General features: G+C 42.5%; 1 protein-coding gene and 2 long non-coding RNA genes across 5 annotated transcripts; 2 read left to right on the forward strand and 1 right to left on the reverse strand.

Annotated features, from left to right (window-relative positions):
• Nucleotides 1–6077: 6077 nt before the first annotated feature.
• On the forward strand, nucleotides 6078–30513 carry pxylp1 (2-phosphoxylose phosphatase 1). Of its 3 annotated transcripts, XM_056373118.1 has the most exons (7): nucleotides 6091–6174; nucleotides 8549–8598; nucleotides 8796–8942; nucleotides 18665–18853; nucleotides 20749–20875; nucleotides 28323–28462; nucleotides 28657–30513. In XM_056373118.1, exons 3-7 carry the CDS (start codon nucleotides 8861–8863, stop codon nucleotides 29682–29684), a joined length of 1566 nt encoding a protein of 521 aa, XP_056229093.1. In that variant the 5' UTR covers nucleotides 6091–6174; nucleotides 8549–8598; nucleotides 8796–8860; the 3' UTR covers nucleotides 29685–30513. The 3 variants fall into 3 exon arrangements, with proteins under 3 accessions (XP_056229094.1, XP_056229093.1, XP_056229096.1); XM_056373119.1 differs by lacking the exon at nucleotides 8549–8598 and having other exon boundaries at nucleotides 6078–6174; XM_056373121.1 differs by lacking the exons at nucleotides 6091–6174; nucleotides 8549–8598; nucleotides 8796–8942 and adding an exon at nucleotides 15800–15893.
• Nucleotides 30514–40302: 9789 nt separating this feature from the next.
• On the reverse strand, nucleotides 40303–40853 carry LOC130168128 (uncharacterized). The gene is made up of 2 exons (XR_008827386.1): nucleotides 40680–40853; nucleotides 40303–40373 (listed from the first exon to the last, which is right to left on the reverse strand). It is a non-coding gene; the product is annotated as an uncharacterized LOC130168128 (long non-coding RNA).
• Nucleotides 40854–41396: 543 nt separating this feature from the next.
• LOC130168016 (uncharacterized) lies at nucleotides 41397–52494 on the forward strand. Its single transcript, XR_008827370.1, has 3 exons — nucleotides 41397–41712; nucleotides 44638–44744; nucleotides 50490–52494. It is a non-coding gene; the product is annotated as an uncharacterized LOC130168016 (long non-coding RNA).
• The last annotated feature ends 19595 nt before the right edge of the window (nucleotides 52495–72089 follow it).

Genomic DNA, 72089 nt, shown 5'->3' on the forward strand with positions numbered 1-72089 from the left:
ACTGATGTACCGATTTTTGATTTAAAATCGTTCATTGTTGTTGTTTATTCAAAATAATATGATAGAATTTCACCTGTATGTGTACATTTTCATAATGTCTTAAGTGCTGCTCTCTCTCCCTGGACTTCTTTGGTGCATTTGGCTCTCTGCCCATAATATCATGACAAGCTCTCTGGTCCCTTTCTGCTACCTCAGGTATTTAATGACATCACTAATGAAGTCAGTCCCAGGTCCTTTATTCAGGTAATCAGTCATCAGTAAGTCTAAGTGCAGATTTAATACACTTAGACTTTTTTTTACACTTTACAATCAATCAGCCGCAAAATGTCTTTCCCTCTAATTCTGTACAAGGTCATACCAGTGGATAACGTAATAGCAGAAGAATATACATAACATATTATCTTTGATACTAAATAACAGGAAGGATTCAGGGAGCTGAAAATTGAATGAGGTACTGCTTCACCTTCAAATCAGTGTAATTAAAAATCCCCAAATCCACTCATAAACGTTCCACGTATAGCTCTGCACATATAACATGAAGAGACTTTGCTGTTGCAATAATAGAAAAACAAGTTATTGACTTGTTCCTTTAAGTGTCAGTTTTATTGCTTTAAGTCAGCTTGAAGCCTAATGAGTGATAAATAAGCATAATTGTAAACGGATGGATAAAGAGGAACAAATGGGAATATTATGAAAGAATTGTTTTGTTTTGATTTGATATTACCCTCAGAATTTTGTCAAAAGCTGTAAGAAAAAAATAATTAAATTTTGATGTAAATTGTCAGTGTTGTGGTATTTAGTTTTTGTTTATTTGTCAGATAAAACCACATCCACAAAAATAATTTCTCTGCTGTAAAGTCTATTTTGTTCTCATTTACAATCAAAAGCATTTGAATACACCACATGTAAAGTTACAGAGAGGCCATGAAGGCAACATGTGCACTGCTATCAAAAGTCCAGCAGATGGGGCAGTGAGGTTGGGATTTTGGCTGATCTGACTGTCCACAAACCAGCCTGGTAGACCTGCTTCTCCTCAACTGTCAAGTTAGAAAGACAAAGCTAAAGTAAAACAATCCCGGAAAAAAAATATCATTTTGGATTCAAGATAAAAGCATATAATAGGATCTATTGTGCCTGTGTTCTTAAAACAAAACCTGACATATCCGTGTATTGTTCATACAATGTATATGCAGTTCTGGTTGCTATAATTAAGAATCACTTTCAACTGCCCTATCCAATAAGCCTTGGTGATCGATGTGGTTTAACCCGATTTTCAAGATATTTTTAAATTTTACTCTTTCAGACATGTATCAGCTTTAACCATAGGCGGAGCGAGGGGGAGGCTTATGGGCCTCCAGCCCAGGATGTTTTCCCAAAAGCCCCGAATCTTATATGAAGTTTATTATAACATTATTTATATTTATAACTTCAACTTGGTGTAATTTCCTCTGAGTCTCTCTAACTGGACCCGCAAATCAATGGAGCTCTATTAGTACTGTACTGGGGAAATAGCCATTTATATTATCACTTATTTTTGGTGACCTGAGCGAATGAGTAAGAGAGCGCAGGGACAGAAGAGAAGGAGAGAGGAGGAAAAATGTGATGAAGAACCAGGAGGAGAGGGGTGGAGAACGGGTTAGAAGAAGAAGAGGAAGTCTGGATTTGAAGTGTGAATAAGAGAGTAGAAAGGGAGGAGTGAGAGAGAAAGGGAGGAAAAGAATGAAAGAGAGAAGGGGAAATGTGATGTGAAAACTTGTGCAGGTGAAGAGAAAGAGGGATGGGTATGGAGGTAGCTTTTGTCTCAATATTATTTATGTGAACTGATTGACAATCAGTGAGTAAATGTATGATCTGTAGATATAAAACACTTTCCACAAATACAAAAAATACATTTGTAAACTCAAAAAATATCTTGCAAATATTAAACGGATCTACAAACAAATTTCATGAATAAAAACATATCTGTGAATGCATTCAATTCTTTCAAAAAAACGTTTCTGAATCAATTTTCTTTTCCCTACTGCTTGTGGATTTGCGTTTTACACAGAGTTTTGAGACAAATCTTCTGCCGGTCTGAACGAAAATTGACTTGTAGCTGAAAGAAGTGATCGTGTGCTGGCGCCGCCATTTCCGCTTTTCAAAGTAAGAGCACGCAGTCTTCCTGGAGCTGTTTTATTACCTCAAATAATTGGTGACAATTCTAAGTTAACGGTTGTAAGATACGAAGTGACAGAGGTCTTTGATAGTATGGCTTTTGGTGTTGATATTTGTTTTGTTAAGAAATTACATATTACAATTTTATTCTTCATTGTTAATATGCAGGCTAAGCTACCGTTAACTACTGAACCGGAACCCGTTGCCAGGGTGACAGTAAACAGTCATGTTGCAGACTGAGGGAATGAAAGCAGGGTTCTGACATTCCATACTGATGAAGATTCATTGTAAATAGACCACATTTCATACCCATCCAACCTGTAAAGAGATAACTGGTGTCCTTTCTTTACCATTGAGTTTATTGTAATCATTCAGTCCATTTGCTTGTTACAGTATAATTGGTATTTTCTACATGTAGTCATCTTAATTTTAATAAACATTCTGGCAGGACAGAGAAGCAGCTACGGGTGCAGAAAACGTCTCATCTCACTGCGCTGCAGAACAGAGAGGTTCAGGAGATCCTTTGTTTCCACTATCAACAATGAGCTAATGGACACATGAATTTCCCCTAGGGGATAAATAAAGTGTCTATCTTTCTAATTTGTCCTGCCAGAATGTTTATTAAAATAAAACATATTAAGGAATATGTCATAATGCACAATATATACTAAATAAGTGACAGAAAGGTTACAAGGTTCATTTATCATTTGACAAGGGGTTGTATGACAAGATGAGACTCCACCATTAAAAATATTTTTACAACATCAAATAAAGTTTGTATCTATCTATGTATCTATCTCTATCTAACTTATTAGCAAATAATACTAAAAGATGTCTGTTTGACAGATCACTCAGTAAGACATACAATTCATTTAGAAAGTATTCAGACACTTTTTTTTTTTTACATTTTCCTATTACTTATTCTTGTTGTTGATGTTGAAATTGTTTAATTCAGTTATCAATGTACAATGCCAGCAAGCAGCTTGTTAAAGATAATTCTGATTCTAATACTAATGCGCGGGGGAGGCTGCTTGCTTACGCCCACAGCGGGCCATGTGACCAGCACGCAAGCTAGCAGCCAGGGGAGGTTCTCTGCCACAGCAGCTTCAGGCCGCCTTCCTCTTTCTGTAGGCTCTGGTCCTGGGTACATGTAGTCCAGGCAGAAGACGTGGCTGAACAGAGGCCGGGAGTGACGCTGGAGCGAGGGGAAGACCAACAGCACTGGATGAGGGGCCATGCTGTTCATTGTCTGGAGGAAGTGGAGGAGGAGGCAGACCCCTGCTGGAGGGCCCAGGCTGCTCCTCCAGGACATTGAAGTTAAGTTGAAGTCCTTGTCCCACCTGTACCAATGATAGACCCTTTGCTGAAGGGAGAGTCTGGCCAGCACCTGGACACACAGACCAACACTGACTGTTTTAGGATTTTCAGCTTTCATTAAAAGATAAATCACAGTACAGATTACAACACACCAACACAGCTTTATAACAAACTCTTACCACTGAGTCCTCAATTCAATTCAAAGAGCTGGATGTTGGTGTGAGCCATCAACCTCGGGCAGGCCAACACTGTCTCTCTAATGGCCACATAATCCTTGAGAATGAATGACAGCTGAGATGGCACCTCTGTGTACTCCATATGTCCTGGATGCAGAGAGAATCCAGCAAAGAGATGTCCAGGGCGACGTGGAGATCCTGGATGAAGAGGGCCGTCTCCTCTGCCTCATGTGTCCTCCTCCAACAGTGGAGCCTCCACTCCTCCCAGGAGATCCTCTGGATCACCTTGGCAACAGTCAGGTCGAGCATCCTGTGCTTCCCCTCCAGCTGTGACCACTATGCCTCAATGTGACAACAGGTACCTCCGGGGATCCATTTCGAAGATGTGGCATCATCAATCCGGCTGCCATCCTGGAAAAGCCAACATACCAACATTAGTAACCCAGGCAGCCGTTTCAGAAGCCGCACCAGTGAGCTTCTTTGTCACCTGGAGGGAAAGAGAGAGACAAAGAGAAAGGCTTCAAATGTTAATGTTAATATGTGTGTGTGAATTTAGTCCGCACACAACAGTGGTGTGAAAGCAAATGTGGCACCCTGGGCATTTCATGAGTTCAAATTGTTTCCAGAATTGTGTTTAGATTAGTTTATGTTAGTAACCTGGCCCCCACCATTATTTTTGTGATTATAATTATTATTTTTAATACTTGTGTAAATAGGAGAAAACTCATCTGATTTCTGTTGAAGTTGACTTATTAGTTATAATACTTCTCACCAATAGGTGGCGGTAGCGGCCTGGTAATATGAATGACTGACGCTGTAAAACCGTTGGTTACGGAAGTCCGCTCAGTCATATCAGAGACAGTTACAGGAGCGTATGTGAGAACTCACACTGTCTTTTGTTTTCTGTTTGGTTGCAGGTGAGATAAGTATTGATGTTAAAGGTATTGACGTTTGTTTGTTACAGTTATGTTCTACATGTGTATTAAGCGGTACAAGGAAGGGCAGCTAAGACTAGCTTCAACCGCGAAGTTAGCATGGCGGCACGCTAGCCGACATGTACGGTAATATAAATGATTGACGCTGTAAAACCGTTGGTTACGGAAGTCCGCTCAGTCATATCAGAGACAGTTACAGGAGCGTATGTGAGAACTCACACTGTCTTTTGTTTTCTGTTTGGTTGCAGCATTTCTGATAATAAAAATAAAATCCTCTTACACCTGGATCACCAGCGTGGGCATTCAGTGTGTAACACAAAGCGTTAAATTCATTCATCAATGAACAATGCAATCAAGCTAGCTGCTAATGCTAGCGCTATTGAAAATGGGGGTAACTCTATATACTGTATATTGCCGCCATTATTGTCATTATCATTTATTGCAATTATTGTATATCATTTGTTAACATTATAATTGTTATCAATATCATCGTTTTTTTTTTTTTACAAATATTATTTTTTACTATTATTGTCATTCTTATTGTTAAAAAAAAGCTAATCCTGATGATCAGTGCTAATGCAAATGCTAGCTAGCTTCTGTTTGTCCCTTTTTTTTCACCAATAAAGAAATAAAATGCTAATGCTAACGGCGGCTAGCTCGCGCCCCAAGTGTGGCCTTGCGCCCACCCAGCGCAGCGCAAGCGGAAGACCTGAAGCCTGAGCGCAGGAAATCTTTGCAAGCAACTATATTTCTGAGTGCAAGCACACAGCAGCAGGAACAGAGCAAATTTATGCGCAAACAGAGTCTATTTGAGTGTGAGGGCAGGGTTTTGAGAGACAATATTACAAAATCTGAACATGAAATCAATAAATCATGCCCTCAAATTTGATATACCACGCTCTTGAATAAAGATGGGGGGAAAAAACTGCATAATTTGAGCCCATACAGGTATGGGGTGTAGTCATGCCAATGACTTACCATTTCTTGCTGGTTGTGGGAGACCTCAATGTGGTTCTGGCCTGAGGTGGATTCTGGTATCCCTGTGAAAACACAATTATACTAAATAAAAACAAACTTTCCATTACAGGGAAAACCAGGTCATTTTAGGCTGCTGTTCACATTATAACATTTTTAACTAAAATTCATTACACTTACACATTATTAACTCAGTCAGGTGCAAGTTATGCAGGAAGCTCCTATCAGTTTCAAAGTAGGTAGCTGCAGAGGTCCAACTGCAGGTAGTGTAAACAGGAATCCTGGAAAGATTTTAAAAAGTTGGACCGTCATTGTCGAATCAGATTCACGTGTAAAATGATGGATTGATTTGATCTAAGTTTGATTTTAAGCAATTCACAGAGCCATATCTAAAATGACTGTATTCCATATATAATACGCAAAACATGGTAACGCATTCGCGTAGAAACAGTTTTATTTTGAAAGTTACCACAGGAAGTGTTGTTGCACCGTGTGTAACTTGACGCCGGTCTCTGCCACTCAGTCTGCAGACGGTCGTACCATAGACACCGAAGCGCTGGATTCAAGTGTTTAACCTGGGTCTCTCCGTGGCTCTGAGAGAGTCATTTCCTTGCAGGGTAAGAAAATACAAGAAATATCTACTGTGCAGGATTGTAGGTGTTCAGCCATGAGCATGTATTGTTTGTTTGGTCGTGTTTCCGAAGCGAGCACTATTGTTGATGTGGCATTTTAATTCCTTGGCTCGGTTGCTTTGCTCTGTGAATAGCAACACAAAGCTACACATGAGCCATGAACACAATAACTTGTTTCCGAGTCCTGAACATGGGAGCAACAAGTACCGACAAATAAAGTCAGGAGAAGTCTGACCTTTCAATTACAATAACACACAACGACACTGACAGTAGATCAGTGTGTAGTGTTCCTTAAAAAGCCAGTCAGTGGGAATGTTTAGCCGACATGCAAGATTAATGACAGTACGAAGCTAGCTAACGGTTAGCTAACTAGTTAACTAGCAGAGACGTAACCAGGCACTTTCCCTCCAGTAACGTTAAGCTACATGCAGCTCTCGCTTCAAGAAACGGTTAAAATTCTGGCAATTTAGTTTTGCTTTGCTTCCTGACAAACGCATGTACCAGTTAAAGTGTAACTCCAGAGTGTTAGAGAATTGTAATAATTCACTCTTTAATTTGGCATTCAAACAATATATAAAGTAGCTTCTCATTAAATCATAAATGGACTTCCTTTGTTGACCTGACCGGTGCTTCTCCATCATAACAAAAAGTTGGTATTTCGTTTTAATAAGTATCTTTTGTTGAGTTATACATATATATGCCGAACCAACAAGTGGCTCCCTTATACATGAAATATGTAAGATATGTTTGATTTGTTTAAACCTTTACAGATAAGTTACACAGCCTTGAACTCCCAGTATTTTGACTGGAGTTTGGTGTGACCCATCCTGAAGGTTCAGGTTAAGGATGTGGGTCAGGAATCGCATATTTGTTGGTCCAGTTCTCCCTGAAGCATCATTTTACTGTACCTTGGTTAGACATAGGCTTAAACAGGCCGGACAGGGAGCGTTTTTAGACTGCTTAATAGTAGGGTTCATTTTCAGGGCTGCATTTACTGCAATTTTAGTTTGTTCCTCCCCATGTTTTAGTTTTCAACCCTCTGGGCTATTTAGGGTAAATGGTGCAGACTGTCATGGTCCTGTATATGTGAGTGACACTGGAGAGCAAAGAAAGAGCATGTGAGGCAATTTAATTGCATAATTTCTTTTTGGTTAGTTTACATAATAGAGCATTTGCATCTGATCAGTTCATGCTTGAAAGTTTAACTTAAGTTGGTGTAAATTACAATTAATTGCACTGTTATTTAAATTGTTACTCATTAAAGCACTTGGCTTCATGATATCAGAGTAGATACATCTTTACCTTTGCAGGTGGAGCACGCCTACAATAGTTATAGACATAGTAAAAAAATAGTGGCTGTTTATTGGATATACATGAGTTTACTGATGTGATTTTCTTATAACCCATGGACAGTGTGAACAGATGATAGTTGTTAGGGTTGCATCATGTGTTTTTTTGTTATTTTGGCATTTTGCTCGACCCTTCAACAATTAATTTGTCATGGATGAGGCAGGCTTGTTATACTCTCCAGAGATTGTGCACTTTAGCTACACAGCCAGAAAAGTTGAGGTATTCAGTAAGGTCACTGAGTTCTTGAGAGGTATCATGGGAGAAGAAGGATCTGATATTAGCTTGTGCGGTGCATTGGGAAAGGTACACCACAAGTAATTTAATGGCTCTTTAAATGCATTGAATAATAAATTATGATAATAGCTAGCAGTGTTACACCGTCAGAGGGTAAATTGAAGGAAAATATAGATTCTTCCAGAATCCAAGCAGATTATTACATTGGACATGTTACTGTATTCAAAAACTCCAGTTGCTAAAAGTATGTCGTTAATAAGATGTAACTTCAGTCCTCGTTTCCCGAGTCCTATACTCCAGCTTCTTCATCATTCTTTGTTAAAAACGATGAAATATGTTGTCAATGTCACTGTTATACTTTCCAGTTTTGCAGTAAAGGCATAATACTTCCCTCACATTAAAATGGATTTATAAGAAGCACATACAGGAAGCTTTGGTTTTAGGCTTGTAATGTTACTGCTGCATTTAATACGTATTAGCTGTCTCTGGCTGATACCGCATCTACTTTATAACATCGCTATTGGTGCCAATACCTATCAGACTGATTGGATTGGTGCATCCTTATAAATTTCCATTGCTGAACTTAATTGGAAATTGTATAAGTCGGGCTTTCAGACAGATTGGTCAATGCAGTGTGTATTTCTCAAAATCTAATTTGCGTATATGAACACCTCAGATTTTAACACTGATCACATTTCCCAGGTCTGCTACCATCTTTTTTTTTCTTTTAAAGCGTTGATAGATTTGACTGCCCTTACCTTTTTTCTGTTTGTAGAGCAGCCAACAAACACGAGGCTAAAATACTGCATGAGGTGAAAGGGACAGGTGCGTACAGGATGTTAGTTGTTGTAGTAGTCAGCAGGCAATGGAGGCAATTCTGCAATTCACTTTAAAAATTGCACTCCATCTTCTCTCTCATAACTCAATGAAAACCCCAAATTCTTTGCTTATTCTGTCAAACAAAACAACTAAGATAATAATTTTGTAATAAATTTTAAGGTCACTTCACTCTTTGTTTCCAGACAGCTGGGATGGGCAGAGGTCTGGATGGCTGACGGACAGGGTCGCGGACCAATCACGTGACAAGATGCTGGCTCGCAACCGCTTCCTCCTCCTGGTGGTGGTGGGCGGGGCAGCGTTGGCCATCATCAGTCTGAGCCTTCAGTTCTGTAAGTGCGCCGTTTGTGTTTGTACTCAACTCTCTCTCACATATCCCTTCTCTTTCTCTCGAAGTGAAAAAAAATGTGTTCACTTTTTCTTTTTGCATGTGTGTTCGTGTACATACAGTGATTTCCTCCCATTGATTTCCCATTCAAGAGACTCCATTCATACCAGAACAAAGAAAAATCCCCTATAGGCTTCCTATAAATATCCAGCACCAACAGAGGGCCTCTGGATGCTGTGAAATCCCCTGAGCGTCAGTTGCAACTCTCTCACACCTGCTGTGGAACTCCTAGGTGTATAAAATTGTGTCTTTTCCCCATCAAGTCATTGTTTAGCACCTCCTGTAGGTATTGTCTAGACAGTGTATCCCTGGCAGCCACAGTGAATGCAAGGAAACCGCCGTTCAGTAAAAAGGAGACTGTCTCTCTGGCACTGAATGTGATTTGCAAGCCTTGCAGGCGTGATTGGAAGACCACTGGCTGATGAGGCAGGCGGAGCGTGCAGTACAAATGGAAATTAGTATTTGAATGTAAAATGTGTAAGATTAAACTACTTTGTGCTGGATTCCTGAAAACCCCAATGCAGTGGAAATGTTTTTGGTGATTGCAAGCTTGTGTCTGGACAAGCATATAGGATTAGACTCGCATAAATCATGCTCATGCACACACACAGGATTACAGTGGAATTCAGTGAGATAGAGCTGGTATTTTGGACTGCATCTTTGCCAGAATTCCCTGAGCTGTCCTTCATCAGCATTAAAAAAAAAAAGAAAAGAAAAGAAACTGTTCCCTCATATGTGTAAGCTTGGTATACTGAAAGCTTTCACTTCTTCTTCCTCTGTCTTCTTCTGTTGCTTTAAATGCAACGCAAGACCAGAATGCAACAAGTGAAAAAGAAGACAAGAGCAAGTGGGCTGTTGCGTTAACTTATCTAGTGTTTGCACTTTGCGACCCCGAGTACGCACTCGCCTCTCCAGCTATCACTCACTCCCTCCCTCCCTCCTCTTCACCTGGATAATAACCGTGTGCATAACCGCGTAAGAGGAGGTTGCTGTGTAAGTTATTATTAATGCCTCACTATCAAACCCACTCTTATCTCCTGCCCTGCAATCTTCTCCTTTTGTAAAACGTTCAGAGGCAACGAAAGACGCTGTGATGAGTGAAACCACCCCCTCTATAACTCTAGAAGTGTGTAGGTATTTGCATACATGCCTATCTGAGAGTCAATACCCTCTTATCTGCATCGGAAATGTACTCGATTAGGTGGTTTCTTAATTAAAGAGACTGTTTCTTGTGGGAACGCTCTCTTTTCAAAACTGCCCTCTTTTTATTTTTTGATCAGTTGTACTGTTGGAGTAAAGCTGCTGTCATCATTTATTCATCACACAAAGAGAAGGATTTGAGCCATTATCCAGGAGAAGCATGGGATAAAAGCGTATGGGATTTCTCCTCATGTTTAATAGATGGTCAGCTTCTGTTTTTGTTCCACTTTTCTGCTATTGCTCACTCTCAAATCATTTTATGTTCTTATGCTGCGCTCTATTCTGGTCTTCTGTCTCACACCCCCTTGCTTTTTAGAAAAGCCCGTGCACGTGTTTATTATTGTTTCATTGAACATTACCATGAGAGACTGGGTGATGGATGATGATCAGTGGTGGAGTAAATGCCTCCCTCTGGCTCCAGGCAGCATCAAATTAAAACAGGGACGGCTGCGAAATGTGCGATCGCAGTGCTGATTGACTCACGCGGGACTCTCAGAGGAAAGAAACGACACAGCTCCAGAGAGGACAGCTGCAGTAGTGGGAATTAAAGTGGCTGAAACACAGAGAAAGTGAACTATTTTTGTTACATTAACAGTAGTGAAGGGAAAGGTGAGGCAGAGCATGATGGGAGTTAAGTGCTGCAGGAGAGTTGGTAGATTCGTGAGAGGGGAATATCATGGGAGGATATGAGAGGAGAAAAAGAAAGGTAGGTTGCCTGCGAGGAATGAGAGGTTTAAGCACAGTGATAAAAAGAAATGAAATGAAATGCATGAGATTTGGCATGTTTGAAGGAGAAGACAGACAAAAGTTAACACGTAAGTCCCGTATATACTTTAAATGAAAAGCTATTTAAAGCTGTTTGACGGTTTGATAGAAGTGAAATGTTGTCACCTAATTTTGGTGTCAATTACACAGACCTCCAGGCACTTTGCAAATTCTTTTCTCCGCATTCCTCCCATTCCTGTTTCCTGTAATGTCTGCGCTCACTGTTGAACCAAGCTGATAAGGCGTCAGGGTTACTTTCCTCACTTTTGGTTAAATGCTTAGTTACCATGAAACAACACAGTGAGTTTCCAATAGTAATACTACATCAAAATTTTCTGATATGAAATATGGCACCGCTCAGGGCTCTGTTCTTGGTCTCTTGGTTTCTTGGCTAGAAAAAATGATCATCCCACTTTTAAAAGTTAGCCGCTTTAAGCTAATATGTTGTGTTTTTTGTTTACTTCTACCTAAAAAAAAATCCTACATCCTAATGTCCTAAAGTCCTAACTTGTATTGTCTCATAGTATCTCATCTCCTCACTCTAGTGTGTGTTGCTACAGCACTATGATCCTGTTTCTCTACATAAGAACTTCTCGTCCTGGATTTAAATCTGTGTTGACTGTGTGACTGTTTGGATTTGGGGCTGTTTAGTCGCTTGCAGTACAATGAAAGGATGTATTTTGATGAGACCTGATTTCACTGTTAGCCTGCCAGATCACTGCAAATGCATGACAAGTAGCATTTAGACTAGTGCTGAGAATGTGACTTTACAAATGAAACTGTGAAGGGAGGCTGTTCAGTCTGTTCAGCCCCTTCCTGCCAATATTTCTACAGTAATTCTCTTCATTGTGGATATTGCACAAAACACTATAGGCCACTATAAAAAACATTATAGGCAAACTGGGATGCAGGTTTTATTTTCTTAATGCAGCGTTAAGCAGCTGTCAGACTTATTGTTCTGATGGACACCACACTTTTTGCTTCGTGCTTATCCTATGCCAGAATGTCTGGGCTGAAGCCAATCCCAGCATACAATTGGCAAAAGTCAGGGTACTAGGCAGGTTTCCAGTCTATCATAGGAAAAACACATTGACAGACTATCACAGTATGGGTGCTTCCACACTTAACCCATTTAATATGGATCAAACAAACTGTGGTCTGTTTGGCCTGGTGTCAAAACATGTCACATGAACTGTGGTGCATCCAAAACAACTGGACCGACATCACCTCATGTGGTTTATTTGTTACGTGAAGGCGAAGCAGATCAACAACAGAATTTTGTGGTAGTAGATGAGTGATTTTAATATGACTTCAAAAGCTAAACTAATTTTAAATATATCTGCTGGTTATGGGAACTGTGAAGGGAGCCTATATATATGATTGTATAATAATCAATATAATTATTTAAGATGTTTTGCATGATTAATGCAGAGATTCTCTTACTGATTCTTTTGCCCTCATTGGTCCTTGCAGAGCTGATGATGCAGTAGGACAGTCACTAAGTGAGTTAGCTGTCAGTTTAGTTTGGTTGTCAGTATGAAGACGAAACAACATGAAAAGTAGACTCTAATGTCAGATTGAATTCTGTGAGCAGACACTACATATTACAGGATTCAGATCAACATTGGGAGCAATCAGGAGCTTATCGGTACATCCCTAGCTTTTCTGTATTACTGAGCATTAGCGCTTAATTAAATGTGCTGAGGAGGATCTTAATCTGTGCTCGGATAAGATTTGTCTCAATGCGGATTGTTTATAAGGCCACGTAGCTTTTTCCAATTCCAGCTACAAATAGTTTTGTTTTTGATTAGTTCCCTGTGAGCAAGAGACAATTATTGTGTTTCCATTTGATTACATCTGACAAAAAGCCACTGTGTAAGAGGGTCCATTGTGATGGGCAGCTGCAAGCAGCCATGTCCTGTGTCAATATTTGTTACACTTCTTTGGTTGCCACAGTGCTGCCAGTACACAGCACTTGGAGTCAGGTACTGTAAGTGAGGGCACTCCCTGTTAATTTCAGGTCAAACCACATTCTGTGAGCAGCTGTACACCCCCTAATCACTGCGGTGCGATAGCCGACACAAATTTGTTTGTGTGCATTTTTGAGGCAGAACACCCTCTTTGCCTTAAGGTAAAAGAAAAACTGAATTTGTGTGTGTCTGTGCGTGTGTGCGCGCATAATGATGGGTTCACAGCAACACAGGGGTGTAAGATTTAGCAGGATGTTCTATGTTTAGGTCTGTAATTGTGAGGAAGGGAGCATATATGTTTGTGTGTATATACGTGGAGTGTTAAAGCATTGAAAGTGGAAGAGATTTGTGACGTTTATTAGTGTCAAACTGAGTTGTCCACTTCGTTGAAAGTGCTCTCAGACAGCCTCCTCCTGCCTTTGCATGATCTCATGTAGGTGGATGGAAAGTTGGAAACGCATTCAAAGTCCAAAATTCTTATTTCTCCAGCCACATTTAGTGTGTGTGTGTGTGTGTGTGTGTGTGTGCGCGTGTGTGCGTGCATGCACTGCAGTATGCTCTGTGTGCCATTGCTGTGTATGCACTTGGTAATGTTGGGCGGCCAGTTACAAAAGCCCCATTGTGTAGATGACTGTGACTGAGCAAGCCTCCAAAAGTTTGGTTAGTTCAAGCAGACGTGTGTGTATGTGTGTGTGGGGGGGGTGACGGCAGTGTATTGGGCACAGAGCATAGGGGGGTGGGGGGGCAGGTTGTGGTAATGAATGTGCTCCAGTGTGTGTGACTGGACCTCAAGCTACCGAGCCGTTGTCAAAATGGTCTCTGCTGTCGTCGCGCACCTTCTCCTCTTCCTCATCAGTGGTGAGTTTTTGCAGAAATCTTCATATAGAAAATCAAAACTCTTTGAATGAAGACCTTAAAGCTTGTTTAGAGATTTGACAACGTATTCAACTCGAAGTTACTTGCTTAACTGCTGAACTCAATTTGTTTGGTCTTTAGGTTGAAGGACTTTTCATTATGTCTGTAATCCTGATGAGTTTTTCAATAAATGACTGTTAAATATGAAGTTTTCCATCCTCAGTCACTGATGACTGTTCTTAATTGTCTTATGACTAGTCCTGATTGAGATCATTTTGTACAGTATCTATCTACCACTCTTACAAGATAATTAGCATTGAAAAGCTGTTTAGTACCATTGCCTAAGAGCGTCGACAGCTTGTGCTTCAAGTTTGTGAGCTGTTGAGATGAAGTGATATGATAATGTCTTGCAGCTGAAGAGAGAGAAGTGAGAAGTGACTGCAGAAGATGTAGGCAGCTTAGCTCGGTGAGACGGCTGCTTTATAGTTTACCCAGAACATTTTTTCTCTCAGCAAAAATCCCTTCAAGCTTCTTTTCTGAAAAACTGGTCATGTAGCAACACAGTACATATTGTAGATTTCCTTTTTGTGGTAGTTTTATATAGATATTCATGTTAACCCGAACCCATGTTGATTGATTGTATAAGTAATGGAATCACTGTTTTTGAACTTCAACAATGACTATTTCCATAATCAGTTAATCTGTTAATTTTTTAATCAATTAAATGAAGTAGTTTGGGGCTATAAAATGCCCATCACAGTTCCCTAAAGCACAAGGTGACATCATGGTTACTAAAATGTAAGAGAAGGACAAGAAACAAATCCTCACTCTGTCTCCAATGTGAACTGGAACCATCAAAAGTTTAGCAGCTGTGCTTGTAAAATGACAACTAATCCATTGATAAGTTAAATGTTGCAGTTCCAAATAAATAAAATAATTTTTATGATTAATAGTTTTGTTTATAAAATGTGAAAAAAAATAGTGAGTAGTAATTCAAGTTTCCATACAAAATGTAAAGCAAATGAAATGAAATTTCCTAGTCGGCTACACTGAGATAAACATTTTGTGGCGCTAATTCTGCAACGCTCCACAGGGATCTGAAATGTTTGACCGCCGCAGTTTCTCGTCTCCTCAGCAAAACAGAAGCTTCATGCACATCATGATTTATTTGCTGCTTCGTCTGCCTGAAGGGAAAACAGAGAAAAGCAGCGAAGCCTCACATTTGAGAAGCAGAAACTATTAAAATTTGGGGCATTTTTTGCTTGATAAATATCTCACACTGTAAAATTTTTATTACTAAATGTTGTCAATTAACAAATTGTTGGAGCACTGCACTGTTTTAGTAAGGTCAGAATACTTACTAAACCTTCCCTGTTATTTCATACAGTTGAGTCAGCATCATTCCCACAGGGCTTTGTGTTCTGAGAGAAACATCATCCTAGGAACAAATTTGTGGGGCAGACATAACTGGATGTTTACACAAAATGTCTGTGGACTTTCTGAGCCCAGCTCCAGTGACGAGGAAGTGGGAAACTGTATGTGTGACTGTGTGAATGCAAGGGGAAAGATGATGTGTAACACCATACACACAATACTCTCACAGTCAGAGGAGGTGATATAAGTCTGAGGGTTGTTAAAGCAATGAAACCATTAGCTCTTTGTGTTTTATGATCAGACAGGCAGCCTGGATGTCTGCTGTGTGTGTGTGTGTGTGTGTGTGTGTGTGTGTGTGTGTGTGTGTGTGTGTGTGTGTGTGTGTGTGTGTGTGTGTGTGCGCGTGTGTGCGTGCATGCACTGCAGTATGCTCTGTGTGCCATTGCTGTGTATGCACTTGGTAATGTTGGGCGGCCAGTTACAAAAGCCCCATTGTGTAGATGACTGTGACTGAGCAGGCCTCCAAAAGTTTGGTTAGTTCAAGCAGACGTGTGTGTATGTGTGTGTGGGGGGGGTGACGGCAGTGTATTGGGCACAGAGCATAGGGGGGTGGGGGGGCAGGTTGTGGTAATGAATGTGCTCCAGTGTGTGTGACTGGACCTCAAGCTACCGAGCCGTTGTCAAAATGGTCTCTGCTGTCGTCGCGCACCTTCTCCTCTTCCTCATCAGTGGTGAGTTTTTGCAGAAATCTTCATATAGAAAATCAAAACTCTTTGAATGAAGACCTTAAAGCTTGTTTAGAAATAGAGATTTGACAACGTATTCAACTCGAAGTTACTTGCTTAACTGCTGAACTCAATTTGTTTGGTCTTTAGGTTGAAGGACTTTTCATTATGTCTGTAATCCTGATGAGTTTTTCAATAAATGACTGTTAAATATGAAGTTTTCCATCCTCAGTCACTGATGACTGTTCTTAATTGTCTTATGACTAGTCCTGATTGAGATCATTTTGTACAGTATCTATCTACCACTCTTACAAGATAATTAGCATTGAAAAGCTGTTTAGTACCATTGCCTAAGAGCGTCGACAGCTTGTGCTTCAAGTTTGTGAGCTGTTGAGATGAAGTGATATGATAATGTCTTGCAGCTGAAGAGAGAGAAGTGAGAAGTGACTGCAGAAGATGTAGGCAGCTTAGCTCGGTGAGACGGCTGCTTTATAGTTTACCCAGAACATTTTTTCTCTCAGCAAAAATCCCTTCAAGCTTCTTTTCTGAAAAACTGGTCATGTAGCAACACAGTACATATTGTAGATTTCCTTTTTGTGGTAGTTTTATATAGATATTCATGTTAACCCGAACCCATGTTGATTGATTGTATAAGTAATGGAATCACTGTTTTTGAACTTCAACAATGACTATTTCCATAATCAGTTAATCTGTTAATTTTTTAATCAATTAAATGAAGTAGTTTGGGGCTATAAAATGCCAGAAACTGTGAAAAATGCCCATCACAGTTCCCTAAAGCACAAGGTGACATCATGGTTACTAAAATGTAAGAGAAGGACAAGAAACAAATCCTCACTCTGTCTCCAATGTGAACTGGAACCATCAAAAGTTTAGCAGCTGTGCTTGTAAAATGACAACTAATCCATTGATAAGCTAAATGTTGCAGTTCCAAATAAATAAAATTATTTTTATGATTAATAGTTTTGTTTATAAAATGTGAAAAAAAATAGTGAGTAGTAATTCAAGTTTCCATACAAAAGGTAAAGCAAATGAAATGAAATTTCCTAGTCGGCTACACTGAGATAAACATTTTGTGGCGCTAATTCTGCAACGCTCCACAGGGATCTGAAATGTTTGACCGCCGCAGTTTCTCGTCTCCTCAGCAAAACAGAAGCTTCATGCACATCATGATTTATTTGCTGCTTCGTCTGCCTGAAGGGAAAACAGAGAAAAGCAGCGAAGCCTCACATTTGAGAAGCAGAAACTATTAAAATTTGGGGCATTTTTTGCTTGATAAATATCTCACACTGTAAAATTTTTATTACTAAATGTTGTCAATTAACAAATTGTTGGAGCACTGCACTGTTTTAGTAAGGTCAGAATACTTACTAAACCTTCCCTGTTATTTCATACAGTTGAGTCAGCATCATTCCCACAGGGCTTTGTGTTCTGAGAGAAACATCATCCTAGGAACAAATTTGTGGGGCAGACATAACTGGATGTTTACACAAAATGTCTGTGGACTTTCTGAGCCCAGCTCCAGTGACGAGGAAGTGGGAAACTGTATGTGTGACTGTGTGAATGCAAGGGGAAAGATGATGTGTAACACCATACACACAATACTCTCACAGTCAGAGGAGGTGATATAAGTCTGAGGGTTGTTAAAGCAATGAAACCATTAGCTCTTTGTGTTTTATGATCAGACAGGCAGCCTGGATGTCTGCTGTGTGTGTGTGTGTGTGTGTGTGTGTGTGTGTGTGTGTGTGTGTGTGTGTGTGTGTGTGTGTGTATGTATGTGCGTGCGTGTTTTTGTGTGTGTGTGTTTGTGAGAGAGAAAGAGAGAAAGAAACATAAGTAGAATTTGGATATCCGTCTTGCCAAAGGGGCATATGGGTTCAGCTTCTTTTTCTTCAGAGTGGGATATTTGTGAATGGTCCTTCCAGTTCCCACAACACCTCTGCTGCTATTGGACCATTTCTCCCCCGGGTCGCAGGTCACTGGTGTCCAGGCAACATACTGGTAACAGTGAGGGGTTTAAGGGTATAGAGCTGTTGACATGGAGATGAACTACAGTTTACAGCTTGGTTGACTTCATTTCAGGCACTTTGTCCCTGCCCCGTCAGTTGCCTTTTTATACTTTTCTTGCTCACATTTGTGAATTATTGCCTGTAAATCTTCCTCAAATCTTTACACTGAGTGTGGTTTTAGATCATTTACATCATCTTACATATTTTACTATACTTTTCAGTCTTTGTAGCCTTGCTCACAGTTTGGCTCTATAAGGACGGCAATGTTGGTCTGTCGGCCGTTCACCACTTTAAATTGAAATATTACAACAGCGATTGTATTGATTGACATTCATTGTCTCCACATGATGAATCCTACTAATTTTGATAAAACTATTGTATGGATTGCCATTTCATTTGGTACAGATATTCATTGTCTCCAGAAGATAAAGCCAAATGACAATGGAAACGTGCACGCCGTTGTTAATGTAGGTGATGCACACTGTACACGACAATGATTGTGTACATTCAGGCACAAGATGCCCTCCTGTCTGTGCAGGAGTTGCCGTTCCTCTCGGACACTGTAGTAGGCACTGGGCAAATCTACTTGCCTCCTCCTTCTTCTTATCTTTTTAATTGTTGTCTGATTGTGGGTGTATTTTGAGAGGAGGCGGAAGAGAAAGTTATTGGTTCGGCACTACCACAGCCCAACAGCTGTTTACTTTTTCACTTTTCATCTTCTTCATACCTTTCTCTCTTCTTTTTCTACAGTGAACCTGATCCCCACCACTCCCATAGTGGAGGAGCGACCCTTCCAGGCTATAGATGGAGGCCTTGGGGTGGCTGTGGGGAAGAGCAGAAAGAGAGTGTTCCCGGTGCCTCACACCCAGGAGCCCAATCCTATATCTGAGGCCTATGGCTATTGCAACACACCCAACCGCACCGAACAGGCCTGGGAGGGTGAGACCTGCACACTGACACTTAAAATCTGTCTAATCTAACTAAAGACTGCCTTTAGATAGATGTCTGGGTTTCATCTCTGATTTGTACTTCTGAAAGACTTAAATCTGAACTGATCTGAGACCAGCCAATGAACTTACTTAGTTAATTATTTCCACATTGGCAGCAGCAAGTGTCACAGCATCACTGTTTCAGAGCATTAAAAACAAATTAGACCAGTTCTCCCTCTGCTGGAAACAGCTGGTTTGATGGACAGTGTATAAATACTTAATATAGTAATAATGTCAGATTTAGTGTGTCAGGACTCAGGGGATGTGTTAATTGTGCGAAAGTCATTTCCACTAGATTACATCATCCATAATGCTGCAGTGCGCTCTCTCTACAGCAAAGCAGCATGGAGCCTTGTGTGTGTTTTTTATCTCCTTCACTGAAAAGTCAGCACAGCCCAAAGCAACCGTACAAATATCCTTCACCGCCCAAGACAAGTTGTATAAGCCACTGCTAATAGAACTTAATTTTGTTTATCTCTGGATGGCAGCTCTGTCTCCAAGGAAGAACAATCAATCACTTCTTTCAGATTTAAATTAGAAGTTATTGGAAATCAATCAGGAACTAGTTTTTTTTCTTTAGCTGGATTTATTTTCCATGTGAAATTATATTAGTATTTGCTTTTATAAAATGTGATTACCCACACTCGCCTTCTTTTAGTTGATCTCCTGAGTTGAGCACTTTCCAATTTTAATTATGTTTAAATATAGTGAAGGCAGCGGAAAGAAATTGTAAACACAGCCCTGATATTATCACATTTTTATAGCCAACTTGTTGGCAAACATTTGTTTATTTGCACATTAAGCAGATACAGAGACACATTAGTATTCTCTTGGAGTCATGTTTCTGTCCACCTGATGAACATTAACCTGCCTTCATCTGCCTCTTTGGCTCTACACCAACCAAAATATGTGGCTCTTTATTGGCTAGATCCTCCAGTGTGTTCACCAGCTAGTTGGTAACTTTGTCTGAGTGCCAACTATTTGTCTGAGCAGGTAGTGTACACAGGGCGTGTCAGAGCTTTATTATTGAAAATATTTGCCTGCTGTGTCTCAAAATGACACTGATCAGAGCGATGAGAACAAAAACAGTGAAGTTGTTGTTTCTAAAACCAAAAACAGTCAGCTGAAAGATATTAAACAACTCCGCAGAGATCAGGGGAACTGCAGGGTTGGGTGATAATTTGGTGTCACTGCAAGCTACAACTTTCACATAGTCATTTCAGCCATTGCTGATATAATAATGTAGATGCAGTTTTAATTTCCATAACTTAATATGCATGGAACAGTGATTTTTGGCTTTTTGTTTATAAGGTATTTACATTTCTAAAGGTTTTCATTTCATCCTTTGTCATCTTTCTCATAAAAGTCTACATTTGTTCCATTTTAACCCACATATAGTTGTTAAATAATCTAACCGCAGTCTTGATATTTGGGGTTAGTATACTAATATTAAAAAAATCTGAAAAATGTAATGTTGTGATATCATGTAACTGGGTCATGCATAAAAAGATGCTTCAGATAAGCTGAGAACTGAAATTAGATCTGTTTGGTTTGACTTTAATAGTCGATGGACGACCACAAAGGATTTATGGCTTTATGAAAGAAGGAAAAAGGTCTTTTCTTCAATGTAGAGTCCTCATGTCTAAGAGGATTCTGCCGTGTGCTACATATGAAATGTTATTAATCAACATTTGTTAGTCTTATCCCTCAGATTGTAATTTCTTCAGACCATACAGAACTCTCATACAGTCTACATTTTGTATCAGACAGCTCTTACATGTTCTTTTAATTGACATCTGTAATATGGGCATTCATATGGAAGCTAATGAAAGTCTCCTCTGACAGGTCACAGTCCTGCCGACTACAAGCTGCTCTCTGTCCAGGTGATGATTCGCCATGGAGACCGTTACCCTCTCTACTCCATCCCCAAAACCAAACGACCTGCCATCGACTGCAGTCTGTCCATCAGCAGGTACACACACATTTCCACCGAAAAGATGATAAAACGTGCTAAATGTAGCATTTTAAGCATCAGTATCTCACAGATAAATTAGCTGTAGTTCCCTGGTATAAGAGGTGTTTTTACCTGTAGCCTTCGTCCATTTGTGCTCTTTTCTGAAGAGGGTGAACATGTTGAAAGGATCTTTTGAGCCTTAATCAGGATGTTTTGAGAATGATGTGGACCTTATTGAAGAGGCAGAGGTATAACAGAATGAAAGTGAAAAAGAAATTGCCATGTCAAGTAAATTAAATTTAAATGGTACGATAGCAAAGACTCCTCAGCAATTTGATAACACTTAATGCGGCATCAAGAAACACACTGCACATATAGAAAACACAAGGAAATACAGAAACACTTAATGAATATCATGAATACCTCACTATAATGTAGTCCAGCACAATCACCTGTAATAAAAAAACTACCATTGTGAAGTTTATAGTGTTACATTTTTATGTGGTGATATGTCAGAAACTAGTTTGTACAATAAAATTTCATTTCATTTAATAGTTTATTTCAGTGTCAAATGATCAAAGGCCACTGTTAGCTTTGAAGCTAATTTTAACCTGAAGTTTATGTAGCCCTAAAAATCAAATTGAAATTACATTTGTTACAAAATACATACCAAAAAATAGAAACGGGATATATAAGGAATACATGCATACACATTAACAGAAAGGCGAACAATAAGCAAGACAATAGAGCAACTGACAAGAAACAATATCTCAGTTCGCAAGAACATAATGACCACAGATGAACCATTGACCATTGACTTAAAGGATTTGCTGCTAATGTCTTGGCGGCAGATAACACGGACGGTCCTCAGAGGTCATGTAGAGTGCATGCCCTGGTGGGTCACTATATGAAAATGACAAGTGCAAAGATTAGATGCGACAAGTGCAATCAATAATTAAATTGCCTAACAGTGGAGGTAGGACTGCAAAGTAACAATGTAAAGTCTAGCTTGATAACAGTACAGTTGAGCTATTCAGCGGAGCCACTGCCTGAGGACAGAAACTGTTCCTGTGTCTGCTGCCGGAGGTTTTTATGGCTCTCAGATCTATAAAGTTTGATGACTTTCTCGGGTGAACGAATGATGCGCTGCAGCCTCTTAACGTCATGTTTGCTGCACTGTACCGCACCGTGATGGATGATATGAGGACAGACTCGACGATGGCGGCATAGAACTGCGTCGACACAGCCTGTGGCAGTGCAGTTGCATTATATTGCAGGTTGTTGATGGTGTTCTGCTTCACTTAACTAAAACTACAAAGACGGCAATCAAAGAGAAAAGATCGATGGCTTAACAAAAAGCATTCTTACACTTTTTCATTTTCTACAGCCACAAGATAAAAGCTTTATTCCTACAGTTTTAATTCCACCAGGTCAGAGTAAAAGGCTCAAAATGCCTCTGGGATTTAAGCAGACTCCCAGCCACCTCTGTCTAATGCCTAACAAGGAGACATGCTGGAAAGTCAAAGAGAGTTGGATACCAATTACTGTGGTATTTCTGTGCTACTCGTGAGGCTTACGAAAACTGTAATTATTATTTTTTTTTTTACATCTGAAAAATCTCAGGATCTGTATAGACTTTCAAATCTCAAATACCCCAGCAGATACTGTTTTTTTTAATACTCTATTTGTTAAATTGAAATTCCTTAACTTACCTCTCAACTCACTTAGAATGTTAAGTAAGTACATTTACAATATATATAATACATAAGAAAACAAGTAAAGAAATAAAATAGGTTTGGTTTAGATTTTCTTTTTTTTTTTTCCCCTCTTCTTCTCATCCTTTCTCTCTCCCCCTTCCCTTTTCCCTTCTTCCTTCCCTTCCTTTTTTCCTTTTCTTTCCCTCTTCTCCGTTTTCCTCGCCTTTTCTCATCAGATACACTTTCACAGTCCCTTGGTTTCACTGTGTTATTGCATGTGTCAGCGATAGCGGGTGCATTTGTTTTGCTACATCTGTTCTGCAGTGCTTTGGTGCAAATGGATACACACACACACACACACACAAACAAATTTACATTTACATGTGCATGTGGTCTGTTGAAGCAAAGGTGATGATTTGAGCTCCATCCTCACTGAGCAGCTCTGGCAAAGCAGCACCGCTCCTGCTGCAGAACGACGCGACAGAAATGTGGGTGGAAAAAAACACATGCTCAAATTACTATAGTTGTCTTCTTTTACTCATTCTCTCTATCTGTGCCTCTTCTCTCAGTCTTTCCTGTTAGCACTCTGTCTCTTCTCACATTGGCTCTGCTGCTCTTTCAGAGTGCTAGATGAGAGTTCCTGATAGGAAGTTATTAAAAACCAGATTGCCTCTCTGCTTCAGCTTCAGAGGTGTGAAATCAGCACATTAACACTGTTTCTGTGTGTTTGTATTAACTTAAATTAATATGCATGTGGTGGATACATGTGCTGTGATAACATCTGACAACATTTAAATCCAGAAAATGTAGTGTGGTCAGATGGTTTTGATGTGTGCACCCACATCCTCTTGGATGAATTACTGAGACCATGTGGTCAGTAAATCCCCCCCTTCTGTGTACCTGAGTTCAGATTTAGACAATAGCTTATTTTTGCGTGAGGCTTTCACTGCAGCCACATCAGCTTTGCACATCTGGAGCGAACAGGCATACTGTAATGTAATCTTAAGAGCTGGCACAGTGTTGTATTTCAGATTGATATGGTGCAGTTGATCTGCAATGTACATTTGATTATTACATATTTTCTATACCCTTGATCTTTGAACTCGCACTGAAAGTAGGTCATCCTGCACACAAGCCTCTTATGATGGGAGGTTGAGATGTTTGAATTTCAGGTTTTTGCATTTGTGTGTGTGTGTGTGTGTGTACTGAGACACTCAAAGTACAAAAAAAAAAGCACAGATGAGCACTTGAGCAAGCATTACCTCTTTATCCTCAGGAGGGAATTCTGTGGTCAACCGTTGTAGCTTCTGGTTGTGATGCTCGGCTCTATAAAGAATATTGTGTGTGTGAGGCAGCGTCATGCTGCAAACACTATTTCTCTGTCTCATTAGTAAAAGAGAAACTAGATTAGATCCAGAACAAGTTGGTTGTTAATGTGGTGCCTGTTATACTTCCAATATACTCACCTCACAGTTTTGAATTGCCATCACAGTATGAAACCAATTGCATCAAAAGCCAGATGTAACACACAACAACGTTCATAATGGTCATTGTGTCATTATAAGAGTGCCAGACCTTAATCCTGTCACTACAGCAGTGACAGACAGAGCAGTCAGCATCCTGATTTATGGTGTGGAAACAGAAAGCAGAGAGGACGTGAGTACATGTACATCTAGACAATATCAGGACTAATAGTCTACATCCATGCTTGCAGCATTGTGAGGCTGTACCGAGGCACACACGTGCTTTGAGTTAAATGCTAACATGCTGATGTTTACCATGTTCACCGTCGTAAGCGTTTTTCCACGGATTGGGGTGAATTCGCTTTATCTGTATCCCGCCAAACCAAGCTATGATGACATGTGTTTCCACTACAGACCCACAGGGGATAGCTGCTCCACACTGATGTGGTTCTGCTCAGTAGCAGGGCCCACTCATGCCGGTCTCCTCTCTGTCTGTACAGCTATGCATGTACAGCGATGCCGGTGATGAGAGAGGGTTTCGTTTTTAAAAGTCTGTCTGTGTTCAGTGCTCAGTACTTTTAGTAATTTCTCTCTGAATTAATGTAATTTGAAATTTTCTGTTAGCACAATAGAAAAACCCAGTTTAGCGTGTTAGCATGCTAACATTTGCTTCCCAGTTTTTCTCAGTTATTAGACAAATTGAAATTTTGGCCATATTATTGAACTAGATGATGTACTGGTAACTGGAGTTTTTACAGTTCATCCTGTGGGGAACATGAATGTGTCACAGACCATTCAGTAGTTTTTGAACCATTTCACTCAAAACCACAAATGTGAACGTCACGGTGACGATAGAGGAGAGAAGTCATCCACTGGGCACCATGAATGTCTTCATTATAATGTACGTAAGAGTTTGTGTCAATCCATTATTGCATATTGTATTTTTAAAAAATAACCTATTTTAAATATTTACATTATTTGGCAACATATTTAGTAACATTTTGTACATATAACAATGTTGACATGTCTATCTGGTGCATCATTTTTCTGCATGGTTACAATACACAACAGCCAGTGATCACATTTTACAGGACCAGGAGCACTTCATTATGAATGCACTGCTGCTCCTTCATATTTGTTAAGATGTTAGCCATCCCACACACGCTGCCAAAGAACACGAAGAAGTCCAACATTTGCAATGTAGCCACTGATAAGCCGTGAATACACAGGTTTACTGCACATGCCGACCTGACTGACAACCACCACCTCTTCAGCTGGAAAAGGGGGGAGCGAGCAGTGAAGTCTGGTGGAACCTGGTGTGACCTGAGACTCGAATGAAAACACCACAGTGTGGTTGCCGTTTTATGGGATATAAGAATTCAACATGTTTTATTCATGAAACGAAAGGAAGTTCTTGTTTTGGAAGGATAAAAAAACAAAAATCCATTATTCTACTGTGCACAGTTCAGCATTAAAAGGAAAGCTTAGGCTCTTCATGTTCAAACATTGTTAAATGTTTGCAATATTTTGTCCAGTGCAGTCCAGCTCTAAACATTTCCCATGTCTTCATCTATGTCCAGATCCTTTGCCCTCTGTAATGCCCATCTTTTATGATGTCATGTCCATCATCCTTCCTCCCCACATTTCTCTTCCTGTTCGGGCTGAGCCGTCTTGTGTTTGATGTTTTTTTTGTTTTTTTTCTTTAAGACAGAGTTTCAATGAGGTCAAACACAAGAAAACAGATCAACACTTTGTTGGTGAGAGTCTGAAAGCTTTGAAGTGTTGATGTTGCTGAGACACCATAGAGAAGCAGCTGGGTTCAGCACACTGCGAAGTGTGTGTGGATTATTTGCAGTTTGAATGTGCTTGTCTTGCAGGCAGATGGAACATTAAAAGCCTATTTCGTATTTCTGTGTCCTAGTAATAACGTAGGTACTTCTGTTTTTTATTTAGACCAGGGTGTAATTACAGGGATCTCAACCAGCATATGCCCTGGGCTGGATCCTTACAGAGAGCTCAGTCGTCTGTGTGTGTGCGTGCGTGCTTGTGTGTTTGTGTGTTTGTGTGTGTGTTTGTGTGTGTGTGTGTGTGTGTGTGTATGTGTGTATGTATGTGTATGTGTGTGTCTGTGTGTGTGCTGGCACCAGCTCTCCCGACCCACTGTCTCCGTCTGCGGTTAACTGAGCTCTCTTCAGCAGGGCACATCTCCTCTCTCTTTCCTCTTCTTCCACCAGTTCAGTCTTTGACATGGTTTTTATCTTCCTTCAATGACCATCCCATTTATTTTAATTTCTGTCCAGCTTTCTCCCCCGCACCATCTCATCTCCTTCTGTGTTATTTCACTCCCCTCATTTTTCCTTCATCTTTTTCTCCATCTCTCCATCCCTTCCTCACTCATTAATCTCTGTCCCTGTCCCATCCAGTGATAATAATCCCTGCTTAATGTAATTGGGCTCTGTAATCTCTGGTTAGCAACAATCAGCCCAATAGACAGCCTGGCCGGCTCTTTGTCCACACTGGTGTCCCCATCCGCTGACATCCAGTCTCCCAGTGTAGCCAATTAAATCTAGATTGTCCCAAACTCCCGTCAGCAAGCTGATCTGCTGATGACGGAGCAGAATGGAGCTCTGGTGGGCACAATAATTCACCACTCGCGTACGTTCGTGTGCCTTGTGGTGCATATATTATTACGCAAGTGAATGTCAGTGTGATCATGCAGAGAGAAGCTAGTGGATAGATGATGACAACAGACGCTGATGCAATGTGACAACAAAAGGAAACAATGGTCTTAAAAATAGAAAATCTGGATCAGTATTTTCAGAAGGGATCTAAAATCAGAGTAGAGCTTTGAAGCTTTTATTTTGACAAAAAAAAAGGATGTAGTAAAAACATTCATTATGTAGCTGCTGGCTGTAGATGGCAGGTGATGTTTACTGTGTTCAATCAGCAACAACAATCACAGGCGTAAGGGGAACAACAGAGGTTCGTTTTTTTTTTTTAATGCTGTGTTCCTGAACCAGTCCATGATCACTATGGAAACAGTGTGTGTGAGAGTGTGTGTTTGTGCACACACGCCTTTTAATCTGAGCGAGCTGAGCTGCAGCTCCCGCAGATTTGTTATATTAAACTGTAATCTTCAATCATCTCTAATCTATCAGATCCCCAACTGCTCCTCTTGCTGCCCTCAACCCTGCGTGTCAGTGTGTGTGTGCGCCTGTGTGTGTGTGTGTGTGTGTGTCCGTGCTCGCATATGTGTTTATATGAGTGTTTGTCCCGAGGCAACGAATTCTTTCATCTTTTTATATCTCCATCTCCCATATTCCCACCCACGCATATTGAGCAGTGTTGTGGCTCAGCAGTGTTAGAGAGACACCTGGGGGTGGATGTCGGGAGTGCACTTCACGTGTCCTTACATACAGAACATAAGGTGTATTCACAATAAATCTGCTGAAAATGTGTTTGGGATGTTTGTATAATCACTTACATCGGTTGAGGAAGGGAATTCTTAAGGGCCATGATAAACAAGAGGAACAATTACAGTGGCCAGTAACTTACTCAGTGTATATATGCACCTGCCCTTTACATGTGTAGTCTAAAAAATACACAATAAATTGTTAAATATGCCAGGACCCACTTGATGTCCTCAAATTGCTCGTTTTGTCCAACCAGCGCTCCAGAGCCCAGACATCCAGTTACCAATTATACATACAAAAGCAGCAAACCGTCATGTTCGACAAGCTGAAGTCAGAATATGTGTTAGTTTTCCTTGATAATACATTTTGAATCGTCTAACTCACAAATCTACTCCTCGTTCAGCACTGATTTTTTTTATGAGAAAGGATTTGTGAGATATAGGTGAAAGTTCAGTCTTTTAAAGCAGGAACATTCTGTGGTTTTTATTTGCGCTTCATTCTCTTCAGCGTATTGCTCAATAGATCATTTGTTTATTGACAAAAGGTCAGAAACACAGGCTTCAAATCCGCAGGAACTGTGAGACAGTTGCTGCTCCTGTTTCTCGAAGGCCAACAGTTGTAGCTGTGGTTTGAACAGGAAGCTGTAAAGCGTTAGTGTGTGGAGCTGTGTGACTGTATCTTCTGCGTCTTCAAATATTGGAAATGTTTTTAAATGATAGTGTGTGCATCTGTGTGGTGCGTATAACTTATTTAAGTGGCGCCATCTGTGTCACCATCGGGATTGATCTTCTTATTCCAGCAAACCGGAGAAAAACAAAGCTGTGTGGTTATCTGACACACACCCTTGAATCAAGTCTGTCTCTTACCTTCTGTCATCCCTCACCACCCTCAGGAGGCCTTCCCACCCTCTGCTGAACTCCTTCATCAATCACATGGGCCAGGGAGGGCGTGGCCACTGGGAGTCGCCACTGGTCTCCGTTCCCCGTTTGCCCAGCCACAGTGTCTGTGAGATGGGAGAACTCACACAGACAGGTAGGCGAGGAAGACATTTTTCTTCTGATATCATCAACCAAAGCTCGACTCGCAGACCAACATCACGTGTTCATTAGTACCTGTGTGCAGTCCGCTTCAGTGGTTGATTTAGAGTCTTGTTTTTTGTTGATTTCTTTGCAGCCAAGCTAGTATTAACTTTGCATATCTTTCCACTTGTGTCTATCCTTTTCCAGGTGTGGTGCAGCACCTACGCAACGGGCAGCTCCTCCACCAGGCCTACAAGCGTCACAATCTCCTCCCCGCTGATTGGTCGCCCCGCCAGTTGTGGGTGGAGACCACAGGTAAGAGCCGGACTCTCCAGAGCGGACTGGCCTTCCTCTATGGGTTCCACCCGGACTTCGATTGGAGGAAGCTGACCGTGCGTCATCAGTGGAGCACGTTGTTCTGCGGCTCGGCCTGCGACTGCCCCGCCAGGAACAGATACCTGGAAGAGGAGCAGAAGAGGCAGTATCGGCTCCGGGTGGCCGACACCGAGCTGGAGAGGACTTATGCCGACATGGCACGGACTTTGGGTCTGCTCACCCGCCAGCTCCGAGCTGCGAACCCTATAGACTCCCTGTTGTGCCACCTGTGCCACGGCTTGTCTTTCCCGTGCGTTCCCATGGGAGACAGTGGCGCCGGTGGATGTCTGACAATGGCGCAGTTTGCCGTGATTCGTCGGCAGCAGCTAGATGACGAGGTGGATCGGAGAAGAGTGGGGCTTTACCGTAAATACGCCATCCTGGCTATGTACCCCTACCTCAATCGAACCGCTGCCAAGATGGAGCGCGTTGCTAAGAGCAGCGAGGCTGGCCGACAGCCTCGAGCTGGCGGCGAGGAGGTCTTCACCCTCTCTTCAGCTCACGACGTCACCATGGCCCCATTGCTGAGCGCCCTGGGACTGGAGGAGGCCAGGTTCCCACGTTTTGCTGCGAGGGTGGTGTTTGAACTGTGGAAGAGTCCCCCGGCGACTCAAGGGCAGCTGAAGAAGAGAGCTGGCAAAGTTGATAAGTCGAAAGCGAAAGACGGGGAACTGTTCATCAGGGTGCTGTACAACGGCGAGGACGTGACATTTCATACCACCTTCTGTCGCTCCCATGACCGCCATGCCGGCCAGCCCCTCTGCCCTCTGAAGAACTTCCTGTCTTTTGTCAGGAAAGACATGTTCAGTGTTGTCAATGCCACTTCCTACCAGGGGGCCTGCTACAGACGCCCCGGTTGACAGACGGGCAGATGGAGACGTGGGTGAATGAAGAAGGACGCAGAGTGGGCAGATGGTTGTACTTGTTTTTGTTTTGTTTTTTTAGTTTTACACTTTTAAAGATGGTGCACTTTTATGCTGCTCATAGTGTCTTAAATTTTTTTTTTACATGTAATCTTTAACATCCATCAGCACAAAGTGAGTTGCAAACACACACGACACACCGCATATCCTGGTTGGACGTCTTCAGTTTCTAACCTTTCTACGAAATTCTCTTTGGAATATTTGTATGTTTTCACAAGCGAATCTGTAAGAGATAAACGGTTGAAGGGGAGTTGTACGGCACTTAGCCACTTTATTCCTACGTTCCATAAAACCATGGAATTGTAAAATCCCAGTATTCCCAAACGCCTGCAAGAATAATAGGGAATATCAAAGCTGGAAATACTATGCTGGATTTAACAGTCTTGGGAAATATTTTGTGTATAATAATCTTTTCAATGAAAAAACATTCTGGGCTAATTTGGGCCGCATTACTCAGTATGACTAACCCATTTGTCATTTCTTCGAGTTTTAATGTTTATTCATTGCAGTAGCTGCCTCTTTAATAGAAACTCATTGAAATGGATTTGTTTTTCTCTACTTTATTAAAATTGACTGCAGTACTTTGAAAGTGGCAAGTGACACATGTATTTTTCTTTAAATTAATATACAACTACAAGAGCTCTGTGTTTGTATTAATTGTTGATATAACTGGTCACATTCCACATACTAAATTTAAATGTAATGTTCATTTTGAATAGACATTTATACTGTAAAGCACATAGTAAAGGTTTTGGTGTAAAACGTGTCCTGAAGAATCCCATCATTCCTCCCATTTATGCCTATTTGTACAGTCCTGTGACTTAACACTGAGAATTCAGACCCCCTCATTTTTTGCACATTTTATTTCATTGTAGATTTAATTGTAAATTGATAAAATTGTAATTTCTGTCCAACAATTGACACTCAAAAAAACAAAACAAAAGGAAACTAAATACTTTACTTGTCCTTAGAAAAGTATTCAGACCCTTCATTCAGACCTTTGTAGAAACACCGTTGGCAGCAATGACAGCTTCGAGTCTTCCGCGGTAAGTCTTTAAAAACTTTGCACACCTGGATTTGGACAGTTTAACCCATTTTTCCTTGCAGATCCTCTCAGGCTCTGTCAGATTGGATGGGAAGTTTGTGTGAACTGCCCTCTTCAGGTCTCTCCGCAGATGTCCTATGGGGTTTAGATCTGGGCTTTGACTGGACCACCCAAGGACGGTCGGAGACTTGCCCTGAAGCCACTCCAGCATCGTCTTGGCTGTTTGCTTCAGGTTATTGTCGTTTGAAAAGTGAACAGCGCTCCAGTCGCAGGTCACATGCACTCTGGAGCAGGTTTTTCTTTAAGGAACTCTTTTTTTTTATACATTTATACAGGAACTAGTAACTACAGCTGTAGCAAAAAATACGATCCAAATAACATGTACTCGTATGAAAATACAAATTTAATTAGAATTGCATCACATAGAGTAGTCAAAGTAAAGCCCCAGTTTTGTCCCACCACTGTGACTGTGTAAATGACTGAGCACCAAAGAGAAAAGAACTCTTCTCTTCCAGCACCACTAGATGGCGCATTAGTTCCACAAAATTCACCAAAGCCCCGGTCTGGGCCACCTGCTCCCATCAGTTATCCACTTAGTCAACAGTGCTACAGTGGCAAGGCACATAGTCAATACATTTATATACAAGTAAAAACCTTGAGTGCCTGCTCCTCCCAACACTAGACATCAAGTCATGTATCATCATCATTAGGAACATAATACAACGCTGACAAGATATCAATTGTACAACTCATTTTCAAAAGTGCCTCGGCGTGCTCAACCTGCCTTTCTCCTTTCGGAATCATCAGAATCACGAGACTATTGACTGGAAAAATGCAATAACAAGAGCGAGTCGGGGTAAATTACATTTGCAGTGTATGGACATTATATTTGTCCCGGCAGTAAATGGCCATTTGCTGGTGAATAAAAAGGTACGCAGTTGATGCTGTGGTGAGATTAGAAATGTCATCTGCTGGGGCTGGAGTTTTCATTTTGCTATGGTATGAATTTAGAGAAGCAGATTTTTTAGGAAGTTGTGAATTGTATGGATTTAAGTAGCTTATAATGAACACTTGGATTACCCAAAAGTCTGATATACAGTTTCATGGAGACACATGAAAATAGTGTCAAGTATGAAAAAGATTTGAACTCCAAGACCAGTGGATTACAAGTCACATTCCCCTCAGTTGCTGAGTCACACCCTAAACTTCAGTTCACATCTCAATCCCAAAGTTTAGGCGAACCGCGTAAGTCTATGCAAATTTATTCCCAAACTTTCCCCGGTCACATCCAAACCTTCTCCCAGGCCATTTCCCATGTTATGCCATGACGTCAGGGTTGTTAATGATAGGAGCTAACCTTCCCTGGCCGGCCTGATTCCTCCCCCCTCTTGTCCTGCCCTCTCTCACCGAGGCCCTGACACCCCTCTACCACCCACGCCTCTGATGTCATCCCGCCAGACCGAGGTGGAGCAGCAATTTCCTCCTGCCACAACTCGCTCAATCTTTGATGTTGTTACGCTGCCTCCGGCTTTGGCTTATACACCCATGTCTCTCAGTGTGTGTGTGTGTGTGTGTTTGTGTCTGTGTGTGTGTGTGTGTGTGTGTGTGTGTGAGCAGAAGAGTAAAAACAGATAAAGGTGAATGTACTGGGTGTTGGTTGATGCAGTGTGATTATCTGGCCCCAGAACAATGTCCACTTGACCCAGTCTGGCTACAAAATCCCACGTATAGATTTCCAAACACGCCCAAGCTGTCGGGTATCAACAGCAGCAACACAGTGACTGCACAAAAACCCTGATATGTGTGTTGGTTGGAGAGATGATGGGAAGACATATGACTGACAGCTGAGACAGTAGTTGAGCAGCATTGTGGTCAACGCCGAGCAGAAGCAAAGATGGAAGAGGAGGGAGAGGCTGTGGTTACTGTTCGACGTTAACCTCATGGAATCAGCCCCAGACTCTCCTCTCTCCAAAACCACAGTTATAGCCACAGGTCGGAGGAGTTAAAGAGAGAGATTTGATTTCATGTTGTGAAGAGCTTTCAGAGGAACAACAGCTACCAGACTTGGCCAAGTGGTGACCAGAGGGAGAAGCTCGGGTTCAGGCTAATACCGCCACTAAACCGACTCCAGATTCCCACAGTGGGTTGTCTTAGCTCTACACTACTATAATTAATTCATACAATTCAGCCTTTCCAATTAGGTTGCTGTACAGACTAAACAAATTAAATAATGGGTGTTAATTAGTGAGCTTTAAAGGTTGTTACCTTTGGACACGGCTAGGCTAGCTGTTTCCCCCCAAGCTAAGCTAGCCAACTGCTAGCTATAGCATCATATTTAGCAGATACAATGTGAGAGTGGTATTTTCTCATTTATAGTTCCCATATTTTACACGGTTTCTGAGTTGCATTCAAAGCGAAGATATATTGGTGCCATCTCTCTGGCGCTCTAGTAACAGGGCAGTGAGCCAATCAGAGGAGAGGAGGCTCTGAGCCTCTCTTCTGATTGGCTGACTGTTTTCTGAGCGCTTTGATACTCTCACAGTATTAATATAGAAACCTAGACCTGCTTTATAATAAAAGAAGACATGGAAATCTCACTTTATACAATATGGGACCTTGAACTCTCTGCAAGAAAGTGTCAAACTATTCCAATAAAGCTTTTTTTTTTTTTTTTTTTACAAACTAAAAGAAAAGTAGAGCGTTTGTGTGAAAAGCTACCCAAAATTCTTAGAGCTCAGAGAGTGATATTCTTAGCACATGGGGAGCCATTTTTGGGAGATGAGGTGACAGAGGAGAGGATGTGTGAGAGGGAGAAAAACCAAAAGAGTGTGTATGTAAAGTGTAGGGTCAGCTAATTGGGGTCTGCAGTGTGTGTGTGTCCTGTCTGTCAGTGTCTAGACTGTGCCACCGGTGTGTTTTCTCAGATGTGAGGCTTTATTAAGCCCTTTACTTAAGCAAACAACCGGGCTACCATGCAAGTCTCTATGCGAGTGTGAGTGTACTTGTACAGTTTGATGCTGCTTGTGTGTGCACTTACCTGTTTGTGATTTATCGAGACGGGAACGAGTTCTTGTTAGCTAAAATAATCAGGATTTATGAGTCTCTGTGCGCTCTAAGTGACGGGCCAGAGGCTTTACCCCACACAGACACACACACACACACACACACAGCCGGGCTAATTGAGTTTGGTCATTACTGTCTCATTTCTCGATCAAGGGCTCGTTTAGTCGGTCATCCATCACAACACACACAAGCACAGACTCCATGAAAAACACTTTGTACATTTTAACTTCACTGCACACAGTCTTCTCTTTTGTGTGTGTGTGTGTGTGTGTGTGTGTGTCTTTGCTGCATTTTTTCTTTAAATGTGTGTGTCACTGTGCATGCCGTAACACGCAGACACACCGTGATGTCCACTGCCCGTCTCCGGTGATATTTGTGTTTTTATTATCCACACTTGTCTCTGTGTGTGCCTGCGTCTGCCTTCTATCTTTAGTTGTTGCACACACTGGATGTCTGAGTGTGTCTAGCAGGGATTGGGATTGTGTGTGTGTGTGTGTGTGTGTGTGTGTGTGTGTGTGTGGGTGTGTGTGGCAAACCCTGAGAAACAACCTCTCGAATGCGAATGGCTAAGGACCTCACTCATCATTCTAGAGAGGAAAAAAGAGAAAGAGAGGGAAAATGAGACGGACAGACGAATGGAACGTCATGGACACACATACCAAACACGGCGCAGTGACAGAGATGCATACAAATATACAGCAAGCCAGTGGTGGGTACAGAGAGACGAAGGGAAGGAGGAGGGGGAGGATGAGGGGGTGGGGGTGGGATAAAAGCGTTTGGTAAATGGGTCAGGCCTGTCTGCCATCCCCGGCACATACACACAGTATGCAGCCCCCAGAGTGAGACCCAGACTGTACAACATGCTGCTGAGAGGAGAGACGACAGGAGGAGAGACGAGAGAAAGATGTGATGAAGTAGAGGGTTGTGGATGGATCACAGGGAGGGGGAGGGGGGGGGCATGTGCTGGCTCTTGATCTGAAAGGGTCAGTTCAATCAAATCACACAAGGACATGTTCTCACTTACCTCTGGTGGTGTCGAGACATGTTGATCATTTTGGGTTTATCTGCAATCTGAGATTTCACTCACCAGCCCAATACATTTTATTTGTAACTACTTTTCTAAAACGTAACACATTTGGTGCAATGCAACACCTGCAGCGCGAGCTATTTCTCTTTAATATCTTACAATATTATGATACAGTGTCCCATAGTTTTTCGTCGTGTTGATCGGTTGTGGCAGGAAGGTTTGAGCAGTTTTCAACCAACTGCAGCACTTTAGAATTGTAGCAGCCATGAGTGATGACTCTAATTACTAAAGTACATTTCTTTATTATACTAGTTTCATATTGTCATATTATTTGGCTGCCATAACATATGGTGCTGTCAAAATGTGTTATACAATGTTATATGGACGCCGTGCTTCTCTGCAGTATGCTGTGTGATATTCAGATTTATTTTTACAGCACCATCGGTACAATATTCCCATACATATGTACATTAAGCAACTTTTTCCAATTATTATTTTTCATCCTTGTATTCTCATTAGACATCTCATAGTTGTGAGTGACAGGTCTGACAGGTGGGTGGGGGTTGGGTTTGACCTGTGACAAAGGTCCTGCGTTGGACTCTGACCCATGATGCTGAATGTGGTTCAGCCTGCTGCTGCGCAGGCCGCACCAGTCATTTTTTTATGGTACACTGCCGCCTGATGAAAGGACTTGGTGAGTTTGTTTGCTGGACTGGAACTGCATCAAAGAGAGGGAGAGAAGAAAGGCGAACGAGCCGGGCTGCCACTGGAGTGAGAACTGCTCTGTGGCTGCTTGGCTCGAACAGATGAAAGGGTTAATCTCATTTGACAACGCACAACAATGAGTAATGACTCCAAAGCCTCCCACTCCTTCCCGTGCCTTTGCACCGCTTCACTTGCAGCGTTTTTCCTGAAGCATGGCCTTATTCGCCGTACAGCCACACTCTCGCCTTGTTTGCCTCCATTGTATGCGGAGCAGCCTGCTGCTAGCCGTCTGTGTGCGCCTAGGTAAACACATTTTGGGAATAGCAGCTAATCCATCACGGGCGACACACTGAAATGTTTCTCCCCTGGGGCCCTGCAGTGCTGCGGTATCAGGTGGAAGGGTTCCACTTCCTGTCTTTGTGGGCAGGTTCCTGGCCGAGGGGGACAATCTCCCTATTGGCCCCTGGTGGGTTGAGCATACAACCCATGGGCGACACTACCTGTTCCACCACGGCCCCGGACGGCGCCACTCTGGGCCCTGTGGAAGAGGGTGTGTGTGTGTGTGTGTGTGTGTGTGTGTGTGTGTGTGTGTGTGTGTGTTAGTACGCATCATGTGTTTACGACAAATAAGGACGTTGATTTCTGCGGTCTACAATGAAACTTCCGAGACTTTCACCAACATCATTTGCAGTTCTGTTGTGATGCCTGGAGAAATTTACCATAGCTGTGGTGTCAAATGTTGATGTGAGGAGATTGCATTGCCCTGATGGCTTTGTGTCGGTCGTGAGGAAGGGTGCATGTCAGTATCTCTCTCTCTCACACACACACACACACACACTTGCACAGGGTGAGTGTTCCTCAGTGAGCTGTACAGATTTTAAATTGAATCTCTCTTGTCCGCGTTGTGGGTGACCTTCCCATTTGGAGCTGAGGAGTGTTCCAGAAAACCAATACAGCCGGCGTGATTTCATTCTCACAGAACCAGACAGTGACAAGCAGGGAGAGAGATCCAAAGAGACAGAGCGAGCGAGAAGCCTAACTCAGATTCCCTGCACACTCTTTGTCACTTATGGACCTCGCATGTGATTCTGGCACAGAAGAGATGGAATCAAAATCTTAATAGGTTATTAGCCATGCATGAAGCTTAAACCTGAAAAATAATAAGAGTAATGTGTATCTCTGATGCTTGGTTTGTCTTCCTCAAACTCAGAGGAAGGTCTGAGATTTAAGGTGTGGGTGAGCTTCAGGTGTGTCCAACAGCTTTTGTCGCTTTCTGAAACCAACAGTCTGACAGCCAGTTCGCTAAAACAACACTTATACATTCTCATTTTAAAACAGCGCTTTAAAACTATAATGATCTCCATCCAGACGACCGTTTTAGCTCCATATCAGAAACAATCACACCTGACAACGCATACATGCAGAACCATTCACCTGCACTGGGCATGCGTGAGCGGGTGGGAACAGGAAGTAGATTGTCTACTCTACTGTTGATTAGTTGCAGCAAATACTACAAACTAAACTGAAAAGGCACTTGTAGTGTTAAAATTTTGAATTTAAGTGCACAACAGCTGTTAGCAAAGACAAGAAGTCAATAACGCTTGTATTAAGTTATCCATCAGATCGAGGCTGATGAGACCCAATCAAGGAGCGACCGTGTCTACGCCATCTTTTCCAAAGGTCTCCATTTGTGCCCGTCCAGACTAAAACTCAACCCCAGAGTTTTCAAAGTAAAACAGGTACAGTGGCGTTTCCAAAAGTCTCAGCTTTATGCTCCGGAGTAGTGTGGACGCCAGGTGTAAATGCAGCTAAGGAGATGCGTTTCAAAACTAAAACATAGTGTGGATGTAGCCTTAGTAGTCACGGGTTGAACTCTTATCTTCATTCTGCAGACAACTACCTCTGTCACTTTTTGAACGCGTGAGTGAAAACATCAGCATCACAGTGAAGGTCCAGAAAGAAGATTATGGGCATGTTGTAATGAGGTTTTTCATCTCTGCACTTCTGTTGAACAACTGTAGTTCAAGGAGAGAGAGAAGTCTCACGTTACATCACATCGTATAATGTCAAAAATAGAAAGTCACAAATTGAAAGAGAGGATTAAATAAGTCTAAATCCATTCAAGGTCAAGTAAAAGAAAGAACATGAGAGCTCTCAAAAGCAATAACCTCCCATCAAACCAGCAGGTTAATGGGGCTATTTCAGTCTTGACTTAACAAAGCAGAGACAGCACCTTAATGAGTCTGCCACTCACCGAGACCGGCAGCACCTTCACTTCAAATCATTTCCCAGTTACATGCTTGATAGTTTCAGCTGTATCTGACTCACCTTGAACTGGAGCGATGTAATCACTGTTGATCATTGTGTCTTTGAGGCGTTTTCTCTTTGTCAAAATACCTCAATTCATTCCTTGTTTCCACTGTTGACATTTTAAGATCCCAGAATATATTTACTATTTATTACATTGCCAATATTTCTATTTTATTGCCATTTTCTTCTGTTTGGATGAAGCTTTGCGATAATCCAGGACACGGTTTAGCCAATAATCACAGGTATACCTTTGAAATGTATTGATTTCACAGCAAAATTTCAGATAATGGTAGAATATTCTACTATATTCGAAGAGGATTATTGTTAATTTACAATAAATTCATTCAACAATGCATGAAAGAAAGCAGAGAAATTGCTCCAGTGTCCTGGCCTGGTAAGAAAAAAGTCTAATACCGATTTTATGATGGCAAGATAGAAGTGTCAGGGGTAAAATATGGCTGAAGTGCCAAATGGCAAAAAGAGTGAAGGAGCCAAATAGAGAGAAAGTAAAAGTGAGAAAAGAAAGGGGTGGAATAATGGCGCAGCTCTTATGTGTCCCCGGTCCCCACCCCACATAAATTCTGATGCTCTTTTCAGTTGTTGATGCCAATGAGAAGCGCCATGGGTATAAGATCAATAAGTCTCAATTCTGCCAGTGAGCTTGGCTTTACAGCAAAAATCCATGCCACTGTTTTGAATTATTATTACAAATCCATTGCTTTTGTTTTCCCCGTCCCTGCTAAAAGAGGTGGGGAGGTTGCGAAACAATGAGAGTAAATCAATGGCTACGGCAGACAAAGCACGCCCTGCGGAGCCCCCCCAGCATAGGTCAAGACAAGAAGAAAAAAAACAAAAACCTGCAGTATTATGATGAGTATGATTCAATGGTTCCTCCTCTGTTTGCTCCTTGAAGAGGTTTACACTCTACCCAGAGTGGAGGAAGAGATGGAGTGATGTTTCCATCTATCTTTCAAGAGGTAATGAAGTCATCATCCCCCAATAGATGTGTCCTGACCCTGTCATCTCCTGATGGTGAGTCATCCGCCTGTCGCTCTGGTCACAAGACACACACACACACACACACACACACACACACAAGCAGATTTTTCCGGAGAGGACAGATGTGGATGCTCATGCACTGCTCACACACTCTCTCTCTCTCTCTCTCTCTCTACACCATCCCCGCTTCCACACATCCCCTCCTCTTCCGTCAGGCCACAGTTTACATCCCCATCATAACAAATCACTGTTATGAGACATAACACCATTAACACAGACGTACACATTACGCTAATACAGCGAGTGAATTAAGAGCATAGGAAGGTGATGTTGGACATACATGTCCAAACACATGCACATACACATGTAGCCTTCATAATGGGAGCATGACAAGATTTGGACTTTGTAAACGTTGCTGGCTTGAAGGAATTATGTTCAAGTGGACACAGTGTGTCTGTGGGTGTGTATACCTGCGGCCAGCTTAGACTGAAACATGTGCAATGAATGTGAATGTCCAGTAGATATTTATCACACAGGGTAGCACAGCATGCTAGCAGTCAGTTAGCTAGCAGCACTGGGCAAGTTACTTAAAAAATGTAATTAATTACTCGCTGAAAAAGTAATTACATCTCTTCAGAGTTTGTGACTACCTAACAAGTTTAGCAGACACAACATTTTAAATATGGAGCTTTTTCTAAATCTATTCTTCCTTTTTTTTGGCTGAAATTAGCCAACCTGTAGCTCCTATGCTACAGCTAACAGGGCCTGCAAGTGTTTTCTTTAGCGCTGCCACCTGTGGTCGTGGTTAGGTCAGATTTAGTCTGTGGCCATTGGGCTTCTACCTCAGGCAGCATTCTCCTCCCTTTCTGCCTCCCCTGCCCGTCACCATTTTCACAATCCCTTTCGCTACAGGAACCGACTACCACCGAGCTAGCAACCTACACGTGTGTCTTTGCTGTTTTATTTGTGGTGTGCCCTTTGTGGGGCCCGTGTGCAAATGTTCCACTAAGACATCAAGTTCCCCTCCGACTGTATTTTGCGAGGGTCACTGTCGCTGCATCCTGGGCCGAGTGCCGCTCAAAACTTTTGTGATTGCAAACAAGCCAAGTGCATGATGATATCAACCAGTGTATTTTCAATGGAAAGTGGCTAAAACTTGCTTGAAAAGTTGCCAGAATACATCACAAGCCAATTTAAATCTTCATCTTCATCATGTCAGCAGTATATATATATATATATAGATATAGATAGAGAGAGAGAGAGAGAGAGAGAGAGAGAGAGAGAGAGAGAGAGAGAGAGAGTGTTACTGAAGGTTGTAATAAAGGACTGTATTAATTGTTGTTTGTTGATCCTGATTTCTATCTTCGCCCCAGGTGTGTCTGTCAAAACACAGATGCTGACAACTCTTCTTTGATTTGACTGTTTAATAGGTTCAGGCAACAGTACAGAACATGGGCACAGCTTTGTGTGAATGGTTCTGTCCAAAAGAAAGGAAAAAACATATTATCTGGCCCACATTACACGCACAAACATATATGATATATGCACCTTTAATATTTGTAACAAACACACACCTTTCTGTATATGTAGTATAACTAGTTAGCATAAACAGCAAACTCACTAACTTAAATACAGAACAAATAAGTAGCTACACATCCACTTCTAGCTGACCAATTAACAACCATATGCTTTAAGTTAGCAAGCAGCTCCAAGCTAGGTGTCTATAATTATCAACTTATGAAAACAAGGATAATGAACTAGCAACATAAATAATACGACTTACAGGTCTCACGGACGCAGGCACACAATAACGATGAAATCAATTAGTGTCTGACTGGCAGCCTCCGTTCTCTCTCTCCACTCTGCACTTTCTGCCGTCTTCAGGCTCGCATGCGCTCGCTCCCGATGCGCCGCGCGTATCCGCCGCCGATCACCGTCACGCACCCAGAGTAATCGATAATGGTCTATGTCCCTTTTGTACAGAGAGAGATATAGATATATATATATTTATATGACATGACAGCTGTATATGCCCAAAAAAATGAAGTCAAGCTAAATTTAACAGACCATAATTAGCTTTAATATAAGCTGTTTTTCAACCTGATAAGCCACAGTCGACACTGTTGTGTTGACTGTGCCATAAATAGAAACACTCTATTCAAGGGAGGGCAATAAAGATTTGCCCAATAAGTTGCTAAAGTGGCCAAATCTAATATGAGAGAAGCTGACCCCAAGAATTTCACATCAAAGGAGCAGTGGTAGCAACTGTAAAGTAATAACTGAATTTCAAACATAACTCGTTACTGAAAAAAGGACTCACATTACCGCAGTGTGTTACTCTGTAAGGTGATAATTCCCAACCCCGAGCAGATCTCGCAGTGCACAGAGAGACACAGGCGGGGATTCTGGGAAAGCTTGAGAAGCAGGGGACAGCTGTAGTCTCTGTTTGACAGATGCCCCGGCTCTCAGAGGAACAGAATTAAATAGTTGACATAGTTTGGTTGGAGGACTTTCACGCCCTTGTTACTCACTCACTCTCTCTCTGACACACACACACACTCACACACACACTTTCACAGAGCGAGCCGTCTGACAGAACATAAACACGTATTAGCCGTATCATCTCTCATCGACACTTAATGCCGAAGCGCTGGGTGTTAACACGCCACAAGCCGTGCTAATGCACTGTGGCGGTGAGCATTTTGGTGACGCCATTAATGCAAATACGATTACACTCATAGAGACACACGCAAGTGAGTTACACACACCAATGTGTAAAACCTGCGGCTGGAAGGTCCAAAGATAGATAGGAAAAGGTAAGACCTGATCTCAGGGACACGGACCTTTTCTAATGGAAGAGTGGATATTGTATAGTAAACAGTATATGACTTTGGCTGAGATGCTTCCTCCAGATGCATAGTGTGTGTGTGTGTGTGTGTGTGTGTGTGTGAGAGAGAGAGAGAGAGAGAGTGTGTGTGAGAGAGTGTGTGTGCATTGTAATCCTATTTCCTCATGTCCACGGTGCCTGTTTAATTGCGCAATAACGCGGGTTGGAAGGAAGGAAGTTTCACCTGTTTTTGTCCATAGAGGTTACATGTGCGCACACACACACACACACACACACACACACACACACACACACACACACACACACACCCTTAACACGTGATTTATCTATGGCTCAGATAGCTAAGTACTTTGGTAACCACATGACACAGTATCATGGGTTTATGGACATGTATCTATTCAGCTGGGATCAAAAGGCTTATTAGTGTGAAGGGGTGGGGGGGCAGTAAGGTGTCGAGGCTCATCCACAATGTGTGTGTGTGTGTGTGTGTGTGTGTGTGTGTGTGTGTGTGTGTGTGAGCGTAGTCCAGCAGCAGTAGTAACTCAACCTTGTCAAGTCATGATGGAATCTCAATAGCTGCCACTTCAATTTTCTTTTGCAATAAAAACAAGACTGACTTAAACTGTTTTTCTGGCCTCTCATACCTGAAAGTACAGTTTTGGATTTTCAGCAGCGTTGTTATCAGGTGATACACCGTGCTCGCCCACCCTCTTTCTAATCCCCTCTCCTTCTCTTACTCACTCTCTCTCCTGCCTCTTCGTCTTTGGTGACCTTGCTGAATTCCTCCTCCTCCTCCTCCTCCTCCTCCATCCAACCTCTTCTCTAATCTCGCCACTTCTTTTTCTATCGATCGCCTCTCTCTTTCACTTTCTTTCTCCCTTTGTCCCACCTCTATTATAACTGCAGTTTTTCACTGCTGTATTTACACAGTTAACGTTTCTTGTCTTTGCTCATTCCTCGGCCTCGTGTCCGTCTCTCCAACACCCTTCCTCTTCGTCCGTTCCTCCCATCCTTCCGATCACGGGGCCTTATTGATGTTAATTGGATGATTTCGTGATGGAATACAGCTGACCGTGCCGCTTTGATCCCAGTCTGCATCCGTGACCTTCTGCTGAATGGAGTCAGGAGAACAGAAATAATACTTTAAGAACAAAAGTTATTATTCCTGTGTGTGTTGTGTGATGGGGGTTTGACTGATTTGTGCCAAAACTTTATATCTTTAAAGGCTCGGACAGCTGTCTTGGTCTAAATGTGGATTTCACATGATCACAACACACCAAATTTAGAGTTATGCTGGTTATTTGTCTTGAGACGTCAGTGTCTGCAGGTTTCAAGAGTGACTTAACAACAGCTATGAATCTTGATTTTTGCTGAACTTCACTGGTCACAGTGATAAAAGTGTTCTCCAGGGTGCTGCAGTGTGACATCACTGCTGGGCGTGGTTACAGGTGCAACAGGTGCAAAGTGACTGGGGTGGAAAAAGGTGATGTCAGGACTTTAAAAAACGAAAATTAAATTATTAAATATTACATCATATTAAATGATATTTCTGCTTTGTTTAGCAATAGCCATTCAAAGTATTTGCATTCAGCCTTTCAGACGACAGAGATCCTGGTTTGTCTCGTGTCCCGCTGTTCTGCCTCACGTGAAACCACTACATCAGCTACTCTGCATGTGGGTCATAATATTATAATACATACGTTTTTAAAAGGTTAAATGTGCTGCTCTGGAAACTGAAAATCAGCTTCTGTCTCGTGCTTCACAACCCAAGCTTTTTGATGTTTTAAATTTGGCAATTGTCAAATAATATGAAGCACTGGCTAAGCTGTCTGTCAATAAAGGGTCAATATTGCCTCATAGACCTGTGTGTTTCAGTATATGAGTGTATGTTTGACTACTGACACATCACACAGGCGGCGCTCACGTTGACTCGACTTGTTAACCTTCTCGGGCCCCTGCTGATTTCGGGGGAATTGTTTATAGAAAGTTGGAGGCAGTAATTATAAGTTTGCTCTCCTCTCCATAATAAAGTTGCAGGTCTAGCTGGTCCAGTCATCTCTGATGGAGAGATAAAAGAGAAGGAGGAGGCGGAGGAGGAGGAGGAGGAGAAGAAAGGCTTGATCTCAGCATACAGGAGAAATAGATGACTAACCAAATAGAAGGGCCCAGCCAGCCGTGACCACAATCAATGGGCTTTCTCTAAGTGTCTTCGATTTAAACTCACACTCCTCCCTCCAATGCAATCTCTTTCTCCATCTCTCTCGCTCTCTGTATAGGTATATATAAATATATATATATATGTGTGTGTATATGCACATATATCTTGGTGGTTTTTTCCTTCCCTCAATCTCTCTCTTCAACCTTCCTCCTTTCCTCTAACATCTTTTCCATTTACATTCTTCTGTCCATCCCCTTCTCTCTTTTACTTCCTCCAAACCCTCTGTTGTCACTTTCTGACTCTCTCTATTTCTCTCTCTCTCTATTCTCTCTCATTCCCTTTCTTTACTCCTCTCCCCCTCTCCCTCCCCTCTCTCTCCTTCTTTCCTCTGTTTTTCTTCCTGTCTCGTGTTGTTCCCTTCCTGCCCCCTCCCTCCCTCCATTCACCCCTCTTCTTTCTTCTCCTGCTTTGCCTTCCTCAAACATCTTTCCCTCTCTTCTTCTCCTATCCTGTGTATTCCTGCAGATCCCACCCCCTCACCCCCCCCCCCCCCCCCCCCCTCACCCTCAATCCTGAGCTGGTATTGATTGAGTCCTCACAGCTTCATTAGGATTCTCCCATTCACCTTGTTGTGTGCAGCCCCGGGGCGGTGGGCCTGCGGGGCTCGGGTTACATGTCGACTCTTACCATATTTCACTTTTTATCCAACTTACTTTGCTTATCTGCTCATTCCAGGCTGCTGAAAGTGCGCTTCAAGGATGTTCCCGCCTCGCCCCCAGTCCTGGCGTTTATAGTCATGAAGATGTTTCACAGACAAACTGGAGGTTGAAGACTTAATTTAGGTGTGTGTGTGTGTGTGTGTGTGTGTGTGTGTGTGTGTGTGTGTGTGTGCTGGGGGTACTTTTCATGAGATATTTTTTCCATTACACTCGTCTGTCCTTCTTCAGAACTTGACCTTTTGACCCAAGCCTTTGATCCAAAAAGTGACATGATCAATTTTAAGTTAAAGGAGCAACACCTGAGTTTGGTAGAAGAAAGAGGGGAATTGCACATAGTCCTGAGTATTGTAGACAACATTTTATTTATTTATTTATTTATTAACAAAACAGCCTTCGCCCCTGCCCACAAATACTAGCACCTTAGGTCAGGTGACCGAAATGTTACACTTAGGTCAAGTGACAACAAGTGAGCAGCTACATCTGCTGAGAAAAGCCATGAGATGTTTAAAGCTTTGGAAATGACTTATTTTTTATTTTTGTCAAGTTATCACTGTGCTGTTTCCAGTTGTACCCAACATTGTTGTACTGATGTTAGAGGTCTTCATACGTCCATCAGAGCCCCAACCTTGAACCTGAGTCAGCCTCGGTCCAAATTATACCCAGTCTAATCAGATCAGGTAGGGTCTCATTTTACTGCCACGGGACTTGGGTCTGTGTGTGTAAGTGGGGAAAAAAAGAAACATGTTTCTTTGGACTAAAATCAGTGAATAAAATGTAAAAAGTGAAGCAGGTTTTGGTCCATTTTCAAAATTCCTTTTATTGGCTTGACCATATACTGTATGAATACATTACTGCCAAAGCCAGTTGCACGGAAGGGGAAATCTCTGTGGCTGAAAGATGAAGCCAAAAACTGCAGTTCCTCAAATGACCACTAGAGACAGGCTCCAAAAATAAGTCAATCCCCATAGACTCCCATGTTAAAGTGTCCAACTTTACAGCAGAAATAAACATGTTTACAGCCAGGTGCAAAACATGGTTTTGGCCTCTACAGCTAATTTCCTCCTTCATGACGACTGTATGGGGGGTGAATTTTTATATGAATCACTCCTTTAAATTTTATTAAGGCTTAAAGTTATGCATAACCGAGGGAGTGTATGCTTGCCGCAAACCAGCATGCACCGAAGTCTCTGCTCCACACATGCTCCACCTCTTTGCTCCTTTTTGGATTAGGCAGGAGTCAGCCACTGCCAAGATGGCGACGGCGGTGCAGCTCACTCCGAGCTTCAAAACCGCTCTTCAGAAACCTGTGGGTGATGTCACGGAAGCTACGTCCATCTTTATATACAGTCCATGGTTGTACTACACAATATACACTATACTGTGTGATTACAGTGCAAACAAAGAATTAAAAAAGAATACATTATAAAAGAATAAAGAATAAAAAATAGTTGAGTCATTTAGGTTAAAGCTCAGGTGTCTAAGTGGAACCAGTTTTCAATATGACGTTTGCCTACTTACTGAGCACTTAACAGCAGGGAGGATAACAACGCTCACCCTGTCTTAGCAGTAAATCCAAATATAACTCTCTATTACCGCTGCTGTGATGAATTCCCTCATTTCCCCCGGCCTTGTGTTTCGGTTGTGAGCTTTTACACCCTTTCAGCTGATGTTTCAAGCAGACGATTAGTCACGACTTTGCCTAAATATGTCAGTTAGTGCCAGAGAGACACAGAGCAGAAGCAAGGGGGAGAGAGTCGGTGGTGTGGGAGTCAAACGGAGAGAAAGTAGGGACCCCCGTGACCTGAAGACACACTGATAACCCACACATGCCTGCAGCGCTATCAAACACATGTATGTAAACACAACTGCATTAAGACATTCACACAGAGGTTTCTTGTCAAGTGACGAAGAGATGACATATCCTCACATAAAAATATCATTGCTCTGTTTTTCACTGTTTTCCCTGTAACATTACTCAGTTTCAGCCACTGGCTCGGGACGTTACACAGGCCCCGTGTGTTTGAGATGTGTGTTTGATATGTGCAACTGTATGTTTTCACTGGGCAGCTGCCGTCTTCCTTTATGTGCTCTGTAAACCACAGGATGATATATTGTGGTGTTGATGTATTTGAATGTAGAAATTGTTTTGGCGCTCTGGTTTGAGCCCCTGCACAGAGAAAGAAGAGAGGATGGTGGAGACGAAGCCCTGTGTGTAAATGCACATTTGAGTAAATCATGTTGTTGTTCACAGGGACAGTCCCACAAAGAATTATATCCCAACTATGTAATTAGTTCTGAAAAACCCACAAAATAAAAATCACTAGAATAGAATATTAGGACACAGATCCGTAATTAAACTCAATGTTAACTTCTTTATGAATATCTCTACTTTGAGAGGTACTAGCGACTTGTATGACTGTCATATGCTTTAATTTGGTGGGGTGGGGGGGTTATTGTGTAATATATTGCATAATAATGCTAACGGCTGGCACAATTTTAGCGCTGACAGAGATAACATGTAAACAGGACATTATGCAGTATTATCAAGTAATTCAATCAACTCTAAGCAGATAATATAAAAAACAAATGACAAAAACATAAAATTATCATATAAAATCACACTGACATAGTTCAACTTTGACTATATAAAGAAAACATAATTATAATGGGAGGAAAAAAAATAGATGATGATCAAATTGGGTCAGATCTGTATCTTTATATCATGAGTCTGTGTATCAGTAAAATAGCTTGAGCATCTCATGATAGTCTAAGAACTTTTTTTTTTTTTTTTACCCTTTGACCTTTTTTGGACTAAAATGGTAAAATATAAAAGACTAACATCTTATCTGCCTTCAAAACCCATACTACTCAAACCCTTGTATGTCTACATGTTCCCAGACGTGTGTGTATATGTGCATATGAAGTGCTGTTTAGTGTTAAGTGCCTTTCCACGCCGCCTCCGCCCCTCCACCCTCTGTCGCTGCAGGGAGTGTAGAGGGGTTTTTGGGAGGGCTGGTTCAGTTCTCCGGCAGACACCCTGTTTATTTAGCCTGACATTCCTCCACTGCTCTCCGAACGGGAGAGCCGGCTACTCTGCCTAGTCTCATCCTGACTCACGTCCGCCCCGTCACGACCGATGACATCTGAGAAATGTGTGCGTGAAGTGTGTATGTTGGGAGAAGGGTGTGGGGATGTGTAGGAAAGCCGTCCGTCTCCACGTGTCACTTAACGTCTGACAAGTTATCATTACCATCATTGGATCTTCGCTAGTGTACATTGTGGCTTTTACAAGCATGTCGGCGGCTGCAGGAAGCCGTTACACTTGACAACAGATTGCATTCGTTAGTCGGCCCCCTTCCTCGCGATGAAGAGAGGAACCGAAGCGGTGGTTTGGGTCGGTCTGTCCTGTCTCACCGCAGTGGTGGAGTTTATTTACCCGTCACTTCTCATTAGGCCACCGACTGTCACCTGTGCACGGTGGCCATTTCAGGTCCTTGAGTAGTCACAGTTCGCGGGGGCCTCTAATGAGTCACTGGAGTTCCTGTCGATAGTGCTCACATGTACGTCTTCATTTGTCTCTGTTTAGGATTTCCTCTAATTGATATTGAGTGCTGACTTGCATTTCGGTTAGCAAAGTGTTGAGCCGCTTGTCACTCAAAATTAGCCGTCTTTTTTTACGAGGCAGCTCCAGCGCTGATGTGTGCACTCAAACACGTCCTGGAGCTGCGGTTAGTGACACAATTTACGATTAATTTTCTTTACCTAGACGTTTGGCTGTGGCAGTACATTTCTCCTACCATTCTGGGTCAACTTTCCATCTCTTTTATTCCCTCTGGACAGCTCAATAACATATTTCAGTCCCATGTTGGGTTTGGAGCCAGAGTATTGGCTTTCTCATTAGAAAAACCTCCAACTCTGTTCCTTAAAAATCCCTCAGTTCATGCTTATTTATTGCAGTTGTGTGTGTGTGTGTGTGTGTGTGTGTGTGTGTGTGTGGTTCAAGTTGGCATGTGATTCGAATTTGTCATGTGCTGTAGGTGTGTGTGTCGAGCAGCAGCGTGCATGTGTTTCTTTCTCTCCGTGACCAGTTGCTTCTGGCCAGTCTCACTTGTTACCCTGTCATAACAGGCACTCTGCCGCTGTATTTCACCTAACAGACACACACACACACACACACACACACACACACACACACACACACAACAGGGTCCAGCTTACACATTCTGACTTTTCCTCACCTCATTCAGCTGCAGAAGAGGAGGAAAGGTAGGAATAAGGAGCAAGAGAGCCATAGAAATGGACAAAGTGAGACAGCTTTGTGTTTTATGTTTCACGCTTTTCTGGGTCACGCTCGACGCTTGCGACGAAAACCCGCTAAGTTGCCTTCTGCATTGAAAAACACTAAGTCCAAAGTGCCAGGTCGGATCTGTCAGCCGTCCCGACAGGAGAGCCCGGGCGAGGGAGATAGTGGAGAGAAAAGAGAGAAGGCGTGTGTATGTCAGGGAGGAGAGAGAGAGAGAGAGAGTGTGTGTGTGTGTGTGTGTGTGTGTGTGTGTGCATGTGCATAGTAAAACCCACTCTGCTTTTCACATACACAGGATTGCATGGATGAATGCACAGACACACACATACACACACATACCACCACTCAACCACCAGAGACACACACACACACACACACACACTCTCTGTCTCTCCCAGCCAAAGAGCTGATGGAGTATGTACAGCATGTAGTGTGTGTGTGTGTGTGTGTGTGTGTGTGTGAGAGAGAAAAAGCCAAAGGCTAGAATGCCTTCCAGCCTGGTAACTCAGTCTGCCTCTCACTCTTTACAACAACCGTGTGATTCCGTCATGCATGGTCCGGGACACACGAGCAGCCGCTGGATGAGAAGCTTTGGCAGCTGTCCTTCTCTGGCCAGGGACACTCACAATGGGAATTGACTGCGGGGAATGTGATAGCGACCTTGTCTTATTACACTAATGCAGCCTCGGCAAACACAGGATGGATAGGCTGTCCGCAATGGCTGCCGTTCAGACTGGAGAGCGCTGCTAAATGCATATCCTGTAATGCTTTTTATGTTTTTTACCGCTTTTGTGGCCCAGAGTTATAGTGTGGTTATTGAGCGCGGCCCCAGACACTGAGGCGAATAGATTTCACTTGTGTTTTTTAAAGATATGCAGCACAGCCTGGCCCCAAGGTCGGCCACATGGCTTTTTCCCATTAGGTCTGTTATACTGATTGGGGGGGAGTTAAATGCTACCAAGTATTCCCCAGGTGAGGTAGATGTGTAACATTTTAAAGGTTAAGTACAACAATCAGTGAAATAACTCTGGCAAATCAGAGCTGCTCATGACAATTATCAAGAGCTGCAAGTAGAATAGTTGTGGTTGTAAAAACTGCAATGACTATATGGGGAATTTATTGTGAGATTCAGGTGCCTCAGAAATGAGAAGACTCCACAGCCATGCTAGTGCAGCCCTGTGAGGCTGTGGTCAGAGGGATGCTGGGAGCTAAATGCTAACGTCAGTGTATTAATACAGTCACAAGGACAGTGCTAACATGCCGATGCTAAGCAGGTATTATATTTACAAAGCTTACGTTGTGGGTTTAGCATGCTAGCATTTACTAATTAGGACAGCTGAGGCTGATGGGAATACTGCAGGTGTTTGCTCATAAATCATGGTATTGGACAAATGGAAAATTTTGTGGAGCTTTTCCCCTCAAAACCACACGCAAACCTTGTAGTGGCACAAGAGGAAAAGTCATCAAAAGTCAGTGTGACACCCTCTGGGGACCATGAATGCCTGTACCATATTTTGTCTCACTAAAAACCACTTATACCGACTGTATGATGCCTGTCCCTGCAGGTGGTGGGCCCACACGCTAATGAGCTCTGACATCCGGAAGAAGCTCGGAGTAGAGCCGCTGCTCCTTTGCGTCCAAAGGAGTCAGTTGAGGTGGTTTCGGGCATCTGGTGAGGATGCCTCCCGGGTGCCTTCCATTGGAGGTCTTCCAGGCACGTCCAACTGGTAGGAGGCCTCGGGGCGGACCCAGAACCTGCTGGAGAGATTATATATCTCATTTTGCCGGGGAACGCCTCGGGATCCCCCAGGAGGAGCGGGAAAACGCTGCTGGGGAGAGGGACGTCTGGTCTACTTTGCTTGACCTGCTGCCACTGCGACCCAACCCTGGGATAAGTGGAAAAAAAACGGAGGAGTGATGTTGTTATAGGAAAAGTCACATGATCACCAAAGTCATTAGGATTCATTGTCTGGAAACCATGAATGTCGTTGTAGGATTTAGCACCGATCCATCATGTGGATGGGACGAATGAGGTTTTTTGTGAAAAACTTGGACCTGCTGGCTGCTGCCTGATGAAAAGACAAATTCACTCCTCTGAGACATTAACATCCCGTTAGATTCAAACATGATCACGCTCAAAAACTTTGACCAAAAAACCTAAAACAAATGCCCCTGAATTCAAACATCATTAAACGAGAACTTTCACCGTGGCAGCCGCGTCATTTTCCGTTGTCAGAAATCTGCTTGTGTCGTTCTTGCTGTCTGACAGGAGCCCGGGTCAGCGCAGGTTGAGGCTCTGGCCCCGGGGTGCGGATGCCAATGTGAATACGTCACCTGCTTCGCCCCTGGGCCGTAGCGGCTTGACAGGCCCGGTGTGAAAACAACCCCCCCCCCCCCCCCCCCCAAATCCAGCCCACAGCTAGATTGATCTATCAACCTCCACCACGGTTTGATCCTGGCAGCGGCAGTGACAGACGTTTCATACTTCATCACTGTCTGTCAGGGCGGCTTTGATGGATGAAGAGCTAAATTGCTGTGATTAAATGAACTGTTAAATCATTAGGAGTGAGAAGTATGAGTCCATGTTGATAAGGGCCAGTGGTGGGAGACAGCTCCAAACATATGACACTGAACAAAACATGACTCTAGAAGAAAATATGAAGGATGATTAAAAAACAAAGAAACATAAACAAATAAGGCTTATATTGATTCTTCCTTCCTTCCTTCCTTCCTTCTCATCTCTTCCTCCATCCTACCTTTCCCCACTGAGAGCGAGAAGTACAGGAAGCAGATCCTCTCGAATTAAACTCCACATACTCCTCTCTAGCTATTTGCTCCCCAAGAATTCTCTGCTTCGTTCCAATCATAACTACAGGAAAGAGAGGTTCGAGCTGGGGGGGTGATGGGGGGGTGGTAGGAGGCAGGAGGTGATGGATGGCTTTTCAACACCATGTTTGTACAGCGCATAGCTGGAGCTGCTGATGGGAAGGGAAACAACGGACGGATGAAAACAGATACGGAGAAGTGGTAATACGGATAGTAAAGTTTAAGAAACTTTATGAAAACGCCTGTGGATTGCAACAACACCGATATCTGTGTACGTGTGTGTGTGTGTGTGTGTGTGTGTGTGTGTGTGTGTGTGACTGTGAATGTTTTAAGTGTCTAAGCACAAGACCGCGTGGACCGACGAGGTATGTTGCTTGGCTGGACGACACTTTCTGGTGCAGAGAGAACTAACCGGGGATGTAAGTGTGTGTGTTCTGTGTTTGACTCAAGGCCAGTTCAGGGTTATCCATCTCTTAGCTTTGGCCGAGTGACGGGTCAGCAGGGGTCTAATACCTCGGCCAGATGTGTCTGCGGCTCCCCGTGTTCATGTCCTTGTAGATACCTTTACCCTCATTTTACTCTTTTCCTTTTTTTTTTTTTTCCTTTCTTCCTTTCGTCTGTTTATTTGCTCTGAGTTGCTTTCAGTGACACATTGTTGGCTGTGTTTCACAGGCAATATCGCTGCGCTGTATAAAATCTGCCCCAAGCCTCCAGGGTGGAATGTAAACAAAAAATCATATCAAAATGTCAATCTGACACATTTTCATATTAATAAACGTCATTTTTACTCAAGTGAGTGATACATCACAATAGTTTCTATCTTTATAAAAACACCAGTAATCTCATCAAGTACTGCTGCACCAAGCTCATATTATGTTAATGTGATTATGCCCGTGATTGCAGGGTGAAATTTGAAGTTTTATTATTTTTGTTGCATTATTGAAGAGAATTATAAATACCTTAGTCCAACTATTGTTTGCTAACAGTGCAGTTTTCTCTGCACTTTGCAACACACACTTGAGATGCTTGATGAATGCCAGAGAGCAGCATTTAAAGGAAGAACAGGAAGTACTTGGATCATGTACCACACATTATCATTGAGAAGCATTAAAAGGATGGACTATAGAATAGCGCATAATCTCAAATTTCTATAACAATAAACACCAGTTGCAAAGAGCACAAGGAGCCTTATAATAACTTAGAATAATAAACTTATAAGAACTTTAACAATATAAAATAGAGAGCAACAATACACCTGCATGGCAATTTTACCTTTCACAGATGTATTGTTGGTTGGAATGACGTTCAACAGTCAGCTTTTATCAAACATTTGTCTCAATGGGTTTTACAATCTGTACAGCGCACGACACGCTCTGTCCTTTGACGCTCCGTTGAGATAAAGAAAAACTCATCAAAAACCCTTTAATGGGGAAAAATGCAACAGAGCAACAGAGGAGGTGTCGCCAAACAGACAACGACCTGAGACACACGACCTCCTCAGAACAGAAACAGAAACATGCAACAAGCTAAAGTCCAGCAAAACAATTCTCACACTTTTCAACTGGAAAATGAACTTTAAAGTGTGTATTTTTAAATCCCTGTTTACTGCATTTTTTAAAAGAGCATAGAACAACATATACACCCCCTACCCACACACACACACACACACACACACATACAAATTAAGTAAATAAGATAAAATAAAAAATACAGCAAGTAAAATCCTAGTTCTCATTCGTTGCAATTTTTTCATAACAAAATTTAAGCTTATGTTATTTTATTTAATATAAGTTATGTGTAAAATATCAGCTAAAATATAGCTGGTATTGGCCATAAAAATTCAGTATTTTTTAGGTTGTAATAAAAAAATATTCAGTGCTTCAGTGTCAGTGCAGTAGCTGCTATATTACGTTGGAAAACTGTAGAATTGTTAGAAAACGGCATCTTACGACGTAAAGAAACATTTTAAAATGCAAAATTGAAAACCTATGATCCACCGTTTCCTTAAAACCAGGAGCAGCATCTGTCTCACTTCCTGTCTCTCTCTCTCTCTCTCTCTCTCTCTCTCTCCCGCTCTCTCCACAGCTGAAAACGAGGTGATTAGAAGTGACTGCATGGGGTAAGAGGGCTTTCCGCCGAGGCAGGACAAGGAGAGGTCTGTGTGTGTTTGCATGTATGATTCAGGTGACTAGATTGGATGTGGCTTTCAGGGTGTCGGGGTGTCAAGAGCCCCCACCAGCCACAACCAGCTCGGGAGCAGAGGTGGAGGACAGAAACCAAAGTGAGGAAGGAGTTGACAGTCGGGTCTTTATATAGTCAGGAATGAATGAATGAATGACCGGGGGGTTGTGAGGTCGGAGCTCGGGAGACGACTACAGGGGTTTATCCACACATTTCAACTTGTTAAGTTAAATCGGGGGCCGTATAAATCCTGCATGAGTCTCAAACCTGAAACAATGGTGTTGTAATGGAAAACATGCCTTTGTGTTTGTGCAGCCGGTTTTGTAATGGAGAGCGAGGATTTAATTTTCTAGAAGAAATACCGCACTTTTATAAGCGTTGGCTGCTTCGTCCTCATATTCATGGCTCGGGTGTGTGTGTGTGTGTGTGTGGCGTATATACGGGTTTCATATAGCACATGCGGTCAAAACAACTTTATGAAGAGAAACAGCTATTGATCTGAGCAGCAGGCAAGCATATGATATCAATAACGACTCTATCACACACACACACACACATACACACACACACTCGGTCCATTCAACATGGGATTAATCAATTCTCTTCTGTGGTCCACCAATTGATCACACTGTAGGGACTGATACATCCATCCCACTGTGCATGTGTGTGAAACCATGACTCCATTGTGATACATGCCACAGGCTGTCTGCCATTAATTCACTGTGTTTTATATTAATGTTGGATTTATTTATATTTAGATTTACTCTTTATGGACACAGGTTCAGAGCTCTGTCAAATAAACGTCCCGTATGTTGAGACTGCGGTGCCTGTCGTGTGTCGTGTTGCTCTTTGTGCGGCTGGGAAATGAAAGGGCTTTTAAATGCTTCAAACAAAGTGCTTGTGTAACAGCCTGTAAACCCCATTTACAATGGTGAAATCGAGGGGCGCTTTCTGAAACAGATATTTTCGACAATCACACACACTTCACAGTCTGGTCATGACTTCATTTCAACTTTTTTTTTTTTTCATTCGTCAGTAACTGCTGCCAAAACTTTTCATGGACGGTTCCTCTGCTGAATTTCCACAAGACTTCAGTACACTGTTAATTAGTTTTGTCTGAGCTCAGTATATCACATGTATACAAAGACATATGAGTAGAGCAGAGGGAATTTTATCGTGCTAGCAAAAGACCCTAATGTTAACTTGTTGTTTACATCTTTTGCATGGTTAGTTCAACATTTTTGGAAAATACACTTGATTCAAGATGAATAGCACTCTGACATCTGTAAACTATAGTTTAGACTGGAGGTGGAGGGAAACGGCTCACCTGACTCCGTCATAGGTAACACATCCACCTACCAGTACCTGCAAAAGCTCCATGATTATCCCTTTAAAAAAATTAAAATGTGTGTAAAGCATAAAGATGACAAGTTGTGGCTTCATGGAGGATTATGTGCCAGACTATGTTTTTTTTCTAGTCAAGAGCTGTTTGATTGTCCACTTGTCCACTCACTCACTCACCCACTATATTGCTTTTACTACATACTAGAAGTCTCAGTAGGGGGATAAGTGCAGTCAGGAGTCAGAGACACTACTTGGATGTTAAATTGCTACTTAACTGTGCGGCAGATATTCGTAATTATTATCTCTGTCGCATGAGTGAATGCCAGAGCACCTGCATCACATGTGCGGCAAATACATGCTTTCATACGAGATGTGCAATTTTGTTTCATCTTTCATGTGTTGTGTATGTTTTGATTTGTGTACAGAGCAAATCTTTACTCTGTGTCTATTGTTTTAGAGCCCAACTGTTTTAAACCTAATTTGCATAAGCTTCCTTACACTACATCTCGGTGTGCCTTGTGCATATATGGCAGTATATATATATACAGCTGGAAATTAGAAGAGCACTAGAAAATGGCTGATTCACGATATAGAGGGTGAGTGTATGTTCAGAACAGAGCCAAGATCTTTCCCACTGTTTCTAGTCTTATGCTAGGGTAAGCTAAAGGGCTGTCGACTTTAGCTTCGTATTTAGCGTACAGATAAAAGAGTGGTGTCATTCTCATTTTATAATTATCAGCAAGAGAGGAAGTGTATCCCACAAACTGTGCTGAAGTTGTCAATAGTTTGCTTTTGGGACTGTACTGATTCGATCATGTTTATTGGATGAAATACACCTAACGTGCAGTGTGTGATAAGTCGGCTGAATGTACAGTAAATAGTTCCTCACGGTGGGAGTCGTCTGTAGAAATATGACAGTCACTTCTGAACTTCTTCAGCTTTGATGTGCACCGTCACGTCCAACAGCAGACTATCAAAATAAAACGACACTCTAACACCTCAGTTGTCAGTGACAGGAGCTGTTGGCTTTTCCAAAAGCTCTGCGTGCTTCACAACTCACCGGCTGGAGTTCCTTGCGGTGCCGGTGCACGATTAAGCCAACAGCACACCTCAACTCTGTAAAAACACCTCCGAACAATATCCAGAGGACATGGGCATGAAATATCACCAGAGTGGTTTTTTTTTTTCCTCCCTGCACATGACTTGTTTTTTATTGTGTCTCACCCTGAACGGTGCACTTCCTCTGCTCTCTGAATGAGATTCTCGAAGTCTTGATTTGGTCTCCAGGCTTTCATTTCTCTCCCCGCCATCTCCCCGAGGTGCATTGTCTCCTACCTGCTAACTCAGCTCTTTAAGTTGCAGTGCAGCCTCCCCTACTCCTCATAATTCACAAAGTTTGCTTTAAAACAAACACACACAGACACACACACACACAGACACACACACACACACACACACACACACACACACACTTATTGCTTCTGTGTTCAACCTTGGGAATAGACTTAGGGAAGTAAAGACAGAGAGGAGGTGAGGGGGGGGAGAGGAAAGGATGACTGTTCTCTTGTTCTCTCCCTTGGTTCATAATTACCTGGTGAGGGACGTATATATGTGTGTGTGTGTGTGTGTGTGTGTGTGTGTGTGTGTGACCCATTGGGGTGGTCCTGTAGCCTTTGTGCAGATTAAATGCTGATGCAGAGTGGAGACAGCTGGGCAGAGTGGAACTCAGGTCATTAAGGTTCTACCGGCAAGAGCAAAAACAACCATCCACACACATACACTCACATTTACCGCACTGCTCAATGAGCCTTTTATTTTGTATTAACAAACAGGGGAGGCTAAAAAATGAAAGAAGGAAAACAGTGCTTGTGACAGGCCCCTTATGAGGTCTCGGGATAGAGGGATGAGGGAGAGAGGAGAAAACCAGAGAGAGAAACAGGGAGGAGGAGGTGAAGGGGGTGACTTGTGGGGGTGTCTTGAAAAGCTAGACAGTTGGGAAAAGTGTGTATTTGTTCAAGCGAGAGCTTTTGAGTGGGTCCAAAATAAAGTGGGGGATTATGGGAGATCAGAAGAGACCCTCTGCCACCCCACCCGCTGTCCTGCCCCGATCTTCCCGCCCCCTCCATCGCTCCCCTGTCAGCATGTACATCCAGTTCACACCCAGGGGTCCTGCAGGAACTATGGGCCTTTGTGCTGCGAGGACACACTAACGAAACAGACCACATGCAAGAACGCCCCGCTGTATCATTACTGAACGGACACGTACGATCTGTTTTCAAGTGAAATGTTTGTTGGAGACTGATGGGAATGGTTCCTCGACTTTTCCACATCAGGCAGTGCCAGTATTAGACCACACATTCCTATTTGGTGAGATGGCATCTCAAAGAACCCCATTAGAAATAGATATGGGTTGGTACTTTTATGTAGTAGTAAAAAAAAAAAATCATCTTCAAGGCAGCAACGCTCATTACTTTTGTGCTTGATTGCAAGACACATCAGAGTTATGATTTGGCTTCACGGCAGATGGGAAGTTGGAGCGACTGTGTTCTGGTCAAGGCCGGTTGATGCTGACAGTCGGGAGATGAAATTATACAGTGTAAGAGAAGCTCAGTGTTGGTAATGGTTTTTCCTCTTCTCCAGTCTATGTTTGTGTTGAATTTATGAATGGAATTGTAATGGCTGACATCATGTAGCAGCTGGGGGAGAAAAAAAAAAAAAAAGCCAAAAATCAGTAATCAGTAAAATAAAGCTGTGAGCCATATTGTTTTATAATACAGTTCAGTGAGTGCCACAGCTCACAGCGGGTCACTTTTCTTCTATTCTCTCTGAGGCTTCACAGCAGTCCTTGATGCCCTCATACAAATATCACATTTTTCTCTGGTGCTTTTCTTTTTCAACACAAACTGCAGTGAAACGTAATAGAGAATTCATCCTTCCATAGGATTTCGAGGGTTTGCATAGCAACGCATATTTATTTATCTCTGTTGTTCTTTATGTTTTCAATAGTGTCGAGGAGGGTTGGCACTTAGTTCGGCCTAATCCTGAACTACAAGAATTCATTTGAAGACTTTTAATTTTTCCCACTTTTGTTAAGTAGTACGGACTTTAAGTAAGAGTAACTGCCTGTAGGATTCACTTAACCAGTCTGTTCCCGGCTGTAGATGTTTTTTTCACTGAGTAACAAACTATATAGTAAGGTCATTCAAACTCCAGGAAGTTCATGCACACAGTGTGAAGCTTCTGGATCCCCTCTGAAGGACTCTGCGCTGCATTTCAGGAACCGCCGCCCTAAAGATTTATCCTCCCCAAAGGGCAAATTTGGCAAGCAGTGTGCCTGGATGCAGTTTTCCATGTGTGAAATGACGATTACATCAGGAGCTTTCTTTAGAGGAGTCGTCTCTGGCTATGGAGACAGGTTTTTCAGGTGGCTGAGGTGCGCCACTGCGGCAGCTGTCAGGAGACACGAAACAAACGCTCCTCCGGCAGTGCCTTCCCTCCCAACTTAATTTCATTAAATCTGTGATTTGTTTCTGTTTGTGTGCCGCAGTGTTGTAAAGGGAGGGGTCGGGTGGGGGGGGGGGGGGTGAGTGAGGGGATTCAGAGCGAGGGAGGAAAAAGAAGGCGAGAGATAAATGAATGAGTGAGAGTGAAGCAAAGTACGTGTGAGAGAAACAGAAGGCATCGGAGGAGCGATTAGTGCGGTGGAATCCATCATTGGAGCTGCGCTGCTCTGGTCGATTGCCACGGACACTGAGGAATACTTCATCTGGTCCCAGTGAGAGGGAAAACACACACACACACACACACGTATATCCATCTATTATTCTGTAGTGCGAAACTCCAACCACAGCCCTCCTACTTCTTTTTCAACCCACTCCTACTTCCTCATATCTTTGCTTTTTTGTTCCATCTTAAATTATTTCCATCTTTTTTGTCCAAATCGCTCTCACTTTTTTCGTGCAGTGTTTTAGGATTTTTACACTTTCCTACCCTCCGACCTTCTTCCCACTCTGTCCTGATCCCTCTTTTTCTCCCTGAGAGCCTTTTCTGCAGTAACACCACTTGCCATCCCCATTTATTATGCCGACATGCATATTGCATCGGTTGCAGTGTATGTTTTTATTGGAGTGTAGGTCTGTATGTGTGTGTGTGTGTGCAAGCATGTGCACATTTGTATGTTCGGTGCATGCAAGCTTACATGTCTTCATACCTCATGTGAGTCAGAGTTGACAGCTTGGAGACACTGGTGTGTGTGTGCACGGTCATAAATATCATTAAAGTTACAGCGCGGCACTTTGCACTCTGCACAGAGGCTATGAAAACAAAGGCAAAACAAACTCGACCCGCCATGTTTATTTCATGACGGTGTGTGTGTGCGTTTGGGTGTGTATCTCCAGTGGTGACGCCATGTGAGATGCATAGACTGCATGATCCACCTTAATCTATGACTCAGATGTTTGCCCATGTTTTACAGGGAAAGAAAAAAAAACAATGCATGTGCAGTGTGTGTGTATGTGTGCTTGGCCATAATTTTCCTCATACCAACATCCTAATCAGGTTCGTTTGTCTGCCGTGACATCACTGGGTGAGAAGGGCAGCGAAGCGAAGAGAGTAACAGCTGACAGACGGAAAAAGGGAGTTAACGTCTCTTAAATTGTTCTTGTAAAAGTTGTTATTTTCAATCCTGGAACTGATTTACGGTTCCATCAACTGGATTTCAGTGAGAATAGTATTGTATTTCAAGGCCAACCAATACCATGTTGGTATTAGTAGTTAGTAGTTTAGAAGAAACTTTGCGAGTTCAGCATCAAACTTCATTTACTCGCCAACAGCTGTCTTCAGAGGTGGAAAGCAACGCTAGTGTTAACTCTCGTCTCACGCCCGTCTTTCCAATAGTCACTTTCCAATAACGACTCACTGTAGCCTCCGATCTGTCCTAAAGACGTAGTGCTGCTCTGAGTGGTTATTATAACCTCTTGGATTATAAAGACAACTATGGCTGAAGCTCATGTCAAGAGACAATCACCACCACCACATTCTGCGGCAGAGAAAACTTCCAAATAGCTCCTTTAAACCAGTGATGCTGCTGATCCTCTTCAGTTTCGGAGGCTTTTCCACCAAGACGAGACTAAAATTCTGGTGGAAAATCTAAATTTTAGTGGAATATTTTTGCATGGTGAAATTGAATCAGCTATCAAATATCTCAATGCTGAAATATGGTTTGGATCAACACTGAAAAAATTAATCAGTGTAGCAGTTTGATGTTTTTTCCAATTAAATTTACTGTACTGCTTTGCCAGAAGTTCCTGCTAAACAGTCATGCCATAAAATAAGTGACGGATAATAAAAAGAGAGACAGCGGGGGTGGGGGGTGGGGTAGCATGGGGGGTGGAAGATGAAATTAATCAATCATGTTCAGGGAAACACAGACGGTATATTTCCAAGTGAAGAAAACAAGAAGAGAAAAAGTTTGTTTGTTCGCTGGCGTCAGTGGTGGCGTCTGAGAAGGATTTATATCCCATCGGGGGCCAAGCCTGGCAGAAGGAAGACGACAGAGGCTCGGTGGCGCTTTGGGGGCTCAGCGCCACGCATAAATCACCCACCTGGAAGAGCTACAAAGACTGGCATTGGTTGTGGCACCGCGCCACCGGCCGACAAGCCGTTTATGTGGAAATGAGAGGAAACAGGCGCGCTGATAATGGCAAAAAAAAAATAAAAATCAGACGTAACCTTGTTCTCTCAGAAGTCTTCACATTACACTTTGCAAGAGCTCCGACAGAGGGAAGTGGGGGGATGCAAGTGAGGAAAAGGAGAGAGGAGTTAAGGTGATACGAAGGCAAACAGCTGCTTTGGGAAACAAGTGCAAAGATCTGGGAAATCAAAAAGATGTTGGTTACACCTCAGCGCTGAGAATAACGTGCTATGTCAGAGATGTGTGTCACGCAAGATATATGGGCAATGAGTTAAGATCTCAGCTTCACATCCGCGCGTGTGTGTGTGTGTGTGTGTGTGTGTGTGTGTGTGTGTGTGCCCTGTTTGGTGCATGTAAGGAAGTGTAAAGAATGCATGTGTGTTTTCACTAAACTCTTGCTCCGGTCCCTTGAGCGGAGGCCCGGGGAGGGAAAGTTGGATGCAGCTCGACCACTCGCAGTGAGTTTCCAGAGTTTTCCACCTTGTACAGACCTGAGAACGGGACTCGGCACGGACACATGTGGAAAACGTCAAATCCACCAGCAGCACAGCTTCGCCAAAAAATAAACACTCAAATGGATTTTTTAGTGTTCTTGCCTGATTATCAAGGGTTCGTTTTTCACTTATTTCCCCATTTACTAACTAACTTAAACACACCAGATGTAATGATCCTGGTGCAGAAATTACTACAACAACACAAAGAAAATACTGTTGCAATAGAAATATATCTGTGAGACTCTGTGAGACATAAGCAGCCATTTTTTTTCTTTCCTATTCTTTAAAAAAAAAAATCTTTGCTGTAATCACAACATTATGTTATTACATAAAGCTGATTTGGCAAACAAGTGAGCAGACATTGAGCAACAGCTCCTTTTAGTTCTCTGTAAGTTCTTCAATTTCTCCAACTCACTAGAGGAAGTGTCACTCTCTTTAGCTGCTACACGCTCCACGTAGACGAGCTAGTTGCTAACTGTCAGTTTGGTGCCAGGCAGGTAAAGTTGTTGTTTCCATAAATATTTCTTTGATTAAATCAGCTGTGGCAGAAAACAAGCTTGGTGATAGTAAATGAAAACAGTACCGTTGCAGGATCTGAAACCAAAACATGAGTTTAAAGGAGCTATTTGTAGGTTTTGCTATTAGCATTAGCATTAACAGCTGTTTACTTACCGGTCTAGAAGAAACGTTGCAAGTTCAGCATCAAACTTCATTCCTGTACTCACCAAGATCTGTCTCCAGTGGTGGAAAGAAACGCCAATGTTAACTCGTCTCAGGCTAACCAGCTAGCTGGAAACCAAAAACTTTCCCGGACATGACACATTCTTGCAAACACAGCCTTGTTCATGCACTGTGAATGCATCCGTTCACTCTCATACACAGCATTTGCAATATGCAAGCAAACACAAACAACATCCACAATCTAGGAACATCATTAACATTCAAGGGGAGTCAGGTCTGGAGTGGGTCTGTGTCAGCGCTGCACTAACATCAAAGAGACAAAGGGAGAGGGAGAGAGTGGCAGGAGAAGGCAAGAAAGAGACAGAAAGAAAAGTGACAGTGAGAGATGGAAAGGAATATAGGGAGAGGGGGATGACAGAGGAGGAGAAGACGGGGAGGAGGAGGGTTTGAAAAGTGACATTTGGATATTTCACAGAAGACAAACTCCAACCCAGGGCACTGCTATGACAAGCTCAGAGAGCTTATCACTGCTGCGGCCTGATGAAAACTCACATCTGCAGAGTCTGCCGGTTTGAGGAATTAAAAAAAAAAAAAAAAAAAACTGAGCCGCTTGGTGGATCAGAGCAACAATGCAGTCACAACATGAGGTTTGAATAGCTGTAATTACTTTTGTCTTGTCAAACATCAAAGTCAGCGATCGCAGGATCTGTCACTCCAATTAGCAAAGTGAGGAATGTCACAGTGAAGGGTACGAGGTTTTGAGGCTGCAGCAGTGTTAACAGGTGTGTTTGTGCGCCTGTGTGTGTGTGTGTGTGCGTGTGTGTGTGCTAAATATGACAGCAGACGCCCCCCTCGGAGCCAGACTCACCGTCTCACTGTCATCTTGTCACCCAGATGACGCCACCTGTCTGTGTGTGTCTCTTTGTTTGTTTGTACAGGTGGTGTGTGTGAACCTGGAAGAGTGATGAAAGAACATATCCACAGTTTTGAGCGAAAGAATCAATTAGTGGAGACATGACAGAAATGGCTAACACTAGCATTAGACAAGTAGATGTTTCACTGTTGTTTTGCTAAATACTCTTTATCCCAGTGGCCTAACGGAGGTGATTCCGACATTTTACCTGCATAAGTCAGTGAATTAAATTAAACCCGACTTTGTTTCACCAACCTGGTCCCGATTCCACTTAACACTTCATAGTTGTGGCCCTTGGGTGAATATGTAAGACTCAGAAATGCATCTGCAATGTGCAAGTGACAATCATTTCCGAAGTGTGACTTTGCCACCATTTCCAATCTGCATGTAAGCAGTGCTGACAACAAATCCCCCCGGGTTTCATTTGCAGCTCTGGCCATCGTGCCGGCTCTGCTCCAAAACATCAGCAACACCAGCTTGCAGCTAACTAAGCAACACAACAAGTCAGACGAGTTTTGAGATGCCACATGTTTACCGAACTATCTAGAAAACAAATCTGGGAGTTGAAAAACAAAGTCAAATGTTGAAACATTTTTGCAAAACCAAAATAAATTCCAGAGCTGCTTCCTGGTTCAACAATGACCTTCTATACTTTCGAAACATAGAGGTGCATCCCAGCAGTTTAACACAAGGTATCTGCGGATCTTTAAAAAACTCTCAACTCTCAAACATATTGAACTGGGACTTAGAAGGTATTAAAAAGTCTTAAAAATCCATTAATACTTTCTCTTGCTGCAGGAGGCTGATAAATCCTTTCAGTCAGCAGCATCTCATCTGTAGCAGTCACTCCTGATGGCTGCCGTCGCTGGGAGTGTCAAGTGTCAATTTTAGCAAAAGACTAATCATGTTTCATCGGTTAATCCATCCATCCATTTTCTGTTGTCTGTCCAAGTCCGGATCATATCAATTTAATTGATTATGTCACCACAAATTATGTTTATAAACTGCTGGGACGTACTGAAAAAACATGATGGTAATAAATAATCACACAACTGGTTTTTCAACAGACTTTGGCAGATGTGATCTTCGAATAGGTATTATCATCTATGTCGGATTAAAAGGTCTTTAAAAGTCTTAAATTTATCTTGGTTTCTCAGTAAAGTTTTCTTCCATGTCATGCACTTAGTATCAGAGCGCCTGTCCTGCCCAGAGCGAAGGCTGCCACCGCCAACAGAAGAAGAAATAGTTTTTTTCTTTCAGGATATGGACTTGAAAAATGTCAGCATCCGTCTGATTCAGCTAAGCAGGTGACACTTGTGACTGATCACAGTGGATGTAAGTGTTAATTAAATAAGTGGCTCGCAATGTTGGGGAGGAAAGAAAACCTTGTTTGTTCCATAATGTGGGAAAAGTGAGGAGAAATGGCTCAATCAGTCACATTCAGGAGGCGTTGTGTTCTGAGAAAGTCACTGCACAAGCAGAAAGCTTGCAGAAGCAAAACTTACTTACTTACTTATTGTATATTAGTCTTTGTGTTGTGGAATATCTGCCTTCGAAATCCAACAACACCCCACCTAACCTGACTAAGAGGAGGAGCCAAACAGACACCATGATGTCACTGCAGTCGATGTTAAAGGAACAAAACACCAAAACGAGTATTTGAGTTCTCATCAGCTGACGTCATCCATCAAAACTCGCTGACTCTGCTCTGATCCCAACAGGAAACTGCTGGATGCCGCTTCAACGTACAACCGTTTCAATTTAAAGAACAGTTGCAGATGGACAGTATATATATATATATGTGTGTGTGTGTGTGTGTGTGTGTGGGGCTGGCTGGGTGGGTGAGGATAAGTGATTTTAGTTGAAGGGGCTTTAGGGCTCAACCAGCACATGTCACTCAGGCAGCTGCAGCTCAGCAGGGGTCCAGAGATCTGCTGCTACATACACACAAATACACACTTAAACACACACATGTATGTGTGCATGTTTATGCTTCCTTCTTGTGCCACAGTCTTTATGCTCCAGTCTGGATGTAGCTGATTTCTTTTGTATGTGCATGTAGCTGTGGTTTGCGGTGATGTGTGTTTTAGCTTGCAGACAAAACAACACCTAAATACTTTGCTGCGTGTCTCGTGTGTGTGTTGTGTGTGTGTGTGTGTGTGTGTGTGTGTGTGTGTGTGTGTGTGTGTGTGTGTTGGAGACAATCTGCTAAACTCAATGTAGTCAACAGAGGGCACTCTCACCCCTCTCTATGCATCCACTTTCTCCTTCGTCACACACAGGCAGACAACAGAAAACACACACAGTTTCCCCTTTCCTCCTTCCCAAGATTTAGCTCTCCATTTTCTCCAGTTTCATGTCATTGTTTACCAAGGTACTGACTGTATTTTTAGGTAAACAACTCTTACAGGCAGAAACTGTTCTGTTTGCCAAGATTTGTTGGGAATTTCATTTAAATGTAGCACACGTTCGAACAGGCACTGAGCTTAATTTTGTTGACAATAGCATTTGAGTAATCTGGTTCTGTTTGTACAAGTGGCAATAAGGGACCATCCTGACATGTTTAGTGTAGTTTATGGGCTATAAATAGCCGTGCATTAGCTGGTGGCCAGGCCTCTTGTGATGGCTGGCTGCACGGCTGGCTGAAAACACACTGCTGTTTGCACCGTTGCCATTAGGAGCACTTTGTGTGTGTGTGTTAGAGAGAGTGCGGGAGAGGTAGAAATGTCTGCTTTTGGTCTACACCACTGTTTGTCTCTCTCCATTTGGTTGTATGACTTGCTTTGTGTGTGTGCACGGTGTCTGTATATCCAGCGTTATGTTTACAACTGGGAGTAAATTCCCCGGCCAAAATTTCCTGTCTCGTGGCGTGTTATCACACCACCGATCTGGGCATGTGTGTGTGTGTGTGTGTGTGTGTGTGTGCATTCAAGTGTTATCATGAAGTGTTCCCAGTTTCCCCGCCTTGTCGTTTCTCCCCAAACCGTCTCTCCTCCTATTCATCCATTGTGGCTGAGAGGATCCTTCTCCCTTTCCCCTCTTTCACTCATCTTCTCCCTCTCTCTTTTCTCTCTCGCTCCACAGTCCTAATTACCCATACTCCTCGGAGTGGCCCCTTCTTCAGAGCCTTTGAAGTTATTTTAGCACAAATTCTACTTAGCTACACTGCAGACAAAACAAGGAAAGGGTTGCATTTGAGGGCCTCTGGAAATGCGTGTGCGCGTGTGTGCATGTGTGTTTCTTTTTGCTGATTGAATCACCAGTGTCTCCTGTTTCATATGTGTTTATATCTAAGTGAATATGTATACAAGAGAAACCAGCAGAGTGAGTTTCTGTGTGCGTGTGTGTGTGTGTGTGTGTTGGGTGAATTAGGGTAAAATTGAGTCCATATTTTCAGATTGTATCTTTATATCCATGTGTTTGCATATGGTATATGTTTGTGTGTGTGTGTGTGTGTGTGTGTGTGTGTGTGTGTGTGTGTGTGTGTAATTCTAAGGGCCATGCATGAATGCAGGCCTTCTGAGCGCTTGTTGAATGGCCCGACTGCCCGTCACGGTTGTGTTGGACTGAATGGCCAAAGTGGAGCTGCACAAAGCCACTTGCTGTCTCTCTGTAATTATCAGGAGTTGGTCCTTTGGTTTATTTTTGTTTCTGTACAAGAGGTGGTCTATTCCATTTTTTTGAAATTAGAGGTAGATTAAGATGCATATTAATAAGATGATAGCAGCTTGAAAAATAGCTAATTATAGAGCTAGTCAGAGCCACTTAACTTACTTGAAGTTTTTAAATTCTTGTATATACTGTATATAACTAGTTATGTGATTATGTCACAGAAATGCAAATTTGCACGTCATAAATTATGGAGAGCTGCATGTCAACCCAGCCAGCTAGCAAGAAGCTAAGTAGCTTTCAGGCGGTTAGTGGAGGCTCATAGCCTAGCTTGCAATTGTTAGCACTGAATTTAACAAGTTGTAATATTCTAATTCATGTTATTTCAACTCTTTAGGAGTCACTTGCACACTCAGTGTTTTGTTTGTCCCACATTATAAAAAGGAGAAGTGTCTAGCTCGTGTTATCTGTCTCTTTTTTTTCTTCAAGAATGTAAAAATGTACAACCATGTTTTTCCTGATCATTAGCTTTAGCTGTTAGCTGATGATTGTGAAACCTAAAGTATACATACTGATTACTTAGCAAAGGTCAGTTTGTATTTCAGTTCAACATTAAACACATTAGCTTGGAAGTAAAGTGAGTGGTTTAGAGATGCTGTACCTGCATGTGTGAAAGTGATAATACCACAAGTAGAGAGTAGATTCTGTGACTGCAAAGCATGTTTGAGATTAATCTCTTCACAAAAACACACACGCACACACACACACACACACACACACACACAAATCTTCAGCGACGCCTAGCTTTGTTTCTAAGATCTTACCAGGGTGTTAATTATTTCCAAAAGTATCTTAAGTGTTTCGACTCCAGACAGGCTGGTGGAGGGAAACTCCAGGGAAGCAGAAGAGTAACAGCTCTTCAACGCTGCAGAGATGAAGGGAGAGACGAGGGTGTGGAGGATGAGAGTGACGCTTCGAGAGAATGAGGGAGTGAGCTTGTGAAACAAAGACTAAAGCAAAGAGGAGAAAATAATAATGAGCGGGCAGTACACCCACAAGGGGTGAGGAGACTGAATGTCACCAGTGGGAGAGCTTTAAAGAGGAAAGAGAATGACAGGGGGATGCTGGATTTATGAGACAAGTGCAGAGGAGAGGGGGGAGTAGCCAATATTTCCCATCTGACTCAACTCCTGCCGCAAACCAGACTCAAATGAGAAACACAAACACTTGCACTGCGGCCCAGAAACTCTACAATGACGCTTGCTTTGTAATCCTGGAGCTCGTCCAGGCTTTTTTTTTTTTTTTTTTTGCTCCGGTGTCGCCTCCTCAAGTTGCACTTACAGTAAGCTCGCAGACAGTGTCCTCTGAAAGAATGAGCTCGGTCAGGAGTGATTGAAGAGGACGTCCCGGTTCACCACACTAGATTACTGCAAAATAGTTCAGTCCGGGTTGTGCGCTTGGTGTGATGATGAGCCGCCACCCACCACTGCGTCTGCCTCGCAGTTGATCTCCTACAGCTGTTGATGTAGGATGTCCTGACATGCCCCCCCTGCTGAGCATGGCAACATATGGAAGCACGCACATGCATAGACAGACACATCCATATATGCAGACACACATGCAGCTCCACCCTCAGAGGCAGACAAAAGCATTCAACTGATTAACATTCTCTTTCACACTCACTTAGCCCCATATGTAACCCACTTTTCTAAGTTAGAGAGTTGGTTGTGAGCCACGGTGCGACACGCTGACTCCCTAATGCATCACAAACTTACAGTGTATGTGCTGCGTGTAATAAGGTTCACATCTGGACAGGAAGAGTGATGAAACTCTGTTTAAGGTCTAGAAAAAGGAACAACACGTGGGAGGAGTTGTTTGTAGGACGCCATCGCAAGACACGTTGTTGACAGGAAGCCTGTGGTTTTATCACCAAAAAGAATAGAGCAAGGTTAGCGATGAGAGAGGTGTATGTCTCAAAGCAAATGACAGCGTTGGATTTTATAGACAATCTCGCAGTTATTAAACTGCTCCATGTGAGGGTTTGATCGATACGTCACACAGATAAATCAGACCAAAATTGGACTTTTATTAGAAGTCCAATATGTCAGTTTTGATGTGATGAAGGTTCCTTCCATTTTTGTATTAAACAGTTTGAGGAGTGTAAAAGAGATTGTAACCTGGGCCTTGGTTCAAATATTGTCTTGGACATTGAAGACGAATTTCCACATTGATCTTTCTCTATGCATCCATTGATTCCTGGCTGCTGACCTTCCTAGTAGATAATGTGTCTGGTTTTGGTCTGGCTCTTGCAGTTTCATCACTGTAGTGAATCCCACTCTAGTTAAAGGGGCTATTTTTAAGTCGGTTAGCTTAGCTTAGCATGAAGACTGGAAACAGGGGGAGACAGCTAGCCTGGCTAGCTGCCTACCTGCACCTGTAAAGCTCACTAATTAACACGCCATATCTCATTTGTTTAAAATGTGCAAATGAAAAAAAAAGTGTAAAGACAATAGATTGTTGTTTCACGAGGAGTATTTTTTTTTGTGGCATGGAGCAGTAACTTCCTTTGCTGGTTGCCTGGCAACCTCATGGTGAAAAGAGCCCAGGAAGTCACTGCTCCCAGCCAAGATATTATTTTTACATTTCGTTTTGTTTAACTGTTTCCAGTCTTTATGCTAAGCTAATGGACTGGTGGCTGTAGCTTCACATTTAGCAAGTGTTTTTCCTAAAATGTCACACTTTTCCTTTAAAATACATTATTATGTCACACACACAGTCCCCAAGGTCAAGAATGAACTTCTACGCTCTTGTCTTTATGAGTTGCTAACATATTTAAAACAATTTAAGGCTTTAATGACAGAAAAATGGCCACAATTTAGGGATGAATTCATGCACAATTAAGAATACATTTCATCCCATAAAACACTCAATTCTTTGCATAGCTCCAGTCTTGTGTGATCTATGTGCAACCGGGAACAGGCCTCTCTGATTCCCGAGGAGAGTTTACAACCCTGATAGCATCTTAACTGCAACATTTCATCTTTAACTGCGCTTAATTTGCTCAATATGTCTGAGAGCTTCATGTCGTGTACCTCCCAGCCCTCGGTGTATGGTGTGTGTCAAGATAGAGGAGATAGAAGGGGATGAAATGCGCAGCGATAGCCCGGAATATATGATGTGTTAAAGGAACATTTACGCTCTACTTATCTTTCCTCTCTGTCCATATCTCTGTCTGCTGCTCGCACAGACAGCTGAGGATGAGGCTGGATTTCAGCATGTCAAACAGAATCACATTCTTTCTCCCACTCTGCTGGTTGCTGTCACTTGGTTGTTTTGTCAAAGAGAAACTTTCAAACGCACACACAAATGCACCGATGGGCACTCGACTTCCTTGTACTTTCGGCTCATAAATGCGTGAACATGTAACACACAAACAGACTCGCAGAACAAGAAAAACACTGCTTTAAACGCATATGGACGCACACATGTCATTGCGCTAACAGCCTCCCTTAAATTTGTCTGTGGGTCTTTGGCTCTGTGATGAGTGAACGTCTCTCACTGACAGCATATTAATCAGCTGATTCCTCCCCGGCCATGACTGTACGCACAGGGCTAGTCACACAGAAAGAAGGAGGACTCACAGGGGACTCTTGAGGTTCATCTTCAGCTCTAATTTATGGCGGTCGCAAATTCGTAATCATACGTCAGTACATCTAAGCTTTGAGAAGGGGCATCGAGTTTCTTCCCCTTCCTTTCCCAACCCCTCCTTCCTGCTCTCTCCTGTTAAATATGCAGATACAGCAGCGCAGGAGGCTGCTCGCGGGTTTGTTGCAAGAATTGGGTCAGTGGCGACGTCACAGTGTTTTAAAGCGAGGCAGGGTTTCTTTAGAAACTCCCAGTGAAGGTCTGGCACTTCTGGAGGAGAGGAAAATCTGTCTCTAGCTGAACTGTGGTCCTCGTCCTGTCGGTCCTAGTGCCGCAGTAGATGCAGATCGCTCAGCGTCGCAAAATCAGGCACCAGTGTTTACAAATTATTTCATGTGTGATCTGGAAATCTTCACATGTGTGGCAGCTACTTAAGGGAGGTGTCCCATCAGAGATCAGTAATTACGGTCGCATCTCACAATTATCTGTCTTGGCTGCAGCACTTGAATCACTAATTAACTTAACAGTTTCTGACAGGAAACAATATCCTCAGTGATATTCAGTCTGGTTTTTGAACAGGACACAGTCGCAGCAGCAACGCTTTTTATTAAAGATGTCATAGCCTCCCCTGACAAGCAGCAACACTGTGCAGCTGTGTTTGTTTATTTTTCAAGGCTTTTGACTCAGTTGATCACAAGTTGTTATTGCAGCGTTGAAGGCAAATTGGTGTCGGTGAAAAAATGAATTAAGCTGGATTAGAAACGATCTCTCAGACAGAGCACCGAGCGTTGATGTAGACAACTACATGTCTGAAGGCTCTGTGTGAGCGCCGGATTGTGTTTTCTATCTTTACAAACAACATTAGAAAGAACGTACAGCCTGAAAAGATTCACTTACATGTACATATAATTTTGCTGATTAAAAGTAACATTAAATGCACACACGCAAAAAAATGTCATTCCCTAGAAATCATGCACATTCTGCATGAAAGATAAACAACATCCATCTACAGAAGGAACTGAAAAGTATCTGCACACAAATGTTGGAAAACGGATGACACATTTCCTTTCGACACTCACACTGATAACCTTGTAAACAGACTGAGTCTGAAATATGGTTTTTATTTTTGTCCCTCTGCAGCAAGAGGAAAAAAAAGTTGAGTGCACATCTAACTTATTCTGTTTTAGATTATGGTGACGCCCTGCGCTGTACATGCATCGTTCAATCCTTCTGCTTGGTAAACTTCCTGTTCTGATCTGATCGCAGCTGTACCAGCTACACCAGATCTTCTAGATGGATAATCTGGAAACTAGAGATGTACCGATTGATTAGCTAGCGATGGGAAAAGGCTGCTCTTCAGTGCTTACCTCACCTGTGCGTGACAGCTGCCTCGCTGAGCTGCCGCTGCAGCTCGCACACGTGTGTCCGGCGGCGGGGATAATGGCAATAATAACAATAATCATCCAGTGTTGATGAAGTTGTTAAGATCACAAGAGGAATACCACAAGGCTCTGTGTCAGCACCGGTTTTGTTTTTCTATCTAGAGGTGAAGAGTTGTGACACGTGAGAGCAGTCACGTGATTTTTGTTTACCCTTGTTCGGAGTGAGTGACCATGAAAGAGAGGCAGCCCTTCACATACTTATTTATCAGTTAATAATCAGTGTTTTATTAGGAATTAGTATTTGAATTGTCCATTACAGAAAAGTCAGTTACGCTGACACTTGCACCAGGTGTTTTATAAAAGAGAAAAGTGATTCTGCTCTCCCGTATGGTTTTCAG

This window comes from Seriola aureovittata, chromosome 4, assembly GCF_021018895.1.
Source record: "Seriola aureovittata isolate HTS-2021-v1 ecotype China chromosome 4, ASM2101889v1, whole genome shotgun sequence".
In the NCBI taxonomy this organism is placed as follows: domain Eukaryota; kingdom Metazoa; phylum Chordata; class Actinopteri; order Carangiformes; family Carangidae; genus Seriola; species Seriola aureovittata.

Coding starts and splice junctions, on each gene's coding strand:
- pxylp1 (XM_056373119.1), top strand. CDS start 8,861: ATGCTGGCTCGCAACCGCTTCCTCCTCCTGGTGGTGGTGGGCGGGGCA. Junction 8,943..18,664: donor CAGTCTGAGCCTTCAGTTCT/GTAAGTGCGCCG, acceptor CTTTTTCTACAG/TGAACCTGATCCCCACCACT. Junction 28,463..28,656: donor GGGAGAACTCACACAGACAG/GTAGGCGAGGAA, acceptor ATCCTTTTCCAG/GTGTGGTGCAGCACCTACGC.